The 72,089-nt window shown below is 44.6% G+C and overlaps 1 protein-coding gene across 1 annotated transcript; it reads right to left on the bottom strand.

Moving 5' to 3' along the window:
- Nucleotides 1-29,395: 29,395 nt before the first annotated feature.
- HHIPL2 (HHIP like 2) lies at nucleotides 29,396-52,653 on the bottom strand. The gene is made up of 9 exons (XM_073556759.1): nucleotides 52,351-52,653; nucleotides 48,512-49,161; nucleotides 48,158-48,301; nucleotides 45,997-46,328; nucleotides 43,193-43,319; nucleotides 41,081-41,226; nucleotides 40,382-40,463; nucleotides 34,483-34,565; nucleotides 29,396-30,585 (listed from the first exon to the last, which is right to left on the bottom strand). The coding sequence occupies exons 1-9, from the start codon at nucleotides 52,651-52,653 to the stop codon at nucleotides 29,396-29,398; spliced, it is 3,057 nt and encodes a 1,018-aa protein (XP_073412860.1).
- Nucleotides 52,654-72,089: the final 19,436 nt, after the last annotated feature.

The raw sequence follows: 72,089 nt of genomic DNA, 5'->3' as shown, positions 1-72,089 counted from the left end.
ACCGGTGGAGTAGTGGGCTGTAAATGCACTACTCCCATCTAAGACTTGAGGGCACAACAGCAACTTGGATAGTGAGCCGGGACTCAGGAGTGAGGAGTCCCCGAAGCAGGCTACAGCTGTCTGCCGTGCAAGTAGAGTTCATAGGAACATCTGTCAGGAGGAACTCCAGTGTAACTCAGTACTAGGAGTACTTCACACCAAAGGCGCTATAAGAGGAGACGTTCAGAAAGGCACATGTTGGCGGAGCGTTGGAAGGGAGCATTCCACCTTGCCTGGAGGTTGACTGGGTCCCTGTCCCGGAGGACACAGCACGGAGGCAGGCACCTGTGTGTACTACAGACTGTGAGAAAAGCTTTGGAACTACAAGCCTGGTGTCCTCCACTTATTCCTGCGCTAACACACCCCATACCACTACATCTGGGTACCCGCTTCTACACCACCTGTGCCTCTCCTCTACCCCTACATCTACACTGCCCTGGGACTACAGCTCCACCTGGGGAGATGGGAGCTTCACCATCTTGGCTGCAACACACCACCAGTCCCAGAGGATCTGCATGCAGCCGCGGCTTAACATCTCACTTGTCGAATACCACAGGTGGCGTCACGAACTATTCATTCAAACAACTACATTCCACCATTCAATCTTCCCCTAATACTTGGGCACTCAGGGCCAAGGACCGGGTCACTGCTGCTGTGACACATCCCGCTGACACCGGCCCGGTACCGAGTACACCACAGCCCTGGGAGGGCGACCCAGGTGCACTAGGGAGATGGCTGGACTAGGAAGATGGGTGCACTGAGGAGATGGGTGCACTGGGGAAACAGGTGCACTGAGTAGATGGCTGCACTGGGGAGATGGGTGCACTGAGGAGATGACTCCACTGGGGAAGATGTCTGCACTGGGGAGATGGCTGCACTAGGTAGATGGGTGCACTGAGGAGATGGCTGCACTGAGGAGATGACTGCACTAGGGAGATGGGTGCACTGAGGAGATGGCTGCACTGGGGAGATGGCTGCACTAGGGAGAAGGCTGCACTGGGGAGATGGCTGCACTAGGTAGATGGGTGCACTGGGGAGATGGGTGCACTGAGGAGATGACTGCACTGGGGAAGATGTCTGCACTGGGGAGATGGCTGCACTAGGTAGATGGGTGCACTGAGGAGATGGCTGCACTGGGGAGATGGCTGCACTAGGGAGATGGGTGCACTGGGGAAACGGGTGCACTGGGTAGATGGCTGCACTGAGGAGATGGCTACACTAGGGAGATGGGTGCACTGAGGAGATGGCTGCACTGGGGAGATGGCTGCACTAGGGAGAAGGCTGCACTGGGGAAACGGGTGCACTGAGGAAACAGGTGCACTGAGGAAACAGGTGCACTGAAGAAATGGGTGCACTGAGGAGATGGGTGCACTGAGGAGATGGGTGCACTGAGGAGATGGGTGCACCGAGGAGATGGGTGCACTGGGGAGATGGCTGCACTGGGGAAACGGGTGCACTAGGGAGATGGCTGCACTGGGGAGATGGCTGCACTAGGGAGATGGGTGCACTGAGGAGATGGGTGCACCGAGGAGATGGGTGCACTGGGGAGATGGCTGCACTGGGGAAACGGGTGCACTAGGGAGATGGCTGCACTGGGGAGATGGCTGCACTAGGGAGATGGGTGCACTGAGGAGATGGGTGCACTGGGGAGATGGGTGCACTGGGGAGATGGGTGCACTGGGGAGACGGCTGCACTGGGGAGACGGCTGCACTGGGGAGACGGCTGCACTGGGGAAACGGCTGCAGTGTGTAGGGTAATCACGGTACCTCAGGCCCGTTGCTCGGGCTTTCCTGAGCAGCTCGGATGACCTCTGAGTATTTTGGCGTGCTCGGAGATTTAGTTTTCGTCGCCTCAGCTGCATGATTTATGGCTGCTGGACAGCCTGAATACTTGTGAGCAATGCCTGTTAGTTAAGGAATCCCCACGTGTATTCAGGCTGTCTAGCAGCCGCAAATCATGCAAATGCGTCGACAAACTAAATCTCCGAGCACGCCAAAATACCCGGAGATCACTCGAGCATGCTCGGAAAAGCCATAGCAACTAGTATACTCGCTTATTATTATTAATAATTTTATACGGCCCCCGAACGCTATTATAAAACTCCAAATGGCCCTCGGCAGAAAAAAGGTTCCCCACCCCTGTGTTACAGGAAAAAATTTTGACCTGGGCCCCCATCTGCATATTTGTCAGATATATGGTGCTTTGTAGCATTCCAGATCCTATGAGGACATACTTGTTTGCCCTCTCATGTAAAATGTCCCCATCCTGTAATAAAGTCCCCATTTCTGACCCTTCATGTAATAATATCACCGATCCTGGCCCCTTCCTGTAATAATGTCCCCCATCCTAACCCATTCCTGTAAAAATGTTCCCCATCCTGGACCTCATTCAGTAATAATATCCACTATCTTGATATACAGTCTTTATCCTTGGCCCCTTCCTGGTATAATGTTTGTTTCCTGGTATAATGTCCTCCATCTCGATCCTGGGCCCTTTCCTGATATAATGTCCTCCATCTTGGGCCCTTTCCTGGTATATTGTCCTCAATCCTTTGCCTCTTCCTGGTATAATGTCCCCCATCCTGGTCCACTTGCAGTAATATACTGTATGTCCTCCATCCTGGGCTCCTTCCAGTAATATATGTCTCCCATCCCGGTATATTTTACTAGTAATAATGTCCCTGTTCTGCAGTTCTTCTCTAACATTAGTAAAAAAAAAAAATGAAACGATTCTATTCACATTCCCCCACTCCCACTGCTTGCAACATCTTCTTCCATAGCCGGAGCAGAAGCCAGCAGTTGACTGCAACACGTAAGTGACGGGAAGCACATGACGTCACTCCCATGCGCCACTCGGCGGATATTTGTGTCTGGAGGGCCCACCCACCCGGGCCTGGTCACCCACCCGGGCCTGGTCACCCACCCGGGCCTGGTCACCCACCCGGGCCTGGTCACCCACCCGGGCCTGGTCGCACTCACTGTGTCTGTCTTTCTATATCCAGGCACATAAATATATCAAAAGGGCCTGTGTGTCTAGAGGAAAAAAGTTTAAAAGACATCTCGAGGCTTTTCCATAAATAGATAATATTACTAGATATCTGCTCTAGATTACTGGAGAAGAGGGATTGATCCAGGAGTGTTCTCTAACTGCAGGATTTATTAGGAAGGAACATTGGCTACAGAATATAGGGTTCACTTCAGATTAATACTAACAGATAACCTATCCACATAACTATGTGACTTACATCCACAATCTTCAGGTCCTTCGCACTGTTCCGTGCGGAGAAAACACTTATCCTGTCCCTGTGGGCAGCCTCTGGTGCTATAGACCACCCTGGTACCAAGGCCTGAAAAAATGAGACATCAATTAGTTGTAGGAAAACTCTGTAGGAACTTTTCTCAATGTATCAGTGTAATTCTCGGTAGTCTTCTAGTGTTGGAGAACATCAGATGTCTACAGCTACTAAAATATACATTATTCACGGCACCTAACTTACTTATCCAGACCTAAGACCATTTCTTATGAGTAACCCTAGGACTGCACAGATCACAATTATAGGAAAGCCCAACATGGTGGACAAATTAGTCCCCGGTAGTCATAAAACTGTATAATTTCTCCAGTGGTAGTGATGGAATCACAAGACTGACGATCACAGACACAAGTGACTCCATTATTCCTTACATGAAGATCTACATTTAGGCTGTGTTCACACGTAGCGTTTTCTTTGCGTTTTCGCAGCGATTTTAAACGCGCGATTTTGCCGTGAAAACGCCAAAAAAAAGCATCCCATGCAATCCTATGGGATTCCGCACATGCTGTGCTAATGCTGCAGATTTTTCAGCGGTGGAATTGCATCGCGGAAAAATACGCAGCATGTTCATTCTTTGTGCGGAATCGCGGGAAAATCCGCACACATAGGAATGCATTGTTCTGCTTACTTTCCGCATGTGGCTCTGCCCACCATGCGAAAAGTAAGGAGAACATTTGCGGATGGTACCCACGGTCTGGGGGAGAGGAGACTGTCCTCTGGGCTCTGGGTACCATATCCCTGTAAAAAATAGAATTAAAATTAAAAAATCGTCATATTCTCACCTTCCGATGTCCCTCACAGTGTCACCAGGCCTCAGGGATGCTCCCGGCAAGTCCCGTTCCCAGGGATGCCTTGCGACAATGACCTTTGATGATGTCGTGGTCTCGAGATACTGTAGTGGTCTCGCGAGACAGCAACGTCATCAAAGGTCATTGTCGCAAGGCATCGCTGGGAACAGGACTTGCCGGGAGCATCGCGATGATCGGGAACGCTGCGCGTGACGTCGGAAGGTGAGAAAAACACGATTTTTTATTTTTTTTATTATTTTTAACATTCTATCTTTTACTACTGATGCCGCATTGGCAGCCTCAATAGTAAAAAGTTGGTCACACTCGTCAAACACTATGTATGACGAGTGTGACCAACCTGTCAATCAGTTCTCCAAGCGATGCTACAGATCTCTTGGAAAACGCTAGGACTCTGCAAGCTAATTACGCTTGCAAATCGCTAGTTTTTCGTCGGGAAAATCGCGGGAATTTAAAATGCGGTTTTCTCGCATATTTCCCGCGGAATAGAATTCTGGAATTCCCGCAGAAATTTCCACTGGAATTCCACACGTGTGCACATAGCCTTACTCTTACAATTAGTGCGAGAGCCTAGAATAGGGAATACAGGATGGGAGGGAGTAACACATGAAGACTCCTCCATGAAATGTATCATGTGACCTATTAACAATCTCAGCCACTCAATAAAAGCTATATTAGTGCGAATATTCGGTGTCTCTAATGAAGCGGAGTCTGACACCCATCGTATTACGCTGGGTCCTATTAGTGATAGTCAGCAGATTCTGGTGCCAGATGTGAAATGTTGTATGTGAAGGTTATATCTTAATTGTGAGGTACTTACCGCATGTTTTTGAGCACGGACCAAAGATCAGGTGATCAGTGTTGCCTAGAAAATAAAAGTAGACATTAAAGATCTCTGCTGACAAAATGAGAGGTGACATATATTTCCTATACCTCCCTTCTGTTACATGTACAAGTTATTGTATCCAGCCCGCAGTATTACACCTCTATATCTTATCTATATATTAATTGACTAAATGCTTCTATCAGTCTCCTGGCCGTGTATTTAGCATTAGATCCTTCATGACCTTTGACGTACATGTACGTCAAAGGTCGTGTCCTTGTTTTTAATGCCGTTCGCACGTTGAGCCTATCCACTCAACGTTGAGTTTATCCCCTGCTATGTATAGCGCAATCAACCACACAATTGCAGCGTGATGTCCCTAAAGAGGACTATTGAGTACAGAAAAAATACAGTAAAAAGTGAATAAAGTTCATTAAAAATTAAACGCTTAAAAAAAAATAATTCAAAATACTCATTTGTTATCGCTGCATTTGTAAAACTTCGATCAATCAAAATCTAAACTAAATTTATCTGATCATTAAACAGCCTAATGAGAAAAAAAATCAAAATCGCCAGAATAAAATTTTTTGGCAGCCGCAACATTGCAATAAAAGGCGATAAAAAAAGAAACATAGTATCTACCCCAAAATGGTATCAGTAAAGATATCAACTCAGGGCGCAAAAAGTAAGCCTTCACCCAGCCTAATGAGGGTTACCCCATAATATGTGAATATTTGGAAAAGTACTTACCTGCTGGGGTCGTATGCGTGGGCAAGGAATCATGGCGCTGGTTGATGAGAGGCGCGCCTTCTACAGACGCTAATAGCAAACTCACGATTAGAAGAAATCGAAAGAGCATTTTAGCTTGGAGAAATATCGCTGAATGTGTAACACACAGGGAGTTATCGCTGAATGTGTAACACACAGGGAGTTATCGCTGAATGTGTAACACACAGGGAGTTATCGCTGAATGTGTAACACACAGGGAGTTATCGCTGAATGTGTAACACACAGGGAGTTATCGCTGAATGTGTAACACACAGGGAGTTATCGCTGAATGTGTAACACACAGGGAGTTATCGCTGAATGTGTAACACACAGGGAGTTATCGCTGAATGTGTAACACACAGGGAGTTATCGCTGAATGTGTAACACACAGGGAGTTATCGCTGAATGTGTAACACACAGGGAGTCTTGTCAGACAAAGCCTCTTCCTGCAGCGTCACTCCGTATAACCACACATTCCGTGATGTCACAATGGAGATCTCACTGTGACATCACAAGGAGCGGAACACCAGTGATGTCACAATGAAAATCTCACTGTGACATCACAAGAAGCGGAACACGAGTGATGTCACAATGGGTCCGATAACTGCAACTACTAAACATGGAGCAGCTCCATCCATCTATATATGATTAATATAATATTAATGTATAAGGACCAAGCCGCGTTAGAGGATATTATGAATGTATGGGGGCCACACAGAGAGACATTATTCATGTGTTGGCCACAGGGAGACATTACTATTACTGGGCCACATAGGGTGGCAATATTAACTCATGATGAACACATAGGTGGACAGTTTTACCAGATGAGTGCCACATAGGGGCCAATATTAATGTATTAATAGGGGGACATCTTTACTATATGGGGGCCAGGAAAGGGACAATATTACTGTATATGGGTCACATAGGAGGAAATGATTAATATTGGGGGCACATAGAGGGACAATATTAATTTATGGGGGCCACATGGGAGGACATTGTTATTAAGTGGGGTCCACATATGATGGTAATTTTAATGTATGAGGACCACAATTTGGAATATTACTACTATATTGGGGTCATAAAGAGGAATTCCACATCTGTATGAAGACATAATAGTTGGACATTACAGCTGTGTGGGTGCCATGTTGGGGCAATTCTACTGTATTTGGGCAAACAGAGGAAATAATTACTACTGAATGGGGACACAGAGGAGCATCATTGCTGTATTGTATTTTATTTTGGGGGATACTGTTACCATATAATAAAAGGGAGGTACTATTTTTGTAGAATTGGAGGAAAAGTGGCAATGGTGACCAGGAAGCAATAATCCATAGATGTCTGTGTGTTACACTCTGCAGAGACGAGTCCTGACAGGGAGAAGTCAGAGCAGTCTGCGCTGGATGAAGAAAAGAGAACATTAATTACTTCAATTGGAGACATTGCTGGGGAGTATCTTGAGCTACCTATACTATCTATACTGATACCTTCCACTATTCGGTCATTATATGGGGGTACCAGCAGTGTTAGTACAGTGATTCCTATTAATAATCACTATAATGATGTGATCTGGTCACTATTTGTTGGTCATACGTTCATGGTGTAGCGGCATAATTTGTTTCTTGCATGTAGTAGTATTGGTACACTGTGTGCAAAACTATTAACCCCTTTACCCCTAAGGGTGGTTTGCACATTCATGACCGGGCCAATTTCTACAATTCTGACCACTGTCTCTTTATGAGGTCATAACTCTGAAACGCTTCCATGGATCCCGGTGATTCTGACATTATTTTTCTCGTGACATATTGCACTTCATGTTAGTGGTAAAATTTCATTCATATAACTTGCGTTTATTTGTGAAAAAATGGAAATTTGGCAAAAATTTTGAAAATTTAGCAATTTTCCAACTTTGAATTTTTATGCCCTTAAATCACAGAGATATGGCACAGAAAAAACTTAATAAGTAACATTTCCCACATGTTTACTTTACATCAGCACAATTTTGGAACCAATTTTTTTTTGTTAGGAAGTCTATAAGGGTTAAAAGTTGACCAGCGATTTCTCATTTTTACAAGACCATTTTTTTAGGGACCACATCACATTTGAAGTCACTTTGAGGGGTCTATATCATAGAACATACCCAAAAGTGACACCATTCTAAAAACTGCACCCCTCAAGATGCTCAAAACCACATTCAAGAAGTTTATTAACCCTTCAGGTGCTTCACAGGAATTTTTTGAATGTTTAAAAAAAATGAACATTTAACTTTTTTCACAAAAAAATTACTTCAGGTCCAATTTTTTTTATTTTACCAAGGGTAACAGGAGAAATTCCACTGCAAAAGTTATTGTACAATTTGTCCTGAGTACGCTGATACCTGATATGTGGGGGGAACCACTGCTTCGGCGCATGTCAGAGCTCGAAAGGGAAGGAGCGCCGTTTGACTTTTTCAGCTCAAAATTGGCTGGAATTGAGATCGGACACCATGTCACGTTTGGAGAGCCCCTGATGTACCTAAACAGTGGAAACCCCCACAAATGACACCATTTTGGAAACTTGACCCCCAAAGGAACTTCTCTAGATGTGTGTTGAGAACTTTGAACCCCCATGGGCTTCATTTATAACGTACAGCCGTAAAATTAATAAATCATATTTTTTCCACAAAAATGATCTTTTCACCCCCAATTGTTATTTTCCCAAGGGAAACAGTACCCCAAAAGTTATTGTGCAATTTATCCTCAGTAGGCTGATACCCCATATGTGGGAATAAACCACTGTTTGGGCGCATGGCAGAGCTCGAAAGGGAGGGGTCACCGTTTGACGCAAAATTGGCTGGAATTGAGATCGGGCGCCATGTCGTGTTTGGAGAGCCCCTTATGTGCCTGAACAGTGGAAACTCCCCACTAGTGACCCCATTTTGGAAACTAGACCCCCCAAGGAACCTATCTAGATGTGTTGAGCACTTTGAACCCCCAAATGCTTCACAGAAGTTATTACGCCCGGGCATGAAAATAAAAAAAATCATATTTTTTCCACAAACATGATCTTTTAGTCCCCAATTTTTTTTATTTTCCCAAGGGTAACAGGAGAAATTGGACACCAAAAGTTGTTGTCCAATTTGACCTGAGTACATTGATACCCCATATGTGGGAGAAAACTACTGTATGGGCACACATCGGGGCTCGGAAGGGAAGTAGTGATGTTTTGGAATACAGACTTTGATGGAATGGTCTGCTGGTGTCATGTCACATTTGGAGAGCCCCTGATGTGCCTAAACTGTGGAAATCCCCCACAAGTGACCCCATTTTGGAAACTAGACCCCCCCAAGGAACTTATCTAGATGTGTGTTGAGCACTTTGAACCCCTAAGTGCTTCACAGAAGTATATAACGCCTGGGCGTGAAAAAAATACCATATTTTTTCCACATACATGATCATTGCAACCAGGGGCGGACACTGACAGCTTGGGGCCACTGTGCAAGAAATGTGTCTGGGCCCCCCTTCCTTTTGTGGCATCAAAGTTACATATATATATATAGCCACACACATACAGTACATGTATATATATTACATAGTCTCCTTTATTATGTATATTACTGTCCCTTACACAGTGCCCTCTCTTGTTATGTACAGCACCGTCCCTTACATATTAGATTATATAGAGCCCTGTCTTCTGTTTTTTATTACATACCGTCCTGTCTTGTTAGCTGTATAATGCAATGATGGCTGATGGAGCATGTGAAAGCATCCTTTCTAATGGAGGAGCTGATGGACTGGTAGTCTGGTCACTGGCTCCTCGATCAGCAGTCATTTTATATCTAAAAAGAGAGGGGACTATGTAGTAAATGAAGGTGCTGTGAATAACAAAATTAACAAGAATACACTATGTAAGAGACAGCAGAGGAAGCTATATAATAAGGGACTGCACCACATATAAGTAGAGTGGATGGTACGTAATAAGGGATGGTGTTATACGTAATAAAAGAGGAAACTATGTAACTAAGTATGGTGTTAGACAGAATTAGTGAGTACACTATATGCTAAGGGACTGTGTTATACATAATAAATACGTGCACTATATGCTAAGGGACTGTGTTATACATAATAATTACGTACACTATATACTAAGGGACTGCGTTAGACATAATAAACGATAATGTCTTCCTCCACCTCCCCCTATTACTAAGGCCATTATAAGTCCCCCTTCCTCCCATCCCAATCCCCCACACCCCTCATTGTCCTCCTCCCTCAGATCCCATTATTGTCCTCTCCCCCACCCCATCATTACCCTCTTCACCACCTCCATCATTTTCTTCTCTCCAACCACTATCTTTGCTTTCTCCCCTACCACTCCCATCATTGCCCATTCCCCCACTTCCATCAGTTCCTCCTCCACCACCCCCATTATTGCCCTTTCCACCACCACCATCATTGCATTCTCCCCCACCCCATCATCATTTCTTTTCCCCCCACTACCCCATCATTGCCCTTTCCACCACCTCCATCTTTGCCTTCTCCCCACCACCCCATTATTGCCCTCTCCATCACCCCCATCATTGCCTTCTCCCCATCACTCCCATCATTGCCTTCTCCCCATCACTCCCATCATTGCCTTCTCCCCATCACTCCTATCACTGCCTTCTCCCCATCACTCCCATCATTGCCTTCTCACCATCACTCCCATCATTGCCTTCTCCATCACCCCATCACTGCCTTCTCCCCATCACCTGTTATGATTAGGTCACTGAGGAGGATAGCTGGGGAATAAACTAGGCACCCAGAAAGCCAAAAAGGTTGGTACCTAAGCGGATTGCAGACCCCTAAAACTAACAACACAACTAGAATTAAGGACGTGCCTACAATGCCCTAGACGCCTCGGCACAGCAAAAGAGTTAACTAAGCCTAAAGCAAGAAAGGGGAGATTGCCCCGAAGTAGAACCCCAAAGGAATAGATAACCCCCAGACATATATTGCCGGTGAGATAAGATGAGGCACAAACACAGGCATAAAATAGAGTAAGCAAATGATGGGGCCCAAATTGTCTAGATAGAACAGGACAGGAAAGATACTGTCTGCAATCATGCAAAAAACCCTAAGAAAAATACAACACGTCTGATATGCAAAAATACTGAGGCCACATGACCTCTTCCCCACTAGATTAGAATTCTGGTGTGAACTGGAAGAAAAACAAAAGACACTGATGTAACAGGGGACTAGCAATACTGAACAGACTGACATAAGCTGTGGCATATGGAACGGGGTCCAGCACTGGTCCCAGCAGGGAACAATGCTGAACCCACACAGCAAAGCAGAAAGCAGAGAGAGGCAAAAACTGGATCAAATGCAAAAAGATTCCAGCAAACAAATAAATTATCTGAACAATGCAGTATCAAGCAGGGGGCAAGCGGAATTCAAAATGCACAGGGAGAAAACCAAATCACCAGCAACAACTGAGGGGAGCTTGCTGACTTAAATCTTCCCAGTCTATAACACCTGGCCTTCAATCATCCTCTTCAGGTGATTGACTTCTGTCAACCCGACCAACTCCATTACCCGCAGCAACCACCAGAGGGAGCTCATTCTCAGAAGTCAGGTCAAAAGTGTTCACAACAATCACCCCCATCATGGCCTTCTCCCCATCACCCAATCATGGCCTTCTCCCCATTACCCATCATGGCCTTCTCCCCATCATGGCCTTCTACCCATCACCCAATCATGGCCTTCCATCACCCAATCATGGCCTTCTCCCCATCACCCCATCATGGCCTTCTCCTCCACCTACACATACACCCACATACATACATACACACACACCCACACACATTCTACATACACACATACATCCACACAGACATACATACATACATACACACACATACTACATACACACACACATACATACACACACACAAAGCAGTGACAGCACCTCACCTGTCCGAGTCCACAGCATCACCGCCTCTGCCCTCCGGCTGCTTCCTCGCTCTGGCACACCGGCAGCACCACTGAATGTTGACGTAATTCAGCAGCGCTGCTCTCTGTGTCAGAGACAGGAAGCGCTGACGCCGGGCAGAAAAGATCCTTGCAGCTCAGCTCCTGCTATTTTCTCTTGCAGACAGCAGAGCTGCTGGGATCGCTCCCTGCCCGCCGCACATGAGGGCAATCTGGCCAGGGGTCCCCTGGAGCCTCAAGCCCGGAGAAACCGGCCAGATTGCCCTTATCATTAGCCGCCCTGCAGGGGCACCCTGGAGCCTCTGGGCCCCGCAGCAGTCGCACCGGTTGAACCGGCGGTATGTCCGCCCATGTCTGAACCCCATAGAGAACCTGTGGTCCCTCATAAAATGTGAGATCTACAGGGAGGGAAAACAGTACACCTCTTAGAACAGTGTCTGGAAGGCTGTGGTGGCTGCTGCACGCAATGTTGATCGTAAACAGATCAAGCAACTGACAGAATCAATGGATGGAAGGCTTTTGAGTGTCATCGTAAAGAAAGGTGGCTATATTGGTCACAGATTTTTTTTTTGTTTTTGAATGTCAGAAATATTTATTTCTAAATGTTGTGTTGTTATATTGGTTTACCTGGTGAAAATAAACAAGTGAGATGGGTATATATTTATTTTTTAATAAGTTACATAATAAATCTGCACAGTAATAGTTACCTGCACAAACAGATATCCTCCTAAAATAGCCAAATCTAAAAAAAATCATTCCAACTTCCAAAAATATTAAGCTTTGATATTTATGAGTCTTTTAGGTTGATTGAGAACATAGTTGTTGTTACAGGAGCTCTGTGTATAGCGTCAGTGTACAGGTAATACAGTGATCACCAGTGACATTATACACAGGAGCTCTGTATATAGAGTCAGTGTACAGGTAATACAGTGATCACCAGTGACATTATACACAGGAGCTTTGTATATAGTGTCAGTGTACAGGTAATACAGTGATCACCAGGGACATTATATACAGGAGCTCTGTATACAGTGTCAGTGTACAGGTAATACAGTGATCACCGGTGACATTATACACAGGAGCTCTGTATATAGTGTATAGTGTACAGGTAATACAGTGATCACCAGTGACATTATATACAGGAGCTCTGTATACAGTGTCAGTGTACAGTTAATACAGTGATCACCAGTGACATTATATACAGGAGCTCTGTATATTGTGTCTGTGTACAGGTAATACAATGATCACCAGTGACATTATATACAGGAGCTCTGTATACAGTGTCAGTGTACAGGTAATACAGTGATCACTGGTGACATTATACACAGGAGCTTTGTATATAGTGTCAGTGTACAGGTAATACAGTGATCACCAGTGACGTTATATACAGGAGCACTGTATACAGTGTCAGTGTACAGGTAATACAGTGATCACGGGTGACATTATATACAGGAGCTCTGTATATAGTGTCACTGTACAGGTAATATAGTGATCACCGGTGACATTATATACAGAAGCTCTGTATACAGTGTCAGTGTACAGGTAATACAATGATCACCAGTGACATTATATACAAGAGCTCTGTATATAGTGTCTGTGTACACGTAATACAGTGATCACCAGTGACATTATATACAGGAGCTCTGTATATAGTGTCAGTGTACAGGTAATACAGTGATCACCAGTGCCATTATACACAGGAGCTCTGTATACAGTGTCAGTGTACATGTAATACAGTGATCACCAGTGACATTATACACAGGAGCACTGTATATAGTGTCAGTGTACAGGTGATACAGTGATCACCATTGACATTATACACAGGAGCTCTGTATATAGTGTATAGTGTACAGGTAATACAGTGATCACCGGTGACATTATACAGAGGATCTCTGTATATAGTGTCAGTGTACAGGTAATACAGTGATCACCAGTGACATTATGCACAGGATCTCTGTATATAGTGTATAGTGTACAGGTAAGACAGTGATCACCAATGACATTATGCACAGGATCTCTGTATATAGTGTATAGTGTACAGGTAAGACAGTGATCACCAATGACATTATGCACAGGATCTCTGTATATAGTGTCAGTGTACGGGCAATACAGTGATCACCAGTGACATTATGTCCAGGAGCTCTATATACAGTGTCAGTGTACGGGTGTACTATGATCATCGGTGATATTATACACAGCAGTTCTGTATATAGGGTATAGTGTACAAGAAATACAGAGTTCACTAGTGACATTACATACAGCAGCTCTGTATATTGTTTATAGTGTGTGTTCTCCCTTCTTGGGCTTCACATGTTCTCCAATCCAGGGCACCATATGCTCTCCCATCCTGGCCCCTATACACTGTATGTCACTACATGGCGGTAATATCAGTGTTTGTATAGTGATTGCTTTCCAGTAACAGCTCGGTCATTTGCTAAGGCTCCCCTATACTCATGATCATTGTGCGCCCACGTAGTTGACCCACTCAGAAATTTCGCCCCTTCTGAGCTGAACCTTTAGCTACACCTCTCCTCTCATTAGTTTATATATACAGTAACAAAAATAAAAATAAATGCCGACTGCAGAGTGTCCTCGAAGATGTCCAAAGGCATCCTAAAGATGATGCTTCGTGAGAAAACGCTTCCTTAAGCATCCTCTGCATCAAAAATGCAGCGGGTGTCCACATGTCCTAAGAGGCAGCAAACTTGAAGGTTGCAGTCTCCTAAAGGACCTGTGTTTTTTGCCCATTATGTGATGGAACCCCCCCCCCCCAATAATTTCTGTTTGTGCCATTAATAAAACTTTATATTACTGGAGTGTAAAAGATGGCTCCAGTCCTCCATTAATGTTACGCTGATGCCCCCCCCCATTACTTACAATAATATACACTTATAATAATATTACTTATACACCACTTTCTGTCCTGTAGGCTGCTGCTGTTCTACAGACTGCAAGATGTCAGTGTCCCGATACAGGGGGCGTAATAACATCACTCCGAGTGCAGCAGGGAAGAGGACTCAGTCACTCAGATAAGGTGAGAACGAATGTCATTTTTTGGGCATAAAAGTGGCATTCTTTTTGGAAGGGGAACGCAGGCACATCATTACTTTTTAGGCAGACTAAAATTTTCCTGCCTCCCAGGTGCTGGTAGCTACACTTCACTACTGGGTATGATGCCAGCACACCCCTATATATGAAAACTATTGTAGTCTTTCTAATTAGTGTTGAGCAAATTTTAAAAAATTTGGTTCCAATTACAATTGGCAGCGAACATTGTTTTTGCAATATTCGTCGAACATCCCAACGTCATTGGAGTCAATGGGTGTAGAAATTATCATATATGTTCAGAACCGATTAGTAGCGTAGCTACCGGGGGTGCAGAGGGTGCGATCGCCCCGGGCCCCGCGCTCTGAGGGGGCCCACCCGAAGCTACGCTGTGTAACTGTATGGGTGAGCACAGCACGCTGATACAGTTACATACAGTGGCAGAGCAGGGAGAATCGATCTCCCTGCTCTGTCTCCCGGCCGCTATGGGGCCCCTGAGGAGGCAGTGGGGGGACCTGTGCCAGCAGTGGGCCCCCCGCTCGTCATCGCAGGGTCAACTGTATCAGCTAGATGCCGATACAGCTGACCGCATTGATGAGAGGAGAGTTACGCTCCCTCTTGCATCATCTCCCTCTCAGGGTCTGACGTCACCGACGCTGACAGGGGGTCGCAATGACGTCAGTACTCTGCGTCCGCCGTCCGGTGAGCAGAAGTTCGGAGCACCGTGGGAATAACAAGGAGGAAGAGAGGTGAGTATTGGATTTATTTTTTTTATCACGGTACATTATAATGTCCTAGCTGCCTATGGGGGTGCATTACACTGTCCTGGCTGCCTATGGGGTCCATTATACTGTACAGGCTGCCTATGGGGGTGCATTATACTGTACAAGCTGCCTATGGGGGTGCATTATACTGTCCTGGCTGCCTATGGGGTGCATTATACTGTACAGGCTGCCTATGGGGGTGCATTATACTGTACAAGCTGCCTATGGGGGTGCCTTATACTGTACAAGCTGCCTATGGGGTGCATTATACTATACAGGCCTATGGGGAGTGGATTATACTATATTGAGGACTATGGTGCATTAAACTATATGGAGGCCATCTAGGGGGCCATCATACAGTGTGGGGATTACAGTGAAAAGGCCATCAAGCAGTTTGGGGACTACTAAAGAGTCAGTATTCTGTGTGTGCGTACATTACAGTGAGGAGGCATCATGTTTTGTATAAGAGAGCATCATACTGTGTATAGGGGAGCTGTACAGGGTGGGACTCGGGACATTATTAAATGTAAAGTGGGCACTTATTGTTAGGCCATGTGCATACATTGCGGATTCTTCTGCGGATCGCAGCGTGTCAGGCTTTGCGGGTCCGCAGCAGATTTAGCTGCGTGGATTTTTCCACGCGGATTTGCTGCGGGTTCAAATCTGCAGCATGTCAATTCTTTGTGCGGAATCCGCAGCGGTTTCACACCTTCTCCATTGTAAAAGTGTAGGGGAAGTGGACTGACATACGGACCTGTCTGCGGTGGGAAGGTAATGGATAGTGTGCTTTAGGTGGACTGTTGTATTGAAAGAAGGGAGACAGCTGGAGATAGGGGAGATGGTTGTAATACTGAAGTTTGGCCACAAGATCGCAGTAGAGAGCTGTGAGAAAAGGATTTAATATCAACTTATGGCTACGAAACCGCACAGTCATGGGGGTGGGGTTACAAGAGCTCTAGGGAGAATTCCCAAGGAGGGGGATAAAAGGAAGACAGAGAGTTCTCGAAGCGGTCAGTCCTGGGAGAGGAGCTCGGGAGAAGAGAAGACCCAAGGAGGAGAAGCACAGTGAAGAAGCTCCAGAGGGGACTGACAGCTGAGACAGTCAGGGGGGTGGCCCTGACAAGAGAAGATGGAGACAACCCGGGGGGTACCACAAGACGGATGGACTCGGGCAGGCGAAGCACTGTAGTGGTAGGCCTAGGGCAGCTGCAGTGAAAGAGCCACGAGGACCGTCATACAGAAGTAAAGAGGAAGCGAAGGTACCCGGGCCTGTGTGTGGAGAGTGTCAAGCTGCTGCTGTATGTTGCTGCGGTCATCTTGAGGACGGCCAATAAAAGAGGACCTGTTGGACACAACTCTGTCTCCGTCTCGAGTCTGTTTGTGGCAAGTAGTGGACCACCCCCCAGTCGGCTCACCTACCTACATTTGGTGTAGTCGGCAGGATCATCACCCCCAATACACCATCTTCAGCGGTAAGCCTGCACAGAAGATCTAAAGGACCCAAGCTGAACGGGTTGAAGATTTTCCCTGTGGATTACAAAGTTGGACTGTGACCAGGATTGTCGGTTTTCATCAGGCGGATCCAGAGCGGAAAAGGACTGGACAGAATGGCTGTTGGATTCCAGCGCTGGAAAGAAGCACAGGAATTTGCAGCTGGACAATCTGGGACTATGTCGCGCCCGTCCCTGGGGGGAGCGGCGTACATCTGGAGATGGCAGCCCCCTCATGCTGGACCCTAGAAGATGGGTGGAGAGGCCGACCAATTCCCCACCCAAGAACGGGAGTGGCCCAGGTGGAGAGGCTGGGTGCGGCTGTTTGGTGCCATTGAGCTTCTGGACATCGGACGAGATGCAACACTGCAGCTGCCGTGGCCTCGGACACCTGGAATGGAAGTGGCGTCAGGAGATTGAGTCCCGTCAGGAGAACTTCCCCTGGGAGCCATTGTCGGTACCCCAGATGCCTATCAGGGAAGAGGAGCGACGCCGGGCCCTGCTGAAACAGCCGCTGGAAGAACCGCCACGGAGTCTGCCCGCGGAACTACTGGGCCTGGAGGCTAGCCCTGCCGGACGGTGGGGTGAAGATCATCGGCTGCTGGAGGAGCTGCGGGATGGTCTTGCGGGAGCCGCGGCGCCGGGGAAGGTGAGCGTTCCCCCGGTCCAGCCAGCGGCACTGCAGGCAGCTCCCATCCCCCCACTTCGTGCACGAACCAGGCCCCAGGGCCCTGCCATCGGACCTCGGCCTCCCCGCTCAGCCTCCTGCCCTCCTGCGACTTCGGCGCTGGAGGACTTCACGACCCTGATGGGGCCGACCACCATTCACGTCCACGACCCCAAGCCGCCCCACCCGGTGGCGCTCCGTCCCGCGTCACTGGTGTGGAACAGACCCGCGGCGACTCCTGCCTCACTCCACATCCCGGCGGCGGCCTACCCATCTCGGCCTGCTGCTGCCACGATCCCGCTCCTGTCCGCCGCGGTGGCCGGGCCGCCCGCATCTGCTGCCTCCTTGCTGACAGCCGTGGCCGCCGCTGCTCCATCTTCGGCCCTGGCTGCTGCCTACTCCGCGGCCGCTCCATCTCCGCTCGCTGGGCTGAGCTCTGCGGCCTACACCGGACCCTCCGCCTGGGTTACGGAGGTCATTGAGCAGATGAAGGCCAAAGAGCGGAAGGTATGGGTGCTGCTGCACGAGAAGGGGAAAGCAGCCATGCCTACCCCTCGATCGTACGGGCGGCTCGTGCATACCAATACCTAAAAGGGCTATGGATTTATTCGGGACCTCGCAATCGGCCACAAAGTATACCTCAATGTGGCTTCTATCAAGCACGGGCGGGAGACCTGGTCTCCTACTATAAGGAGTACTGCCCCCGTGGCTACTATGCGGTGGCAGTCATTGCTTACCCCGAGGGGTATGTGCCCCCATAAAAGAGAAGAGGACTCCTGAGTCTCGTGCATCAGGGACACTCGGGGCCCAGAACAGTTCAAGCATCCCGGGGACTTCACGGCTGTGGAGTTCTCTGCTGTTGGCGAAACATCGGCCGCCAGGAGGTGGCCCGGAGTATCCTTAAAAATGGACTGCCAGGACTGCTGTGCCCTGTTGCACAGCCTGGGGACAGTTCTATGTCCCCAAAGTGGGTAAAATATGCTGTGGTGTAGTGACCACTGTGTCCACTAGGGGGCGCTGTATGGATGTCCCAGGAGAGTGGATGAATGGCAAGATACTGAATGACCGTTATATATCTCAAGGTGGGTGGCCTTGAGATGGAGATTTGTGTGCGTGTTAATCAGCAGTGATACTGCTGAGGTGCTGGTTCAATGTGTCAGGGACTAGTTACCTACAAACCCACCCAGGGGGTGTGTTTAATAACGCTATTGTAAAGTGTATATGTGTGTGTGAAGGACCTGTGATGAGGTCATAGTCATGTGACCTGGTGGGCGTGGCTATGAACCATATAATGTGGCCAGGGTAGGTCACATGTGGTGATTGCTGTGTCCCGGTTGGTCCAGTGTGGAAGGTCCCACTAGGAGAAGCATCTCCTGGCCAACAGCCTGTGGAGTGGCTGTGTGTCATGGCTGCCAGTGTCTGAGTGTCCCAGAGAAGAGAGTGGATGTCTGCAGTGTGGGGAAACAGCCATGAGGAAACCCTGACATGGGTGAGATAATGATGAGGCTGAAGAGCCTGAGTATGGACATTGAGTAACCTGTGTGACCACAGGCTTAACCAGAGTGAAGCTATAATGGACGCTATGCTGTAATGCTGTTTATGTTGCTTCTATGGGTTTATGAAGGAGGAATAAACCGCATGGACTGTGTTATGCTTTATGAAAACCTGTGCCGGATCTGATTTTGTGGCTGCTGAGCGAGTATCCCCTACTTGAATGACAGCGCTACCTCACAATGCCCACTCCTGATGTGGCGGGGATGCATGTGGGTGGGTGCTCTCCTAAAAGGAAGGCGGAGCACCAATGTTTATGTTTTGTTTAAAAAGAAAAATATTATGCTTTACTTGGAGAAAATGAAAACCTAAAAAAAAGAGAGTTAACTATGGTAACCATCATCATGGGTGACTTCAACATCCCCATTGACACCCAGCAGTCGGCAGCCTCCAAACTCCTGTCCTTTACTTCATCCTTTGGACTTACTCAGTGGTCCTCCTCAGTCACCCACGCAGACGGACATACACTAAACCTGGTCTTCACCCGCCTCTGCTCTCTTTTTAACTTCACCACCTCCCCTTTCCCTCTATCTGACCACCAATTACTCACTTTCTCATCCCTGTCCTTCTCACCTGTCACCCATGTCCAGCAGCATGCGCACCCCCGCAGAAAACTCGCACATCTAGACACTCGCACACTCTCTGACTCCAGTCTACCACTGTCCTCCATAGCTTCACTCCACGACACTGACGCTGCCACTAGTTTCTACAATGCCGCTCTTGCATCAGCCATCGACACAGTCGCCCCTGTCATGCATAACAGAGTGCAATGAATCAATAGACAACCCTGGCATAATAACACCACTAAAAAGCTTCGGCAAGCATCCAGAATTGCAGAACGTCGCTGGAAGAAAATGCATTCGCAAGACGACTTCACTGCACTCAAACAAGCAACACTTGCATTCAAATCAGCTCTCACCTCTGCTAAACAGGACTTCTTTACATCCCTTGTATCTTCCTTATCCCACAACCCCAAACAGTTGTTCAATACTTTTAACTCCCTCCTCCGTCCACCACTGCCCCCTCCGACTTCCCTAATCTCTGCCGAGGACTTTGCCGCACACTTCAAAAACAAGATAGACCAAACACGGCAAGTCTTTATTGCCCAACCACCACAACCCCTTTGTATACCAGACCAATGCCCAAACCCCATAACCTCCTTATCTAACATCACTGAAGGGGAGCTTGCTCATCTTCTCTCCAAATCACACCTCCCCACTTGTGCACTTGACCCTATCCCATCCCACCTCCTCCCCAACATCACCACCACTCTTATCCCATCCCTAACCCACCTCTTCAACCTATCACTAACTTCTGGTACCTTCCCTTCTGCTTTCAAACATGCCACAATCACGCCTATCCTTAAAAAGCCAACCCTCGACCGGACAGCCACGTTCAGCTATCGCCCAATATCGCTGCTCCCATTCGCTTCTAAACTTCTGAAGCAGCATGTCCATGCTGAACTTTCCTCCCACCTCTCATCTACCTTGCTCTTTGACAATCTACAATCTGGCTTCCACCCCCATCATTCCACTGAGACAGCACTGACCAAAATTACCAACGACCTACATACAGCCAAAGCTAACAGACAATACTCCATACTCCTGCTTCTAGACCTGTCCTCTGCTTTCGACACAGTTGACCACTGCCTCCTACTACAGATCCTCTTCTCCTTTGGAATCAAAGACCTCGCCCTATCCTGGATCTCCTCATACCTTTCCAACCGCACATTCAGCGTCTCCCACTCCCACACTACCTCCTCATCACGCCCTCTCTGCTGGAGTCCCCCAAGGCTCTGTTCTAGGACCTCTACTCTTCTCAATCTACACACTTGGCCTGGGGCAACTCATAAGGTCCCACAGGTTCCAGTACCACCTTTATGCCGATGATACTCAGATCTACCTCTCTGGTCCAGACATCACCTCTCTGCTCTCCAGAATCCCAGAGTGTCAGCCATATCCTCCTTCTTCTCCTCTCGCTTCCTCAAATCAATGTGGACAAATCTGAACTGATCATTTTTCCCCCATCTCACAGATCTTCCTTACCCGACCTTTCTATAACAATTGACAACATCACGCTTTCCCCCGTACCAGAGGTCCGCTGCCTCGGAGTAACCCTTGACTCTGCCCTGTCCTTCAAACCGCACATCCAAGCTCTCTCCACCTCCTGTCGCCTCCAGCTCAAAAATATTTCCAGAATCCGTCCATTCCTCAACCCTCAATCTACTAAAATGCTTGTGCATGCCCTCATCATCTCCCGCCTCGACTATTGCAACATCCTTTTCTGTGGCCTCCCTGCTAACACCCTTGCACCTATCCAGTCCATCCTCAACTCTGCCGCCCGACTAACTCATCTCTCTCCTTGTTACTCCTCTGCTTCTCCCCTCTGCAAATCTCTTCACTGGCTCCCATTCCCTCAGCATATCCAATTCAAATTACTAATACTGACCTACAAGGCCATCTACAACCTGCCTCCTCTATACATCTCTGAACTAATCTCCCGATACCTTCCCTCACGTAATCTCCGGTCCTCCCAAGACCTTCTCTCCTCCACACTTATTCGCTCCTCACCCAACCGCCTCCAAGACTTCTCCCGAATAGCCCCCATCCTATGGAATTCCCTGCCCCAACACGTCCGGTTATCAACCACACTTGGATCCTTCAGACGGAACCTGAAAACACATCTCTTCAGGAAAGCCTACAGCCTGCAATGATCCCCGCTGCCTCCCCACCACTACTGGAGCTACCGCCTCACCATCACTGGAGCTGCTTCAACCCCCCAACCTACTGTCTCCTTCCCAACCATCCTGAGGCATGTAAGCCCGGTCCTCTCTCCCCTCTATATCAGTCTGTGATTGTTAGTTTGTTTACTGTAAGTGTTATCTGTAATTTGTATGTTACCCCTTCTCATGTACAGCACCATGGAATCAATGGTGCTTTATAAATAAATAATAATAATAATAATAATAATAATAATAATAATGGTAGGATTAAACATGGCATAGTTATAACTATGTACAGTGGTTGAAATGTCATATGTATACAAAAAAAATGAAAATGTTCAACAGGCCCAGGGTACTAAGTGTAAAGAGAGAAACGCCGACCATGACTAATTCAGTTTGATTGGACGAAGAAATAGGTAGGATGGAAACAGACAGCAGTCCCTAACTCAGGTCCCCAGTACCACAAACACCCCAAGCTGACAGAGGGAAGTAGACTATGACTTAGAAGGTTAAATGTCCTCGGTCATTACGCTAAATACTGACGGTGAGAAAAGTGGGAGGAACGCATCCGTAGAGGAGTCCGGGTGGACCTGGCCCAACCAGTGGGAATTGTCTTAAAGGCGTACGCGCCGGCCAGTAGCCATAAGCTACTCGGGACATGGAGGCTCCCGGGTTTTGTTCGGCACCCTACGTAGAGCAAAAGAGTTCAGGGCTTGCTCATCAAATGGCTAGACAAAAAGAAGGTAGCAAAGTTTTAGAACGGCAAAGAAGGGAAACGAGATTGTCGAGGACGACAATGGACAAAGGAAGGAGGAGTGTAGGGGAAGTGGACTGACATACGGACCTGTCTGCTGTGGGAAGGTAATGGATAGTGTGCTTTAGGTGGACTGTTGTATTGAAAGAAGGGAGACAGCTAGAGATAGGGGAGATGGGTGTAATACTGAAGTTTGGCCACAAGATGGCAGTAGAGAGCTGTGAGAAAAGGACTTATGACTTATCAGCTTATGGCTACGAAACCGCACAGTCATGGGGGTGGGGTTACAAGAGCTCTAGGGGGAATTCCCAAGGAGGGGGGATAAAAGGAAGACAGAGAGTTCTAGAAGCGGTTAGTCGAGGGAGAGGAGCTCAGGAGTAGAGAAGACCCAAGGAGGAGAAGCACAGTGAAGAAGCTCCAAAGGGGACTGACAGCTGAGACAGTCAGGGGGGTGGCCCTGACAAGAGAAGCCGCAGATGGAGAGAACCCGGGGGTACCACAAGACGGGCGGACTCGGGCAGGTGAAGCGCTGTAGTGGTAGGCCTAGGGCAGCTGCAGTGAAAGAGCCGTGAGGACCATCATACAGACGTAAGGAGGAAGCGAAGGTACCCGGGCCTGTATGTGGAGAGTGTCAAGCTGCTGCTGTATGTTACTGCGGTCGTCGTGAGGACGGCCAATAAAAGAGGACCTGTTGGACACAACTTTGTCTCCGTCTTGAGTCTGTTTGCGGCAAATAGTGGACCACCCCCCAGTCGGCTCACCTACCTACAGAGGTGTGAAACCGCAGGGCTAAACCGCAGGCTAATCCACAGGTAAACTGCAGGTCTTTTGACCTGAGAATTCACCTGCGGATTTTTCCAAATCCGCGCGGAAAAATCCGCAGCACCTAAAACTACGTGTGCACATAGCCTTAAAGGGGAAGACAGGTTACTGTGACTATCAAAAGGGCACACACAGGGCAATAATACTTTCCATGGGGCAAAATGTAGGCCCTGTTTTCTAGGGCACTTGCATCAGACATTAATATATTCTAGAGAGTTGCTTTAGAATTTAGAGGGCACAGAGAACCACACAGCAGGTGCAGAAATAGAGACACATACGGCAGTAGTATTGGGGTACCAGTAGGATTAGAAGTTTGTGCAGGTTGGGGATAGATGGTGATGGGGCCGAAAATATGAGAAGTGAAATGTGTCTTTGATCTAATCTCTGCAGCCGAGACCTGGCTGGAGGAGTCGTCATGTCGGTCTTGGCCAGATGGAAAAGACGTAAAAAGTGAACAACTCCATCAGAAAGAACGTCAGCGGTAAGTCATTATCTATAACTGTGCTGTGATCTCTTATATGTTTTGTAGGACTGGTATTTACCACTGACCATATGGCGGTAATATCCATGTTGGTCTTTATATAGAGATTATTTTCAGTAACGGTGCAGTCATCTCCTACATCCACTATTGGGGTGCGTCACCGAGTTGTAATCAAGGTTATCTGGTTAGGGGCCCACTCGGAAGCTTTGCCTCCCCCCCCACTATACCAAAACCCTGGCTACTCCTTTGGAACCGATCATCAAACATAAATTTGACACGAATAGGGTAGCAATATGGTAAATTCATATTTGGCGACCGAAGCCGAATATATTCTCTGAACTCTATTGCCAACCTCTATAAAACCAGTAGGGGATAGTATAATATAATATTAGTTTTCTAGCCTTTTGCAAGTGAGAAGAGGCTTTGTAATGATCAAGTACCAGACATGCTGGAAATTAAACAAAGGAGTACAGCAAGTAGAGATTTTGTAAACTTAGAGGAAAATAAACTATAACAAAACTGTATAAGGTGCGAAAACTGGAATATTCCTTTAAGACCTTTTATTTGATGCTGGAACAGGCTGCCACAAGAAGTGGTGAGTTCTCCTTCAATGGAAGTCTTCAAACAGAAGCTGGACAGACATCTGACTGGGATGATTTAGCGAATCCTGCTTTGAGCAGGGGGTTGGACCAGATGGCCCAGGAGGTCCCTTCCAACTCTACGATTCTATGATTCTATGATTCTAAATGAGGAACAGGGATGCATGGACTACTAGTCTAGTGGACTCAAACACATAAGGTGGCACAGTGTGAGGGTAACGCAGCGTGAGGGTGGCACAGATTGAGGGTGATGCAGAATGAGGGGTTCGTAGAGTGAGGGCGTCGGAGAGTGAGGGCGTCGGAGAGTGAGGGCGTCGCAGAGCAAGGGCGGTGCAGAATGATGGTGACGTAGCATTAGGGTGGTGCAGAGTGAGGGGGACGCAGCGTGAAGGTGTCGCAGAGTGAGGGCATCTCAGAGTGAGGGCGTCGGAGAGTGAGGGCGTCGCAGAGTAAGGGCGGTGCCGAATGATGGTGACGTAGCGTGAGGGTGACGTAGCGTTAGGGTGACGCAGAGTAAAGGTGATGCAGCGTGAGGGTGGCGCAGCGTGAGGGTGGCGCAGAGTGAAGGGGAGGCAGCGTGAGAGTGGCACCGTTGAGGGTGGTGCAGAGTGAAGGTGGCGCAGAGGGGGTGACGCAGTGTGAGGGTGGAGCAGTGTTAAAGTGGTGCAGAGCGGGTTGCGCAGTGAGGGTGATGCGTTAGGGTGACACAAAGTGAGGGTGATGCAGCATGAGAGTGGCACACGGTGACGGTGGCGCATAGTGAGGATGGCACAGAGTGAGGGTGACGCAGAGTGAGGGTGACGCAGAGTAAGGGTGGCGCAGAGTAAGGGTGACGCAGTGTGAGGGTTGAACGGCCACCATGCAGATGTCACTTGACCAATGCTCCTTATAGCTCATTCATTACAAACATGGGTGTTCAGCAGAGCTGCAATTATTGGGAGGGTGAAAGATGAAAAATGCTGTGCAAAGTGATTTGTGCCCCTTAATCTAGACCTGTAAATACACAACCCATGCCAGACCTCATATATAAAGACCCCAAACCAGACCCCTTAAATTCAGACCTCAGACTACATCCCTACATACAGAACCCCCACCCACACATCAACACCAATCCCCTAAATAAATACAGACCCTACACAGAACCCCCAGACTCCCTAAATGCAGATCCCAGATCAGACCCCCTCCAGTAATAAAGACACCAAAGCCCCTACATAAATACCGCTCCCGTGCCCCAGGTTATGTACGGGCAGTGTGGTTCCGTGTGAGTAGTAGGTTACATTATGTACGTGTGCTACGGTGGGGCAGAGTTACGTATATGCGTATGTAGATGTCCTATAAGAATTCTATATTGGGGACACTGAAATTGAAGTTTTCTGAGATTCCATCCTGTCACTTGTGATGAGCACTTATATTGAAGAACTTCTTCTTAGCAGAAATCAGAGGTTTTTGTGGCAGATTTTGGTGTTTTTTCTTTCTTTTTTTTGAAGACAAGCACAGGATTGAGAAAGAGAGTTATTTGTATTTTACACTTGTACTTTTTTATGCATTCCTGTATTTGAATCAACAACTGCATCAAACACTTCCGGATAAATTATATATGTTATTCCTTATAATATAAACGTTGTGGAGGAGATGTTCCACATTGCCTAGATAGTCCTGAGACATACGTGCATGCCTGTGTGGAGTGAATGTTACACCGTGTGTCTAAGAAGATGAGCCGAGACAGAGTCAGTGGTTTCCGGTGCACTTTGCGGCCGGAACTATCGGGACTGTCACCACTGTTGCCGGGGGAAGGTTCTTCTGGGAGGGGAGGACCTTTGCACTGGACAGCAGGGGACGTGGGGGAGATAAAAGAGACTGAGCGCGGGAACGAGGGAGACTAAGCGGGAAGGCGACAGGAGAGCAAGGGGAAGGTTGACTCCCTCCCCACAGCTCCGACTGCTAACTCCATGTCATCCATCTCCCAGCGTTCTGACTTGCAAACTGACTGTCCTTACTGAGCTGTCTTTGGACCCTTCCTTGCTGGACGGCTCCTTCCCACCCACAGTGACAGACAAGCCGACTTGCTCCGTTCCTAAAGATTACTTCAGAGGATCGCACGCTGCCGCGGCCTGCGAGTGTGTGCACGGTTCGTGTTCGGCGCCATTCCAAAGGAATCTACATAAAGGACTGTATCTATGTTCCAGCACACCCAAGCCAAGCGGAATCGGATACATCGGCACTGTCGGGAGACGGTGCTTTTCGTTCCTCATAACAGAGCCAGAGACATTGTCCACAATCTGTGATGTCGGCGGGAGATAATCCAGCCTTTCCCCAACAAGAACTGCAAGCAATAAGTTACCTTTTTCGTACACCTTTTTCTCAAGTATTGTGTTTGTGTGCAAATATCGCTGTTGCCGTTACTGATCTCATCTCCCTGCGTGGAGTATTCCATGTATAACAACCTGTTCTACTAAATCCTGTTAACCCCTCTGCCTCCGGCTCTTCACTGCATCCAATGAATCTTATCCTCTTACATGTGCATATTGTGTAGTGACCCTATGAGCACATACAGTACGTAGTCATTATGTGGGAATGCCTACATGTAGTGTATGTGAATGTCAGTGTGTGCTTGTATTCAGTATCAGACTGAAGATCATTGGGCCCACCAGAGGATTTGATTCTGAGGGCCCACCTTTCTCCCCCACTCAAGGTTTGCACTATGAACCCTCCTGAAGAAGCCAGGGCCCACCGGAGGATTCTCCGCGTCTCTGGTGGGCCAGTCCAACTCTGCTTGTATTCATAGCTCCAAACTCTCCCAGATGCTGTTTGACTGTTCTAATACGAGGGAGCTGTCCTGCTGTCCTGGGAGATCAGGGCTGTGTCCCAACCTCCACTCACTCTATGTGATGTATTCTCTCTTGCGTCTTCATTGTTCCATAGCTTCTCCTCTTCAGGGGATGGGTACTGCATCACTGCTCTTCACATACATACATACAGTTAAAGGGAACTTGTCATGGACCCAAACGCTATTAATCTGCAGACATGGGGTGATTCTGCAGATTAATAGTGTTTTACAGACGGCTACCTGGAGGAAGTGATCTTCATTACTCCCAGCAGCCTCCAGCTTTCAGTCATAGAGGCACGGTCGAAGCAGCTTTAGTAACGACGGCTGTAACCAGTCTCCCCCGGCATTGACTGACAACTGGCTCTGTATTGCTGCACTGCTGAGCCGGCTGTCAGTCGGTGCTCGGATGTGGTTACAGTCACTGTTCTCTATGTACTCAACGGTGACGGAAGTCGCGCCGGCTGCATCTCTATGACTGAAAGCCGGAGACTTCACAGGGGAAAAAGTTAATTTTCTCCAGGTTGCCGGACTTACAGTGCGGCGGCCACACAAGTGTAGAAACTACAGATTAACCCCATATCTGCAGGTTAATAGTATTTTTGAAATTACAGGTTCCCTTCAAAGTGAGTGGGATCAACCCTCCTAAGTCATCTATATGGGCATGTAGGACATGGAAAGTTGAAGTGATGCATTGTCATCTGCTGATGTTCTCTTATATCCACAATCACGGTGTGCCACCATAGTTATAATGAGGGTTACCAGTTAGGGAGCCACTCAGATGTTTCGCCGCCTCTTCTCTAAGCTGAACCTCTCGTTACGCCTCTGGCTTCTTTTCCTTTCAGTGTAGATCAGATACATTAATGAAAATTCCAAACTCATTTATATAAATTAGACATTTATTACCCAAAATATGACTGCAGACGAGCAATGATCTATCTATACAAACATATTACTAATATTTACAGGCCATTACATTCATACTAATATAGTTGGGAAAACAAGTCTATGTACAAAAAGATCAGGCTGTACGTTTAAAGGGGACCTGTCGCATGCCATGAATATATCATTCTTTTCACCTGGTGTAAAAGCCGCTGTTCTCCTGAATCCGGTGTTGCACACTGAAGAAACGCCCAAACAGACTATAAAGTTACATTTGCATATGACGAGGATGCCTTTAAATGTTTATTTTTTGGATAGTAACAGTTTATTTTCACAATTAATTATTAGAAATTCTAAATTGTATCAGGATCAGTTTCTGAGTCTTCAGGGACCGGAAATATGTCCTCTAATAGAGGGGGGGATAAGGACCCTCCTCTTTTTGTCTCTCTGGAGGACCTGTCCTGTTGTGTATTATGCAGTCAACACTTTGATGTCAATGATAACTATGTAATGATTCATTTCCCCTGTGGAGGCACTGCAGAGAACTTGAACACTTAATAACAACATTCTGCAAAGATAACAGCCTATCGCTGGGACCTGAGAACCCAGTCTAATTACAGAAGAATAAGAATGTGCCGATACTAACTATATGTAGTTTGGTTGGTTTTATATTTTGTCACCAATACTAAGGCTTTTTGTACAAGGGAGAAGTAACGTACTTTCTTACATGGAACTTTTCCTTTTGTTCAAAAAAACTTTCTTTAATCCTACTATGGAACTTGACCACTTGATCACATCTATAATAATATTTCTCTTCTTGTCAGAGGCTGGTCCTCATAGAAGAGCAAAGATGACAGACTCGGAGGGCCTTCTTTAGTCCCCCGGCTGCCATGGATATCCATCTGCTCCTTACGAATGCACCTGTGCCGGATGACATCCTCTAACTCTATCTAACCGCTTAGATGCTTTAGCCGTGATTTACTATAGCATCTAAGGGGTTATACAGCTGGGATTGGAGCAAATTCCATGTCTGGCACTTACAGAAAACTGTAAGTTTAAGGAGGTCATACCTATCGGTAGTGTATGCTCAACCAGGAAGGAATTACGTTTCAAAATTAATTTGTGCTGAGGATGCCTCAGTGGGTTGAGGTGTTGTGTTAATTCTTTTCTTGTTTGGGATTTTGATTTTCTCCTTTTTTCCATTTTTTGCCTTGATTGCGACAATTTGAGGTTTCTTTTTTTGAGATGTAGCTGGTTTTGAGATTTTGAGATCTTTTCCTTTTAGAATTTTTATAGGCTTGACTTTCTCTGAGGTCTTGGCAGGAAAAGATTTTTTTAAAGAAGGCAGTGTGATATTATCTGTTATTGAGTATTGTTTCACTATGGCTACCGGGGGCTTTTCCTCCTCACTGGGTGAAGGTGTAGTCAACCAACCCTCAACTGGCTTCATTGTTGACCAAGTCAGGGATTCTTCTCTCTTGTCAGTTTTTGTATTATTTGTGTTTCTTTTATTTGTTTTCTTTCTCGGGAAAAATGCCAAGTTGTTTTCTCCCGAAGACAGTACAGCAGGTTTAGTTGTTGTTTTTGTTTTCTTTTGTTTTTGATTATTAACCTTCATGAAGATTTCAATTTTTTCTTTGTTATCGACTTTCGATTTACTTGGTTTCAGTTCGTATTGTTTTGATTTCTTATCTTTTTCTTCATGCTTTATACTTTTAGTTGGTTTGACTTTCTTGGAGGTATTAGTGCGTGTAAGATTTTTTAAATCTGACTCAGAAAGTGATAAATTATTTTTGGTCACCGATGGCTGGTTAACTGTGTCCATATTGAGCGGTATGTGCTCAACGTATGGTGGTTTAGTCAACAGCTTCTCAGATGGCCTTTTAGGTTGTCTGGTTAGAGATGGTTTCTTGATCACATCCTTGTAAGGCTTCTTTGTTTGTTGGGCAAGTGTAGGCTTTTGTTTAGTTTTAATTAGCTTCTTATCCTTAGTTGATGATGTTGGAACATTGGTAGGCTTTAAAAGCTTCTTTAATCTGTCCTTGGTAGATGGTAGCTGGGTAGTAGTCACAGGGGACATCTCTGCTTCTTGAGTCGATTCTATCTCATTGAGAGTCATCTCTGTAGACCTCTTTATGACCTCAGTCGGTGAAGGTTGAGTTGCAATGGGGTTTTTTGGTGTAGTGGCCTTCATGGGAGCTTTAGTGATAGTTTTCTGTTGTTTCGGAATTACCTTAAAGGGTTTCTTGACTGCTGGCTTAGTTTCTTCACTGAGTATTTCAAGAACAGTCCCTGGAAAATAGTAAAATGTCAGTATAAATCAGTTTACTGTAAAGTGATAAACTTGAAAATCATCTGAGGATAATCATGCTAACAAATTTCAGCATGGGAATCGATGACAGAACCTTCCTACTAATATCGGATTTAGGCTGTGGGCCCACGTAGCATTTTAAAACGCTCACTAAAAACCGGACTCCTTCCCAGAAATCGCACGTTTTTTTCCGCGCGATTTCACCGCGATTTTACCGTGATTATGATCGCGATTTTGCCGCGATTTTCGCGTGCGATGTTCAAGCACTTTCCAAGCGATTTGAAGCATTGCTTGGAAAGTGATTGACAGGTTGGTCACACTCGTCAAACATAGTGTTTGACAAGTGTGACCAGGTTTTTACTATTGAGGCCGCCTATGCGGCCTCAATAGTAAAAGATAGAATGTTAAAATGCTATAAAAAAATAAAAAAATCGGGGTATATTTACCTTCCAGCGTCCCGCGCTGTCATCCCGGGCCTCAGCGTTCCCAGCGATGCCTGTGATGACGTAGTCTCGCGTTACTATAGCGATCTCGCGAGACTACGTCATCACAGGACCTTGCCGCAAGGCATTACTGGGAACGCTAGGCCGGGAATGCAGCGCGGGACATCGGAAGGTAAATATACCCCGATTTTTTATTTTTTATTCTTTTTTTACAGGGGTATGGTACCCAGGGCCTGGAGGACAGTCTCCTCTCCTCCACACCGTGGGTACCAACCGCACATGAGACGCTTAACTTCCCTCATGGTGGGCATAGCCACGTGCGGGAAGTAAGCGATTCTCATGCATTCCTATGGGTGCGGAATCGCGGCAATTCTTTGCGATTCCGCACAAAAGAATGAGCATGCTGCGATTTTTTCCGCGATGCGATTCCGCCGCGGAAAAAAGCGCAGCATTAGCACAGCATGTGCGGAATGCCATAGGAATGCATGGGGGGCGTTCTGTACACGATTTTTAAGCATTTTCGTGCCGAAAACGCTTAAAAATCGCTACGTGGGCACAAAGCCTCAGATCACATCCGTGCATATGACTCGTCAACCCTGAAATCTCATAGGCTTCACGCCCTGCCCATTATAGGACACTGCCCTGTAACATGAACCCCACTTGTCACTACATAATCACAGAAGAGGACTAATTGCATTAACTAAGCTGCTGGAGGACTCTAGTTCTTCCATGATCTATTTTTCAATCTTTGACTTATCTCAGTTCCCAACATTACATTTTATTATTGTAATGGGGCTCACAATCTATATTCCCTATATATCCCTATTCTTTGGAGTGTGGAAGGAAACTGAAGAATCAGTAGAAAACACAGGCAAACATGGGGAGAACATACAAACGCCTTGTAGATGTTGTTCTTGGTGGGATTTGAACCCAGGAACGCAGCGCTGCAAATCAACCTTACTAACCACTGAGCCACGGTGCTGCCCATGTGCCAGCATGCTGCCTATGAACTGTGGCACGTGCCTATAATCACATGAGTGAACTGGTCACTTCTTTTTACAACATCAACACACTACTCTTCTCCTGTCATCATTCTCAATTGGCTACTTCATGTTCTAACACTATTTTCTGATACTGCTGCTCACACGAAATCCTGGCCGGACAAAAGCTGGCCATTCACTTTAGCTAGCTGTCGAATCGTTCAGCTGACAGCTATTTCTTTCATTTCCCAAATACACCCCAGCATGGCTAAATGTTCCTTAGTTCTCTATGATACAGCCGCTGGGAGCGACTTATCTTCCTGCCAAACAAGAGGATCGGCGATTGTATTCCAACTGCCCGATCCTTATATTCCCCGACATAATTTGTGTATGGGATCCTAACATCATCAGATGAGTAAACTGGTCACTGCCTCAACAAAGAAGAACACTACCGCTGCTGCAGTCATTCTATAATATGATTGGTTAAAGGGTGTCCAAAATTGAGGGAAATTGAGGAGACTGTATGAATGTATATATGTATATATATATATATATATATATATTGTAGTGCAGCGGGGTTGGTGCAGTGTGACAGACAGGCAGTGACCCAGGAAAGTTCAAAACAAAGTCTCTTTTAATAGTCAGCGTACTCACAAAACAGAAAGTAAATAGGATACTCCGGATCGCAGCCGGGAAACAAGATAGTCCATAACTAGGACCGATTACCGTGGGCAACTGCACTGCTGTGTATGCTGAGGGGTGCCAGGCCTTTTGGCTCCGCTTAACTCCCCGTATTGCTTTCACACAGTCTGAAGCTATGGCAGAGCCTTCTGCTCTACAGTTTTGCAAAATGACTGACACACCCAACTCTCTGCTGCAGGGGTTTTTACAAAGTACCTGTGGCCATAGGCCACTTGGAAAACCCAGGCCAGGGGAGGAAACAGACTGCACTGCTACCTTCTAAATTCCCTATCAGTATGTTTTTGGAATGTAGGAGGAAAAACCCCAGAGGAAACCCGCACAAACACAGGGGGAACATACAGACTCCTTGAAGACATTCTCTTTGCTGGGATTTGAACACAGGACCCAGCGCTGAAAGGCCGCAGTGCTAACCACTGAGCCACTGTGCTGCTATATATGCTTCTCAAAATTGAAATTGCAACACCGAGAAGGAAAAGTGGTAGAATTGTGGAAATCACAGGATGGATAGACATGTTAATATTATACAAGTGCTGACAAAATAGAAATAACATTTTCAGTATGTCTCGATTTATTCAGTATGGAGTATGAGTGCCACATGGCGAAATCCCGGCACTTAAAGCCTCGACTCCTATCAGTGAGGTTATTGATTGTCACCTGAGGAAAATTCTGCCGCTGAATGAACTTGAGCAAATCATCAAGATCCACTGCTGGCAGCTCCTGTGTAATCTCTGACTAATGACATCCGAAATGTGCTCGATGGAAGACAAGTCTGGAGACGCTGCAGTCCATAGTAGCATATTTAGGCCATTTAGGCTGCTCACAGTGGCACGAGTAACATGCGACCTGTTGTTGTTATGTAGAAAAAAGGTCTCCTGAGATACTTTTGAGAAATGGCAGCACCTCTGTTCTTCCACCCAATCAATGTAACGCTGAGCTGTTAGTGTACATGGAATGAGGGGTCCTACAGGGGGTCCGGCTACCATACATTATGCCATCCCATACCATAATCACTGGAGTAAGACCGGTGTGACGTTCCCTCATGAAGGCCTCTTCATGGCGTCACCCACATGGTCTCCAGACCATTCTCCGGTTATCAATGCATCCAAGATGAAAGCAGAAATCACAGCTGTAGATGACCGACCTCCATTTCTGTCCTGCTTCACACTTTGATATCTTCTAACCCAGTCAATGCAAACTCTGTATCTGGACGCCTGGCTCGTAGGACAGTGTAGTTCAAAAGTTTTCTGATGGTTTGTGCAGACTCTGTTTGATGCTTTAGCTTTGGTCTGAGAAGTTTCACTTGCAGGTACAGAATGGATCAATCATGAAACCGGTGGTGCTGCTGTTTCTTCAAAGTGTCCCAGGAGCCGTTTTTCAACACGACAATGCCAGGCTGCATGATGCTTGTACTACTGTGAGCAGCCCGTGTGGCCTAATCGGACTACAGCGTCTCCAGACTTGTCTCCCATCAAATACATCTGAGACATCATTGGTCGGTGATTGTACAGAAGCTGCCAGCAGAGGATCTTGATGATTTACGTGTCCAAGCGCATTCAGTGCGGCAGAACAATCCACAGATGACCGCCCATTAATAACCTCGTGCCGGGGTTTCTACACATGATGCTCACTGAATAAATTAAACTAGAATATTTTTTTTTTAAAATTAACTATTTCATTTTTTGTTCAATGTTTAGTTCTGGTAGGGTCCTTTAAAAAAGAATGACTACGACTCTCTTCCATGGAATCTACTTACTTTCACGTGGGACCAATGGAACCACTTTGCTTCTTATCCTCACTGGCGCAGGACTATTGGTACATTTTCCAGGGGGCGCTCTCCTAAAATAAATGAATGGAAAGGATACTAAAACTTTATACACTGAAAACACAGGTACAACTATCAGAACCGGCTCTAATGTTCCTACCCTCGGTACGAGGCCGGACGGCCATAATGACAAATCATGGCTGAAAACATCTGTATGTATTTCTCAACAAAGACAAGTGATTTGAAACCATTTGAATTTCCAGAGAACGTAATTGAAGCCTTGTTATAGATTCTCTGAAACTGCCTGGAAATCACTATAGCAGGAGGAACACATTAAATAAAGCAGGATGCCTCGAAACAGTGGAGGCCTCTGATCAGTGGAGGCCTTCTGCAGAGATGAGGCTTTTTTTTCCGATTTTCATAGAAATATAAGAGACAAAATCAAATAAGTTTTTGTAACATTACAGGAGATTTTGCAGCTGAACACCTCAAAGATGACCTCACTAGGTCAAACATGACCAGTTTTTGTCCTTATTTTATTCCCGTTGCTCCCCCGGAGTTTTACTCTTTTATTTTTCTTCTTTATGTCCGCCATACGGTTCCAGAAATTTAGGCCTTTTTATTTAGTACTACTATATATGGTCATTCCGAGGGGGCGGGGCTCGCGGGGTACTTATGCAGAGGAGCCTAAAGACACGCCCCTGAGGATACTGTGAGCCACACCTTATTGTAAAGACCATAAAAATTAGCACCAAATAAAAAGGCCCATATTTATGGAACTGTATGGCTGATTAAAAAAAAACAAACAAAAAAAACGAAATACTTAGGGGAGCAACGGTAATAAAATAAGATTAAAAAATGGACACTTTTGACCTGATGGCAGGTCCTCTGAAAAGTAGATCATTTCCAATATTTTACAATACAAAATGCATACTTAATTAAAGATCTATTTATCTGATGAGGCAGGTGTACTTACTATGAAAATCCATGTCAGAATGGCTTTGAAAAAACGTATGCCTTTAAGAACCCTGCCATTTTACATTGTTGCGCTTTTATTTTTTTCTCCCCTTATTCCAAGAGCCATAGCTTTTTATTTCAGTCGACACAGCAGTGCAAGGGCTTGTTTGTTTGTTTTTTTTGGTTTTTTTGTAGAACAAGTTGTCATTTTGAATGACATAATTCACTTTACAATCAAATGTTCTGGAAAATAGGGGGAAAAAAATCCAAGTGGGGAGAAATGGAGAAAAGAAAACTAAATTCCGTCATTATTTTTGGGCTTCTGTTTTTATGGTTTTCAGTATGTGGTAAAAATGACCTAGAAACGTGATTCTCCATGTGAGAATGATGACGGCGATATCAAACTTATAAGGTGTTTTATATATCTTTTAGAGGTTAAAAAAATCACAGAATTGTAAAAATTTATTTTTTTTTGTGCTGAAATTTTCTGAGACCCTTTTTTTTCTTGAAGGAGGAAAAGAGGGATATTTTAAACTTTTACAGATTTTTTTTATTTTTTTTCTACTTTATTTTTTTATTTTTTTTTCTACTTTATTTTTTTTTTTTAGATCTCTTAAGGGGTCTTGAATCTCCAATTGTTTGATCACTTGTATATGATACTTTTTTTCACAAGATGATTTTTGGACCCTTAAGTGGTTAAAAGGTGTAAAAAATATATCATTTTGTCATTGCTGTGCATTATGTTGATTTTACGGTGGTTTCGCTGCGCTTTTTCAGGGGAGTCCACCTGAATAAGACGTTGTGTGCACATACCTCAAAAATGATTGGAAAAACTGTTCCTATTAATTCCTATTGTAATTACATTTCACTGTTCATATGAGGATTTTTTTTAGCGGGTTTTTTTTTTCTGATTAAGATTTGAAAAACTCCTGGTCGGAAAAAAAAAGTTCATATTACTTTGATAAAGCGGATCTTTATGGAAAATGCTCCAAAATAGGCACGACTGCAAAAACCACTTCACGAAAAGAAACACTCCCTCCAAAAAAATGTTTCTGGAAGAGCTTTATACTTGAAAAAGTCATAGTTTTTGAGAGTCTCGAAAAGTGTGTGTGACACATGTTACGTTTTTACAACTTTATTTTTTATGCTCTCAAGTTTTGCTGATTTTTTGGGCGTGTTTTCGCTGCTGATTATGTGTCGTTTTTCTACAGCTCGTGTTTAATAAAGTTAGTTTCATTCACCAAAAACGATGCAAAAAAAAAGAATCGTTGCTTTTTAAGCATTTTTGCTTTTCCTCCTTGTGTTCTATGGAGAAAAAAAAAATCTGAAATAACTGACTTGTTACAAATGACAAAATCGCAGACATTTTCCAAATAAGTCAGGGGGGAAAAAAAAGAAGTATGTGCATGAGATTCCTGAAATATTCATAGCTTTTGCTGACACTGTAAAAAGCAACTTTTAATTTGCATTTAAAAAAAAAAAAAAAACCAGAAAAAAAAATGCTGCAAAAACGCAACGTGTGAATACAGCCTTATTGTGAAGGGTTGTTTAGTATTGTATCGCTATTGTTTTGGGGATATCGATGAGCTCAGTGATAAAAAACTTAGGGAAAGTAAATAAATATGGCAAAGTTCCATCTACATTTGTGACGCCGTTGTATTTGCAAAAACTCTCCGACTCGTGTGCGCGCAGACAGCTGCAGGAGATAACGGAAGGGCTCGTAATAACGAAATATTTTGAGTATACCTTCCAATGTCTTGAAAATCTATCTACGAGCTGGCGGGAGAGCGCGGGGCGACATGTTATAAAGTGTCAGCTCCAGGCATCGGAACAACGATCTGCTTTCTGATTTATGACTTAACAGATTCCTTGTAGACTTCGGTTTAGTGCGCCTCTCGTGGAACCGGACTCCATTTATGGAAATAAATCTTAATGAAAACATCTGCAACTTTCTAAAACTTCTCACCGTGGAGAATTCGCCGCTAGTGATGAGCGAACGTGCTCGGATAAGGTGTAATCTGAGCATGCTCGGGTCCTAACCGAGTGACTTCAACGTGCTCGAGTACGATGTTCGATTACCAGCGGCTGTTCGACACCCACAACGCATGCAGGGATTACCTGTTTGATAGAAAATCCCTGCATGTGTAGCGGCTTTCAAACAACCGCAAGACATGCCGGCACAGGGACTCAAACATATTTTTCGAGCACGCCGAAGTCACTCGTTTAGCACTCGAGCATGCGCAGATAACACCTTATCCCAGCACGTTCGCTCATCACTATTTGCCATCATTGTTTCCAGTCCAGATTCCATACTGATAGATTGAGCTCAGTGCGCTATGCCATGATTTTTTCAGCTTCGGGTTCTAATCAAAATTGTTCCTATTCACCGACCGCAAACATAACACACTGGTGCGCTTTCTTGGTAGCCAGCTATTATCAGGGGCTATGTACATTTCCCCTGTTCGCTTAGGTTTCCACCATCTCCTTTCATATTTCTCTTTTTTTTTTTAGCAAAATTGCAGAAAATATGTAGATTTTGCAACATGGAAAAAAATTGCCACAATTTTCCAAACGTTAGATAAGGATAAAAAAAAAGACACTTCTGCTTCAAGACCAACCTAAAACCTTACAATGCTGATCCAGAAGAAGTCAAAAACACCAAGAGGCAGATGACCATTTGCCCCACATTAGGCTGGTTTTACACTTACCGCATTTTTTGCGGCCCGTTATTGCGGCCCATTTTTTGCGGGCCTTATCACCCATTTTTTTGTGTTGTACTGCAATAACGGGCCGCAAAAAATGTTATGGAAATAGTAATGGAGAAAAAAAATGGCATTCCGCAAAACCGGAAGTGACGGCGCGCCGCAAAAACAAACTTCTGGTTTAATTGGGGGCCGTGTCCATACGCCATGAAAAATATCAAGCATGCTCAATATTTTTTCACTGCCATATATACGGCCCTCACGGCCGTACGGCACATGACGTACCATTGAATTTTTGCGTGCCGATTTTGCAGCCCCATAGAAAGCTATTGGGGCCGCAAAATCGGCCCACAAAAAATACGGTAAGTGTAAAACCAGCCTTAGGGGGAAAATTCCTCTCCGACACCAAATATTGTGGATCGATGATCCATCTGCAGTATCTGGGGCCAAGAACATGTACTTATATTACTTTTAAGAAATGCATCCAGGCCCTCAGTGACCTTTTTGAATGAACCAACCGTAACAACATAGCTTGGCCACAGCTGTCTGACACTGTTACAGGGAATGCGTCATCAGAAAATGTTTTAATTGTAATTTCTAACAATATTTTGGCAATGTTTTTTTTTTCTCATCACAATCTGTATTAAAAATAAAAATAATAAATCTTGCAGTTCTCATACCGACCACTGGGGCTTTTTGAGATTGTAACTTCCTGTGGTTTCAGGAAATAATACATGAACATTAGCCACAATGGTCGGATCCCGAGCCTGTCTTTGCTATTAAAGGGAGTCTCAGCACAGAATGACCGTTCAAACCAAGTACAGGCACTCATGGCTCCATGATGTGGCCAAACACTTAAAAGTGCACCTTCCCACCTACTTGTTTTCCATCTATTTGTCTACTTGTCTAACTCTATGAAACCAGAACTGTCAATCAAAAAAGAGGTGGGGAGTGGAGATAGAGGGAAAACAAGTAGGTTGGAAGGTGTATTTAAATGTTTGACCACACCAAGATCCTGTACTTGGTTCGAACAGTCATTTTCTGTTGACAGACTCCCTTTAAACTGTCTAATGTGTGTGTACAGGGAGGAGAAGGAAGTGAGCTGTGACTTTGTCCTATTGTGATTGGTAAATCCTGTGTTATCAGCTGTGCGTAGAGGTATTATGAGCAAGGTTGAGTGGGCCCACAGAAGTTCGGGTTCTGATACCGGACATGAAGTTTATTCCAAAGTTCGGTTACCAGAACTGTACCCGAACCTGAACCAGAACCCAAACCTCATTGAAAACTATGAGGACCCAAACTTTTAGCTGGAAAATTCTCTCTCTCTTTCGATCTCTCTCCTCCCAGACTTTCCCCAGAACTCTGACCATTGCACAGACTTACAGAAGTCCTTATTCGGCGTTTAGCACCGGACACTAACTGTCCAGTACGAACCCCGAACTTAAAAGTTCAGGTTCACTTATCTCTAGTTATGAGTCATTATAAATCTGCCTCTGATGATAAGGAAACTGCTGAAAACTCTACTTGGAAGTCGAGAAAGTGTGAGTCTAGAACAGCCCCTGTGGCCGGTGTGAAAACTGCAAAATTGTTAGTTTAGTTTTTTTTTATATTAATCCTGGTAGGAAAATAAAAGTTTCTGAACATTAAACATAAAAAGAGTATTTGACACAAAAGTGTGATTTAAACATTAGGTAATTTTCTCACGACACATTCCTTATAAATTTACGGTCCATCGTATACCAATAGTCCCAATTTTGCCAGGACAATAATGGGAACAGAACTGTGAATGGTCAGGGTTTATGCAAACTTGACCAAAAACTGTGAGTTCCTGAGCATTTTGGGGGTGTTTCTTGGTGGTTGAGGGATGGGGTGGGCTTTAGAATGTTGGGAAGTATGAGGTCCACCATGTCCTCACATCTCTTGTTAAAGAAGATGAAGAGTGAATGTGAAATAAAGTGAAATACTTAAAAATGTGACCTTTTGATAAGTCCCAGAGCGTAAAAAGAAAACTTGTCAACCATTGTCCCGATACATATTCACAGTGACCTGATTTACAAAACCACATCGATAAGGAACAGAAAAAAATTTGCACAAATTTTAAAATCGGTAACAGAAGGGCGATGGATTTCCCAATTCTTCCAATCATTAGGGGACGGACAGCTCGGGACAAAAAATATCAAAAGTGTCAATAGTGAGGAAAACTATAAAAATAACTGATGAAATGTACAAACCTAGAAGGATCCACAAGTCGATATAATGTCCCATACGGGGATAAAGAGGTCGGGTCTGATGTGGAAAGAAAGTACAGTTCCCCTGTGAAAATTAGAGAGAATTTACAAAAATTATACATTTGAAAACAAAAAAGTCATGCTTTAGGAGACAGGTAACTAGTGTCGGACTGGGTTGGCAAAAACCCACCAGTAAGGGTGATTTTTGAGGCCCACTGTTCAGCTTCATGCAAAAACAACCTGACCTTGGAAAACAAATCTACTTTTGCATCTATGTAATATTAATTTGGCTAGCTTGTTTATGAGATGATAAGATGGCACTTTTTTTTCTACATTACTCATTAGCACTTCTCAGGAGCCTACCGGAGGATTCTCCGGTTGTCCTGTGGGACAGTCCAAGCCTGCAGATAGCCACCGCTTTTAACAAATTTTATGATTTAAAGGGGTTCTCCTGTAATTAACTTTTCAATTTTGTGAACAATACTTTTTCACAGTTCGGGGATCATATTTGCTTAAATCCCTACATTTGTCTATTTTTCCTGCTTCCAATACATCTCGACTGTTCACCACCTGCCTAATATATCCCACCATTTTCAGCCTATGTTTACCACACCGGTCAGTGGTTTTAATGTTATGTGTACGTCTCCATGGTATGTGGGCACATAGTAAGGTGACTTTATATGTGGTACTACATGGAATTACCGGCTTCATCCTCTCCAAAAGAGATAATGAACTTGCTGTAGGTGTTGATCAGCTTCGGGAATGCACAGACGTTTTTGTCCCCCATACAGATGTCCTGTTTGGTCCATTGTTTGGTGGTCTCATCCTCATGTAACGCCATCAGCCGTCTACAGGGAGAACAACACAAAAACTTAGAATCGAAGATCCTTTATAACAATACTGAGAATATAATATATGCAAGGAACAAGCTTTCAGAAATAAAAGCGTTATTAATTTACTTGTATCAACTAACAAAATATAAAATATATGACCAAAAGAGAAATCTACATCCCATCAATATTTGGTGACTGCCCGTGGCCTCTATCAGTTCATCAAGGTACTTGTAATTTACACACAGTTTATGAAGGATCTTAACAGAAGGTTGTTCAAAACATCTTGGAGACCCGACCCCAGATCTTCTGTGTATGAGACTTGTGCAGATCCTTCTGTCTCTTCAGACAGATGTGAGATCAGGGCTCCGGGACCGGATCATTACTTCCTGGACTCCTCGCTCTTAATGACATTGACTGGATGTTTGAGGTCGTTGTCCGGCTGCAGATTAAATTTGGAGCCAATCAAACACCTCCTGATGGTATTACATGATGCATAAGTATCTTGCTGTATTTCTCATTATTAAGGACACCAAGATATGGGCAACGTCGCGGACCATAAAATCAGTGATTGGCCAAGGAAGCTTAGTGCAGCAGCATATACATCTTGATTAATGCCGAGAAATACAAGCAGACACTTAAACATCAAGTAATGCCATCAGGGAGGCGTCTGACTGATTCCAAATTTATTCTGCAGCAGAACAACAACGACCCCAACAACCAGCCAATGTCATTAAGAAGGAGGAGTCCAGGAAGTGATGATCTGAAAACTAAGTGCAAGTGACCGAGAAGAACTGATGTGTCATGATCCAGACCCGGTTTTCAGTCCTGTCTTTCCATGTTCCTGGTCTGATCATGTCAGGGGTTAACATTTCTCAGCCTGAGTATGGGTTCAGGTTTTGCTATCTGTCGCCGCTGCTTTCTGCAGGCGATGTCAGTTATAGTTCTGCCTACGGCACGAGTAGCTGACTCTGTTTCACCCTGATTTGTCCTGTTGTTATTCCTGACTCGACCCGTGTCTGTGTTATTCCCTGCTCCCCGTCCCGATTCTATGTGTCTCCTTTGTGTCTGGACATCTTGGTACTTGAACTTGGCTTGGACCCTGACCTGCTTTTGTCTCTTGTCTCTGGCATATCCGCTCCTGACCGTTACTGATAACCTGGCTTGTCTCTGAAACTCAGTTTGCTTATTCCTTTGGTACTGCGCTACAGTCTAAGATTTGACTTGTTTGACTTCTCTGCTTCCACCTGGTGGTAGCTTCGTTGCTGCACGGCAGGTCTGCTTCATCTGTGTGCTGGACCTGTCTCCACTCTTTTGTCCCCTAGCGGAGCTAGCTTCTACCTGCATTTGCAGCAGCGTGATATGATGAAGGCAAAGGGGGAGGGTCCACAAATATTGATGGGATTCAGATTTCTTTTTTGCTCATTTAGTTTGCAATTTGTTAATTGATAAAAATAAACTATTTGCACTCCTATTTTTTTAAGCATTACTATTGTGAAGCATTACTTTCACACCTGTCTGAAACTGTTGCACAGTACTCTATGTCTATCTATATGTTGCATTGCAAATGACTGCTTTGCTTTTCTTTTTAATTATTACTGAATCGTCTATGTGTAAATCGATCCTTTGCATCATCTATTTGCAGTATTTATGTATGTATCATCACATATGTATCTATGTATCAAATATGTAACTTCCTATGTATCAATCTGTCTACACTTTCTGTTTATATCTATCATCTTATCTATTCATTTATCTATGGATCATCCGCTCAGTCAGATTTATGCATGTTCAGACTTTTCTATTTATGTTTTGCAAATATATCTAATTACTTTATCAGTTTTCTTTATATTTTTTTATTTATTTTTGAATCTTCTCTTTATCAGTATATCTTTCTTAATTTTTTTTCTATCTACTTATCTATTGCTCCTCAGCAGATTTAGATAGCATTTTACTTCCTTCCTCACGTTTCCTGTAAACATACCCATTCATGAAGTCCCCAAAGATGTACAGTCCGTTCAGATTTGGATATTCACAACCTCGATACACATAACCACCGGTGACCGATTTGCCAACATTGTGGCCATAAGCAAAAATTGGTAGAATATCATCTGTTAAAGAAAAATTGTTATAGCCTCAAAAATATACTGTATATCCATAGGTGGTGACAGAAGGTGGGTCCAATGAATTCAGTAGCTGTAATCAGTTACTTCTAATAAAGGATTCTATCTATCTCATATCTATATATTATCTATGTATATATTACCTATTATCTATTTATCATCTATCTATTATCTATATATTATCTATCTATTATCTATTAATGATTGATACCATTTTCTTTTGGTAGATAATCCTATATCTCCTGTGCTATACATACATCCCAAAATACATAAATCGTTAATAAATCTCCCTGGTACACCTATTCTTTCAGATAGTGACTCTATATTTAGCAACATTGATGCTTTTCTGCACAAAGTTTTGGGTCCACTTGCCAGACGGGCGACAACCTATATTTTGGACGACATGGATTATTTATGTAAATTACAGTTAAATTAAAAATTGACATCATTCTTGCTTAATTTGATGAAGTTTCATTATACAGTTCATTTAGTCATACTAAAGGTTTAACAGTAATTAGTCAGAGCTTGAATAAAACAACATATACATCTGTTAGTTTTGAATTCATGATTGTTCAACTTCAAATTGTGTTGTACAACCATTACTTTCTATTCGGTGATGATTTTTACATACAACAATGAGGTACTGCAATGGGCGCCAATATGGTGCCTGCTTATTCTAATTTGGTTGTGATGTCATTGGAGGAGAAACCTCATCTATGTATCCTAAATTTCCCATGTGCTCAGGTGGTGCAGGTACATAGCTGATGTATTCCTCCTTTGGGACTGGTTCTATTTCTGAATTATGTGAATTTCCTAATTTTCTTAATAATCTTGATTCAGATATTAAATTTGCATTGTCCTATTCCACTAAGGAGTTACAATTTTCTGGATGTACAGATCTTACAAAATTATGTTCAATTAACCACTCCATTATACAGTAAACCCATTGACAGAAACAATCTTTTTATATTTGATAGTCATCGTCCTAGGAAAATGATTAATTCTTTACCAGTCAATTTTTACGGGTTAATAGAAGAGTTAGTGATACAGATGTTAGGAAAGTTTCACTTTTGACCATGGTCAATAAATTTAAGGAGAGGGGTTACCCTTGTTCTTTGATATATCAATGTGAGGAAATGAATACCGATCTGACAACCTTACTGACAGCTAAATCACATAAAAAATAATTGCAATGCATTCCATTTGTCTCAACATATGGAGCATCATTAAACAGCTAAGATTGTCAAACGACACTGGTCAATGTTGGGTAAATGTTTGCCCGGCATTGTTGAGTTTACTCTTCTATCATATAGAAAAACTAAATATCTTTATGCTAGACTAGTCCATTGAGATATTGGTCCTTTGAAGGTGCATACTCAATCCACTCTCAGGTAAACCCCGCAAAGTCTATTTTCCCTATCTAAGTTGCATTAATTAACAACTATCCTATGACCCAAAATACTTTTTTTATATATAAATCATTTTCTTACTTGTGATTTAGATTATGTTATTTACATACTTGAAAATCCATGAAAACTCTGCTATGTAGGAGAGACTATCTGGGACTTCGAAACTAGGATTCATCATCATTGTTATACTATTCGTAAGAAACGCCTTGATTTGCCCAAATCTAAACATTTCACTGAATTTAGGAATACCGAAAATCATTTGAAGTTTCATTTAACTGATCATCATATACCCCACCCTCCTTGTTTACCCTATGGAAAGATCATCATATATCCCACCCTCCTTTTTTACCCTATGGAAAGATCATCATATACCCCACCCTCCTTTTTACCCTATGGAAAGATCATCATATACCCCACCCTCCTTTTTTACCCTATGGAAAGATCATCATATACCCCACCCTCCTTTTTTACCCTATGGTAAGATCATCATATACCCCACCCTCCTTTTTTACCCTATGGAAAGATCATCATATACCCCACCCTCCTTTTTTACCCTATGGTAAGATCATCATATACCCCCACCCTCCTTTTTTACCCTATGGTAAGATCATCATATACCCCACCCTCCTTAGAAGAGGTGGAGATACAGGTAAAATGTTAAAAAAAAACAAATTGATGTGGATTTCAAAGTTGAATATACTGAGACCCAATGGCCTCAATGTGGAGTACAAAATGAATTGAATCTTATAATGAGATGTGTTTCTGCTCTTGTCTCTTTAATATTCTCCTTCATAAACCTGTAGTGTACTTTTAGTGATTTTAAGATTTCTTTTGATTTGGCGAATGCACACACGTGCACTGCCACCTTTATCCTTATGAAAGATTGCGCTGGTTATTTCATACCACTATTGTGCATGCGCGAAAATGTATTAATACCTGGCTCTTTCTGCTGTCATGCGCACTAAGTTAATTAGAATGACACATATGGCTGTTTTGATCCATAATGGTTCCTTATTCTATGGGGTGAATCATCTAGGTCTAATGCCCTTTTCTGCACCTGGATTTTATTTGAACTATTAAGCACGTCCGCACTTTATTGCACATTATTATGCTATTTTTTTCATCCCTCTACAGGTGTATGTTTATGGTTTCTGAGATTGTTCATTTTTTGAGGGTGCAAATTCTTTAATCTGTAAAAGCAAGTGCAATATATAAAATTAAATAAAAAGGTTTCTGGGAATACAATAGTGACTTACGTAAGGAAGAGTTGAGGCAAAGCATTATGTCGAAGCATTCGAATCCCTCCTTGGCTCGCCAGCCATAGTTTCCACCTTTAACAATTATATCAACTTCTTCGTAACGACCTTGACCAACGTCGCCGCAGAAGAGTCTCCCTCTTCCTTTCCCAGTCTCTGGATCTCCTTGGTCAACAGAACATCTCCACATATTCCTTACTCCATAGGCGTAGACCTCGGGAGCAGCGTGACGCTCTGAAACAAAGGGATTATCTGGTGGGATGCCGTAGGGTTTTCCAGCAGCTCTTTCACCATCTACATCAATCCGGAGAACTTTACCCAACAAGGCGCTTCTAGAAGCAGAAAGCAAAATGAACATTCAAGATTGTAAGGTCATAAGTCTTCGGTTTGGAGTAAAAATAGTTCCATATTAAGGGTGGTATTAAAAACCCAGGCGAAAAAAATTTAATTGTGATACCCATCCAACCCTTGGGTCTCCATCTGACTACCCATAACAACCACATACAGAAGAGAAGAACTTTCATGTGGCCCCTTTTCTCTGACTTCTATGGACATAAACGGGACAGTCAAGCCATCAGCTTCTGTAGACTGGGTCATGTGGACCACCTAGATCCTGAAGAATGTGGAGGTCCTGTGTGCCTTCCTGCATTCTGACCGTAGATTTAGGAGTTTGAACAGTGCGTCTAAATCATCAGCTTCTTGAGCTGTGATATCTGTTGTGAATGGTGGACCCTGTGCTATCTATTGTATAGAGAGAGGTGTTCTTAGTCATTGTACAGGAAGAGGAGGAGGTGAGCTGTGACATCTATTATGAATGGTGGGCCTTGTGTTATCTACTGTATATAGAGGTGTTATTAGTTATTGTACAGGAAGAGGAGGAGGTGAGCTGTGACATCACCTATTGTGAATGGTGGGTAATGTGTGTACTGTATATACAGATGTTATAAGTGTTAGACTTTTTTTTACTAGTTTTTGACAAAATGTAGAACCACAAATTATACCACGTCCAAACTGGAAAGGATTGATGTATATACACGTAATACGCTGCTTCTCAACGTCTCTCATATCGCTTCCATGTTGCTGCAGAGGCTTTGTTCACTTTTCTTTTTTGTCCCCAATTTTTGGTGCATTTCAATTATTAATTTTGGAGCACAATGCAAATTATAATGACAATGTGGTTGTCTGACTTTGGGGACAATTTTTGCTTACTTGAACAGGACCTGTCAGCACGATTTAGTAATGTAAAGTATAGACATGGCTGTAATGGCGCTGTAATACAGATCACATTGATACATTTGGTGAAGAAATCGGCTTTGTGGTTCTTCTTTAATCATCATTTGTAGTTTTCTGCTAATTAGATTTTGGTGCACAGGGGCCAGACTGTGCACTGGATCTCCTCCTGGATCTGTGATTCCCGGCCCCTCAGCCAGCCTCCGATCTGTGAATGACCTGCGTCGTCTGTATGAAATCTCAGCAGTGACTTGTCATTAACAGACCGGAGGCAGACGGAGGTGCCGGGGAATCACAGACAGGGAGGAGATCCAGTGCACAGTCCAGCCCCTGTGCACTGAATGCTAACCAGCAGAAAACTTCAAATACTGATTAAAGAAAAACCACAAAGCGGATTTCATCAACAAAGGCATCAATTTAATCAGGATCGACTGATCAGTATTACAGCGCCTTTACAGCCACGTCTTTACTTTACACTACAAAATCACGCTGACAGTTTCGGCTTCAGAATGATTTAATTGAGAATCCATCAGTGAGCTCTTTCTGATTCAAGAAAAGAATCCCTAACTTTTCTATCTGTCTATTTATGAGTTCATCTCAGCTGACCTACGACCTCAGACCACATCAAAGTTGAATGTGCAGGGAAACAAGAGCCTGTCGAAGTAAAACCTCAAAAACGTATTTATTTTTTGCCCCAAATGCATGTATTTATGTAATAAGAAAAAAAAATTTCCCCAGAGGTGGACAACTCAAAAATGTTGGCCCATATTACACCAATTCTTACTTTTGTACAAATTTTAGGAATGTGCGGGTGCTATAATCATAAAAATGTCTAAAACTAAGACTAAGAGTCTAAGACAGTGCAAATGTGGAGACTTCCCATAAATATACCCTATTGTCCATATTTACGGGAAATATTCTTGTCTCTTACTTGTTCTGTGCATTTCCAAATTCACCATGTGGATCTCCAAGCTCCCCTCCATCTCCAGTGAATATGTACAGATATCCATCCAAGCCAAAAAGTATTTGCCCTCCATTGTGGTTTCTGTACGGTTCCACAACCTCCAAAATAATTCTGTGTACAACAAGTAAAAAAAATATATACATATATTTATACATGTCTTACATTCATCATTCCAAAATGTATCTTAAAGGGATCCTGCATTTTAAGGCGGTAGTTAATGGACCTCTTACGTATTGGTCAGATATTACCATATCTCACTATATGACCAATATCATTGATTTTAATAGACCCCCTCCAAGTATACAATGCAGTTTTGTTTACCTTTCGGAATTTCGATCCGCCTTATTAATGTCATAGGGCAACACCCGGAATTCACTTATTCTTATTTTCTCCACATATTCGTCATCAATTACGGAATAATAAACATAAAATTTCCCATTCTGTCGGAATTTTGGATGGAACGCCATTCCAAGAAATCCCCGCTCATCTCCGTGCCATGGACTTGACACCACACTCTCCTGCAGGTATAGAAAAGGTTCCTCTAACCGGCCACCGCTGGGTAGGTAGACCCAGACTATACCAACCTGCTCGGCCACAAACATTCTATGGGTGCCATCATTAGCGTGGATCATCAATACAGGGTTCCTCAACCCATTGGCCACCTCGATTAGACACATTTTCAGGCACCCTTCTTGGTCCTCAACTACAGCCCCAAGGTTGTTATTCAAGTCCATGTTTTGTATCACGTCTGGAAAACAATAGTCCGGATCTGGTAGTTCAAGGAGATGACAAAACTGATCTCTGTCCTTCGCGGACTCCAATATCCTCTTGTCATCTGTCATTAGTGAGATGGTGCTATGGCAGTTAAAATAGAAATCTGAGCAATATGGAAAACAGAGACCAGGGAGAGCCATGAGGGGTGTTCTTGGGTCTTCAGCATCATATAAATGTGCAGCATATGGAGAACATTCCTGAAAGAGATGAACATCTAAATGAACAACATGTAGTGTGGAAGGAATGTCAACAGTCTCTGAAGTCTTGTTGTCTGCAACCTTTTTCAAAACTTTGACTCTTCATTTGATCATTTCTTTCAGGCGCCATTTTGATTTTGAGAAGATATGGTTTTATCAGGATGTGACATAATATGGCCTCTTTCTCCTCTGGTTTTCCCATGGCTGCAAGATTGGGCATGCAGGAGTTGAATAGAGCCACTGGTCAGCCATGTACCCTACTGCTTCAAACCTTCTGGCTAGGGTCTTGAGGCCGAAAGAGAACCAAGAAACATATGGCAATAACTCCAATGCTGATTATCCTGTGGCTTGTAATACTGGTAACACCTCACAATTTATACCCCAAATGAAATCTCATAATTCAGGTGCTAGAATAGATCCCAAAATTCAGACCCCATTATTTATACTCTAGTCCAAATCAAATCATTCAGATGCAAAAACAGAGTCTAAATTCATATCCAGCACCAATCCAGAGCCCATAATTCAAACCCCAATATTGAGGCCCATATCAAACCCCAATATTTTAACTCTAGACTCCAATATTCAAACCAGACACCAGTATTCAGACTCCAGGACAGACTCCTTAAGGCTACTTTCACACATCAGGTTTTCGGCGTCAGGCGCGATCCGGCGTCGTGCCGGAACGCCAGATCCGGCAAATGTTTTGTAAAACCGGATGTGACGGATCCAGTTTTCTGCCGGATCCGTCTTGTTCTTGACAGACAAAACCGGATCCGTCTCATCCGGTTCATCCGTTTTTCTATCCGTTTTTCGACGAATTACGCCGGATCCGGTTTTTATATGTCTTGTGGGCAGAGCTACTGAGCATGCTCAGACCAAAAAAATCCGGCGTGTCCGGCTTTTTCGCCGGAGACAAAAAAAACGTTACAGTAGCCGTTTTTTCCAGACGCCGGATCGCGACACATTGCCGGATCCGGCGAAAACCGGATGAAACGCATGGCCATCCGGCTCGATCCGGCTCTAATGCAAGTCAATGGGGGGGAAACCGGATCCGGCATTGCATTTCGCCGGATCCAGTTTTTGTCAAAAGCGCCGGATCGCGCCTGACGGCGAAAACCTGATGTGTGAAAGAGGCCTAATTCAGACAACAGTCTAGATACTAATTTTCAGACCACAAACCAGATCCCAATATTAAAGCCCCAATCAGACACCATTATTCAGAGCCCAGAGCAGACTCCTTTATTTAGACCCAGAAAAGACCACCAAAATATTCAGACCCCAATATTCACGCCCCAAACCAGACCACAATACTCAGACCCCAGACTAGACCTCAATATTCAGAACCCAATATTCAGACCCCTGAACAAACCTCCAATATTTTAACCCCACTCCAGACTCCAAAATTTAGACCCCAAACCAGAATCCAATAGTCAGACTTCAATATTCAGGCCCCAAACCAGACCACAATACTCAGACCCCAGAACCCAATATTCAGACCCCAGACAAGAGCTCAATATTCAGACCCCAGACAAGACCCCAATATTGAGACCCCGGACCAGGCTCCAATATTCTGATCTCAAACCAGACCTCAGAAGCTAATATTCAGGCACCAAACAGGCCCTAATATTCAGACCCCCAGACAAGAGCCCAAAATTGATACCCCAAACAAGACCCCAATATTGAGACCCCAGACCAGACTCCAATATTCAGTTCCCAAACCAGACCCCAGAAGCTAATATTCAGGCACCAAACAGGCCCTAATATTCAGACCCCAGAACAGACTACTTAATTTACACAGCAGAAAAGACCTCAATATTCAGACCCCAATATTCAGGCCTAAAACCAGACAGCAATACTCAGACCCAAAAACCCAATATTCAGATCCAATATTCAGGCCTAAAACCAGACAGCAATACTCAGACCCCAAAACCCAATATTCAGATCCCACACCAAACTCCAAAAAATTCAGACTTCAGAACCCAATATTCAGACGACAGACCAAACTCCAACATTTAGACACCAAACTAGATGTCAATATTCAGGCCCCAAACCAGAGCGAAATTCTCAGACCCCAGAACCCATACTCCAGACCAATCTCCAATATTCAGACCCCAGACTAGACCCCGATATTCATTCTCCAGACCAGACCCCGATATTAAGGCCCAAAACCAGACCAAAATTCTCAGACCCTAGAACCCAATATTCATACTCCAGACCATACTCCAATATTCAAGCTCTACATCAGACCCTTGGAATTACAGTAACTCCTCTCACTCTCTTAGGCAGGATTAGGTCCTCGTTAGCTCTTGGCAGTACCACCACACATGACATCTTAACTCATGTCAAGTCATTGTGTAAGATGTAGCACAGTGCCCAAATAACAGTGCCATGATTTGGGCAAATCACACTTCCAAAGCTATAAAATGCTCAATAAAGGTGCCACATAAGGCATAAATCACTATATGACACTGATATTCAGACACTGGGCACTTGTACTCTAAATTATTATGCATCACATTGGGGTGGGGGTCATCAACACATGCTATCACACAGGCCATCATAACATGTAAGGTCACCCACCATCTAAGAAATTTCATCATGGACAATGTAGCATCACAAGGTTAGAGCAGGTGGTGTCCTACAAAATCCTAGTGGAGCATACTGGCAGAGCTATAGCCATAGGTGGTTCAAAGGTAGCAGTCAAACATCGATCCTGGTGCCTGAAAGGATAAAATGTCCCGCTGCCAAATGAAAAGACCCCAGTATAATAATGACCCTGACATGCATCCACATGAATACACCCACAAAAACACAGACATGCATAAGTGCACACATATACATACAAAGGCTCACTCATATTATAGTACATCCTAAAGATATGACATAACTATAAGATGGAAGTAAGACCTTAATTAAATCTTGTTTGGTTTATTCCCCATGGGATTCCTAGAATCTGGTTGGTCCTTCTTGAACCTCCTGCAATTTTTTCCTTCAATCTCGTCAAACAATGTAAAATCTAAAAAAGTCCAAAATTCGTATATGGGGTTTTTATAGACACTACAGTAAGGTACTTATTCATAAAATCACTAGAGCATGAGTCTAAAAATTGTAGCAGCAAAGACAAAAATAATTAGCGAAGGTCGACACAATGCTACCTAAACAGCATAAATCTCATGCATGATCAGTTACCTGGCACAAAATATTCTTGACGTATCCCCCGCACAGTTCTTGCTCCTTATAGTCATAGTGGTCCATGATGGTCCAGTATTTCTCGGCTATGATGTTGTCCTTCTCTTGGTCGCAGCATCCAAATTCTTGATACTGGGAGCAAAATTCCAAGTGCCTGGCTGGCTTGAAAGGAGGTCCAAAGTCCAAGCATTGGGGGTGAGCAAGAACACCTATCTGGAATATGATGGTGAAGACAGGAACCAAGAGGAACCTTCTGAGGAACATCAGCCTGGACCATCTTGAGATTGGATGTGATGTAGTCATCTCCACCCAGGAAGAGATGCTCATATGCTGCCCTCCAGTCTCTTAAATCCTGTGTGTTCAGATATATCCCAGCCCCATACATTCCCCACCCCCACATATTTATCACCTTTTTCTTTATTTTCCTCTGTGTCCAGCCCCTTCCAAACTCCAAGCTAAACTTCCACCACCTCCTTGGTCATTGGACTTTTCGCCGTTCCTACTAATTTATCCCTATCAAGTTTCAATGGAAGGAATTCAGACAAATCTTCAACACCAGCTTCTCCTCCAAAGAGTGCAGGGGATTGTGAAATTAAGTTGTTGCAGATCCTTTCCTATATCGGAAAAACACCACTAATCAGCAGCCGGAGGGCGCTCTCGGCATATGTTTTTATTTACTCTTTTGAGGAGATTCTTTTCGATTATCTAGATTATATCATCTCAGAAGGAGATGTGGAACAAGTGGATTTCCTAGAAAGAAGCTCTTTTTCCGGGTATTATTTTGTATTTTAGATGTAAGTTTTATTTTAGCTTGTATTTTATTTTTCTCTTAGTTTAGGGGCATTTTTTTTATTGCTTTATATTGCCTTTTTAGCAATTTTGCCTACTTTTTTTTTCATCATAAATTTTTAAATATCCTTTGCACGCTTAAGATTTTATAAGTTTGTTCCAAATTGGATTTGTTCACAAAACTGCACTTATTGCAAATCAGAGGAAGAAATACTAAGCAAAAATTTACAGTATTTCTCCTGCAGAGTTTTTTTCATTGCAAATGCATGATGGATTTTAAATCGTGCATTCATTGTAGTTACAGCATTGTCAGCATCCAATACACTGCGCCTGAACATATATTTACACTATGATAATACTGATCGGATTTCTCATGGATCTAGATGCAAATTCTGTTCTGAAATTTGTGTATGGTGTGGATGGGATTTATGCAAACCTGTTCTTATGCATTGGAAACATTTTGTGAAGCCAATCCAGGAAAAAAAAATCAACCTTGGAAATAATAACATGATACTTATCTCAATAGAATCTGTATGAAAAAAAAAGGTTAATCCTAATGAATGACAAGGCGCTAATAATGCTCATGCAGATCCACAGAAGTGCAAATGGAAAATCCAAGGTTCAGCTCATACTCTGCCATGGTGTAAGGAGATGGACGTATTGCCTGTTCCCAATGTTATTATGATATTTAATGTATGATGTGATAAATGTCAATAATCTATAATGTGAATTGTAATACGTTTTGTTAGTAATAGTCAGACAGTAGAGTAAGATAGACGTAAGTGTTGGGACTAGCCCAGAGTTGGAGAGGCTATGTTTCAGGATCAGAGAGGACTTCCTGGTAGTGAGTGTGGCACCCCCAGGAGTATGGTCGCCACAGTGGCATTGCCTTCCTCCTATGGAGAGTGATGTCATGCCTGGAAGCAATGAAGGGTCTCTCTGGCAGTTAACCATAACATGCAACACAGTTCCCACTCCGCGCCAGCAGAGGGAGCTCTGAACCAATACTAAGGGGAAGAGCTTCTCTCTGGGGGCCAGGAGGGGAAATTAGTTAGTTAGTGTGAGGAGGGCCTCGTGTGCAGACGTGGAGGAGAAGAGCTGGGGAGACTGAGGAAAGTGGAGAGCTCAGTCCCAGTGATAGCGCATGATCTGGAGCCTGGTCTCCAAGGGTGTATAGATACTAACGGTCCTGCACCAGAAACCAGAGGAATAGGAAGCTGTACTTGCTCTATTCCCACATAATCATCGGAGGCACAGCAGCAACGGGTGAGCCAAGAGAGATAGAAGGCTACGGCTGTCTGCCCTGCGAGTGGAGTGTGGATAACATCAGAAAGGAGGAACTCCAGTGTAACTCAGTACTGGGAGTACTTCATAGAGAGTGCTAGCAAGGAGACTGCACAACCCATCTGATAGAGTGATTCCTGATTTGCTTCCAGGCTAACCAGCTCCTGTGCCGTCTGTACTCAGGACCCTGGACTGCATTTGCCAAGTAAAGGTAAAGAAACTGCAACCTATTGTGTCCTTGCCTTCTTGCTGCAACATCCCCGGCACTGCTACAGCTCTGTGCCTGACACTGCACCTTCCTTCCCAACACCCACCTACACTGCCCTGGGACTACAGCCCTGCCTGTGGAGGGCTATAACATCATTGCTGCACTACACCATCTGTCCCAGAGGATCTGTCTGCAGCGTCGGCTTAACATTTGCCGAACACCACAGGTGGCGTCACGAATCATCTATTCATAGACTTTATTCCCTCACGTCACTCCCTTACATGGACACCCAGGGCAACGGACTGGGTCACCGCTACTGTGACACTTCCTAGTAAAATACCGGCCCAGTACCGAGTACCCCACTGCCCTGGCGGGCGATCCATTTGTCAGACAGGGCCTTACTTGCAGATAGAGCAGATGTTTGTGCTCAACAAGGCCACATGCAGTGGGTGTTCTGTGGCAAGAGGGAAAGGAAATCAGGACAGAGATAGCGTGATCCTGAGATGCTAACTGAGAGAAGGAACATGGAATAACTGTGGGTGGAAAGACCGATCTTCTATCGGAGTGGCCTCCAAACAAAAGGTTTAGAAGGACGGGACTTTAGCAGTAAGACCCCAAGCCTCGAAGGTAGAAAATCGAGACGAACGGGTACGTGAACTGAGCCGACTTGGAGAGCGCAGAGCTCTACTTGAGCACTACTGGCTACCCCTTACTGCCTCTCTCAATGTGGAGAAGAGGCATCTGGGAGCGCAAGACTCTAATCTGGCTATAGTGACCAAATCCCTTAACCCCTTCTTTATCAGGAGAATAGAGATGGAAAGGAAAAGTGACTGCTACGGATTGGACTGTTGAGCTAGACTGGGTTGTGGTGGGACTCGCTGGACCAGTCAGAATGGAAACAATCCAGATGGAACTGCCGATATGTCTGAATATGTTCTGTACGACTGAAACATGCTGGGAGATACAGTATGTGCCCAATATTTGGAGAATAAAGTTGATGATAAGGATCTGTTGAGTAAAGTACTGTTGTTTAAAGTGAACTGGTGGTCTCGTTGTGGAAATTAGTCATCATCAAGTCCAGGCCACGCGAAATCAACAGCAACATGCGGCCTGGATGGGTAAAGTACCTTCACAGCACAAGTCCATACACCCAGCCAGGACCGTGTCTTTCATGTAGGGTGCAAGGGGACCTGGAGTTAATACCTCGCCCATGATTATAGCCCCACGCCCCATTACACTGGAATAAGGAATTTGTTCGCCTTTTGTACTTTAGCTCTTCTCTGCAAATTTTTGCACTGTTGTGGTCTAAGCACTGAGTTACCATGTCTCAGTCCCTTGCACACAGTCAATAGTCTCCTGTAGTTATAATCGCATGGATTCTACAGAAGAATTAGAATAATCAAGATTTGCAATTTTTTACACTTCGTTGGAATCCAGTGAAATAGTCGGCCAGGGAAGGGATTCGAAAAATGAGCAAAATATCTACTGAATCAGCCCTCACTTACCTCACCGTGCAGCCCCTTCTGGTCATCTTCTTCTGTCTGAGAGACTCCGGTATTAAGTAGCTTCTATGGTGCCTTTCGTGTTTCCAGTGCTTGTTATGGCATCAGGTGAGGCCTAGTATTAATGATTGGCACTGCTAGAGGAGTCAAAGATGGCAGGCACCGGTAATGTCACTGAAGACTGGGCTGAAGAAAATGACCAGACTGGAACGGGACTGCGCAGTTGGACAGGTGAAGGCTTTTTAACCTACATCTATTATACTCAGGGGTTTGGCGTGACCTCAGAGCACAATAATGCGCATTCGATTTGCATGTGTGTGAATATGATTGAATTTAAGTGAATCTGCCTACATTTCGGCAGATTCGTTCATCCTTGGTCTTCAATCATCTGTTGTGGCAATTCAGACTCCTCTGGCGTAGAAGTTTTCATAGTTCCAAATAAGCTCCTCTCTGGTTTGCCACATCTGCATATAATCCTCTCCCTGTATGCAGGTGCTGACATTACGCACAGGAATAAACCTGCTTGCTACCCTCTGTAGTGGCCATCCTTGTCTTCTCTCAACAATGTGGGCACTCTCAGGCAGGTGGGCTGCTCTACACAAAATACTGAAGATATCAGAAGCTGAAACCTCCTGGTCTCGCTTTAGTCTTGAGGTAGTGCAACATGTATAACAAGCGTTACTCACCCCTACTATTAGCTAGCTAACTAGCTCATCCTATCAAGAACTGGAGAACTCTATTTTTAAAATGACCTAGGAAGCTATGGCCAAACGCGCGTTGTGACGGACTCAGCTTCTGCTGAGCCCATTTTCCTTTTTAGAGTGGACCCTCTGGGCTGTGGCACCCACCCACCTAGGGCGAGCTGACCTAGTGAGAACCCACCCCCTGTACAGGGAGTGTCAGGGGCAAGACCAAGGGGGTGAGCCACCACGACTGCTGGGACCAGACGGCCGGCTCAGGGGGACACTACGGGAGTGTCTGACGACCAGGGACAGGCAGGAAACAAGACAAGACAAGAGGTAAGTGCAAGGTATCTTCATTAAGATCTTCAGGATCACATTCAGTGCAAACATGAAAACAAGCAAAACGTGCAAGGTGCGCACTCCAAGGTCCATAGCATAGTACGTGCCAGGTGGCACACCTAGGTACAGGTAAAGGCACAATGGCATCGGACTCCGGACCGCTGGCAACGATCGACATGAACAAGGCATCAGGCTGCGGGCATCAGCTCCGGACATCAGGCCGCAGTCATCCATCTTACGATCTCTGGCAGCAACCGGCAGGTTCCAGGCATCCGGCAGGCAAACCAGGGTTCAGGCAAGGAGGCACGTCAGATATCCAGGCATGGTGCGTGTTAGGGAACACGCCAAGGTCCAAGGCTAGGTGCGTGTGTAGGGGACACGCCAGGGTTCAAGGCTAGGCGCGTGTGTAGGGGACATGCCAGGGTTCACAAAACGAGACAGGCACAAGGTAAGACAGAGTGCGTGTGTAGAGACACGCCAAGGCACAAGGTAACAAAGCAGAGTCCTGCGCGTGCAAAGAGGCACGCCAGGGTCAGGCGAGACAGAGTCCTGCGCGTGCTGAGAGGCATGCCAGGGTCAGGCGAGGAAGAGTCCTGCGCGTGCAGAGAGGCACGCCAGGGTCAGGGTTCCAGGACAGGGTTAAGGCCTGTGCGTGCAAGAGGGCACGACAGGGGACATGGCAAAGCCTGAGCGCACTTTTAAAGAAGCACTGGGAGGTATGCCATGGGCAGGTGAGGCCTGCGCGTGCTATAGAGAGCACGTAGAGCACAGTGCAGAAACAGCGTGAGGTGCAAGGAAGCACAGAGGGCACGGTTGGGGCACTGGCTAGCTGATCGGGCTGCGGCACTGACAGACGGGCAAGACTCCAGCGAACCCGACTGAGGCATGGCAGGCGACACAGCTGACACTGACCAACGAGCACGGCTGAGGCACAAGCAGGCGGGCACGGCTAGGGCAGGCACGGCTGAGGCACAAACAGGAGGCTTGGAAGGCCAGGCGCATGCAAAGGGCACACGAAGAAACAGAGCAAGGGAAGACAAGACGAGAAACAAGACAGAGCTTAGGCAGTATACGGAACCAGGGACGGAAGCATAGGCAGAAACACGGAATCAGGTCACAGCAAGAACAGAGCTAGCAGCGGAGCATAGGCCGAAGCCCTGAGCCGGGCCAAGGGAGAGCCTGGGGACTAGACATAGAAAAGAGCACAAAAGGAAAGAAAGGAGGGATGGTGCGTGTGCCAGGGAGCACTACAGAGCACCATAGGAGAGAGCGAGGCAGAGCAAGCAAAGACTGAGGCCCTGAGCATAGGAAGGGGCGGTCTAATATAGGGCATAGCACCTCCTCTTCCGGGTCAGGACCAGGGGAGACCTTCCTAGTTCAGATGCTCCAGGATCACAGAGCGCAGTCACATGATCAGGGTTTCAGACATGACGAGATGATCACGGAACCAGACAGTGCAGGATCTTAGGAAACGTCACATGATCAAGGTTTCAGACATGACGAGATGATTGCAGAACCAGACAGTGCAGGATCCTAGGAAAGGTCACATAATCAGAGTTTCAGACATGACGAGATGATTGCAGAACCAGACAGTGCAGGATCTTAGGAAACGTCACATGATCAAGGTTTCAGACATGACGAGAAGATCACAGAGGGAAAAGCAGAAACGCAGGCATCTTGCAGCTCAGCAGACATGAGATGCGCGTGCACACCACTCCAGGGGTCATGAGGCAAAACAGACATGGCGGACATAACAGACATGGCGAGCATGACACGCGTTAAGGGGTCTCTACACGTGGTCCACTGTTACAGAATTACTGGTAAATACTGTCTACTTAACCCTCCGTGTGCCTTGCTATGATGGGTACCCTGCACTATTGGAGCATCTTTAAATGCACTTTTGAATGTCCTTCTTTTGATGTACCTTTAACTAAATCTGCCAAGAGGTATATTCACTTGATTTGATATTTCATTTTGTACAGTCATGGCCAAAAGTTTAGAGAATGACACAAATATTAATTTTTACAAGTCTACTGCTTCATTTTTTCTAATGGCAATTTGCATATACTCCAGAATGTTATAAAGAGTAATCAGCTTAACAGCAATTACTTGCAAAGTCAATATTTGCCTAGAAAATTAACTTTATCCCCCCAAAACACATTTCAACATCATTGCAGCCCTGCCTTAAAAGGCCCAGCTAACATCGTTTCAGTGATTGCTCCATTAACACAGGTGTGGGTGTTGATGAGGACAGGGCTGGAGATCAATCTGTCATGATTAAGTAAGAATGACACCACTGGACACTTTAAAAGGAGGCTGGTGCTTGGCATTATTGTTTCTCTTCTGTTAACCATGGTTATCTCTAAAGAAACACGTGCAGTCATCATTGCACTGCACAAAAATGGCCTAACAGGGAAGAGTATCGCAGCTAGAAAGATTGCACCTCAGTCAACAATCTATCGCATCATCAAGAACTTCAAGGAGAGAGGTTCCCTTGTTGCCAAAAAGGCTCCAGGGCGCCCAAGAAAGACCAGCAAGCTCCAGGACCGTCTCTTAAAAGTGTTTCAGCTGAGGGATCGGGCTACCAGCAGTGCAGAGCTTGCTCAGGAATGGCAGCAGGCAGGTGTGAGTGCATCTGCACGCACTGTGAGGCGGAGACTCTTGGAGCAAGGCCTGGTCTCAAGGAGGGCAGCAAAGAAGCCACTTCTCTCCAGAAAAAACATCATGGACAGACTGATATTCTGCAAGAGGTACAGGGAGTGGACTGCTGAGGACTGGGGTAAAGTCATTTTCTCTGATGAATCCCCTTTTTGATTGTTTGGGACATCTCGAAAACGGCTTATTCGGAGAAGACCAGGTGAGCGCTACCACCAGTCTTGTCTCATGCCAACTGTCAAGCATCCTGAAACCATTCATGTGTGGGGTTGCTTCTCAGCCAAGGGAATGGGCTCTCTCTCAGTCTTGCCTAAAAACACAGCCATGAATAAAGAATGGTACCAGAATGTCCTCCAAGAGCAACTTCTCCCAACCGTCCAAGAGTAGTTTGGCGATCAACAATGCTTTTTTCAACATGATGGAGCACTTTGCCATAAAGCAAAGGTAATAACTAAATGGCTCAGGGAACAAAACATAGAGATTTTGGGACCATGGCCTGGAAACTCCCCAGATCTTAATCCCATTGAGAACTTGTGGTCAATCATCAAGAGACGGGTGGACAAACAAAAACCTTCAAATTCAGACAAAATAAAAGCATTGATTTTGCAAGAATGGACTGCTATCAGTCAGGATTTGATCCAGAAGTTGATTGAGAGCATGCCAGGGAGAATTGCTGAGGTCCTGAAGAAGAAGGGTCAACACTGCAAATATTGACTTGCTGCATTAACTCATTCTAACTGTCAATATAACCTTTTGCTACTCATAATATGATTGCAATTATATTTCTGTATGTGATAAAAACATCTGACAAACACACATAAAAACCAGAGGCCAGCAGATCATGTGAAAATATAATATTTGTGTCATTCTCTAAACTTTTGGCCATGACTGTAGTGCTCGGCACCATCCACAATACACATATAGGACTTTCTATAAGGCATAGATGGAAACTGCTCGGTTATGTTCAAGTGGGATATTATTCCCTAACTTACCACTAGATGGCAGATCAATAGTTAGTTATAAAAAAAAAAATAGATTTTTTTCTGAGTACAACTGATTTTTGTTTATGAGTTTTATATATTGGGATGAATAAACTTCCCTTCCCTTCTTTGCCAATAAATAGTTCTTTCACCATTCTGCACAAGCAGCTCTATGATTCTATATAAAAATAAAAAAAATATTTTTTATTACAAAACTTTATATAGTCTATGCTTAAAGATTTTCTGAAGTTTTATGTATATGTTTGATATGAAGACATAGTATATGACCTACAAAGGAAACTTACCTTCTATGTAATATAATAAAACAACATCCTGTAAGGTATGAATTCATGCCATATCTGCACTAGAGTGGATCATGTGTTGTCTTATAATGTACTACCTTGCAACCCTTATGTTTTTTTTTAATTTTATTAATGTATATGTAATAAAGATTTTTGTATTGTTATTTTAAAAAAAGAGTTTTCCAGTTCTTGATAGGTTGAGTTAGTAATTAGATAGGAGATACTTTATACTTTTGACCCAATTTATAAGATACTTCCATCACCTTTCAGGGGAGATATACAATATTCTATAATGCTGTATATCTGCCTCCAACCCGACCCGGAAGAACTGAAAAATAACTTTTATTATACTCACCTGCAGGGCAGTCTGGTCCAATGAGTGTCGCTGGTCTTAGTCCGGTGCCTCCCTTCTTCTTGTGATGCCTCCATCCTGCTTGCTTCATGTGGATAATGCGTTTCCTTGGCACCGTGCTCCGCTGCAGGCGTACTTCTCTGCCCTGTTGAGGGCAGAGCAAAGTGCTGCAGTGCGCAGGTGCCGGGAAAGGTCAAAGAGCCCCGGCGCATGCACACTGCAGTACTTTGCTCTGCCCTCAACAGGGCAGTGAAGTACGCCTGCGTAGAAGCGCGATACCGGGAAGCCTGCGTGGACGATGCAGGGTCGCGTCATCCACATGAAGCAAGCAGGAGGGCAGCGATCATAAGAAGATGGGAAGCGCAGGACCAAGACCAGCGACACCCATCAGACCTGACCGCCCCGCAAATGAGCATAATAAAAGTTATATTTCTTCTCTTACAGGTCGGGTTATATAGATGTAAGAGGGGGCCAGGGCGGTAGTCGTAGCCAAGGACACCGGGGCTCTGGTGTCCTGACCTCCTCCCACAGACAAACCATCAGCTTCTACCGGCGTACCTGTTCGAGATGCTGGTCCACCATCAGGGATTCCACAGCGGTGTTGCACAGCTCCTGCACTCTTGGTTCCAGTGCTCAGGGTTGAAATAACGGACACAGATACCGGTTCTGATGCCACACCAACGATTTTACTTCCTTCTACAACAGCCCCGTTCACACAGCCTTCCTCCTGCACTTTCCCTTGCTTAGTTTCTACGTCCTCACGCACATTCCGGGGTAGTAGCGCCCTAGGCGGTACCGCAGAATCACTCCAGTGAGACCTCAATACATAGGAGATCCCGTTCATCCGCTTCATCTCAGACTTGCAGGCTTTAGCCCTATTTAAGATCTGCCACATGGTGAATCCTCTGCGCCCTGCACGACTCTAGGACCACTCTTTCCTTTCCGCTCCTGCTGCTGTCACAAACTGTAATTTCCACAAGTGGTCCGTTCCCATACAGAGCCCACCTGACTGTGCCTGTGCTTTTCTGCTTCTCCACAACGTTATGCAGCTGTTGCGTCCTGGGCCTAGAGCCCTTGTGGACACTTTGGGCGTGCTTGACCTTCTGACTTATTCCTATAACCTATACTAACTTAACCCACAGCAGCTCCTCCAACAATTAACCCTTATATAAACTATCTATCAACTGTACCTAACAAGGCCCACTAGTATACCCCCATCTAGTGGCCCACAACAGAACTACACTTACCCAGTCTATGAAACTATATGCTAACAGTGTCCTTCACTATTGAACCCGAAGGATACACTGGCTTACCCTAAACTAATACAAGGGAAATAATATGGCATACAACACAATTTAATACATCATGGTAACACATAATGTGGCAGTACCAATGAAAAAAAGGTAATACACCGTAGTGTACCAACACCGAAACATCATAAAATCTGTACATTATTTACTACACGTATTAACATTAGAACTCCTCAACGGGGAGGTGGCATTAAAGGGATATTCTTCTTCAATCCCTTACATCCTCCCTTTCCTAAAATTTGGTCGTCCCGACCAAACAAACCACAAAATTTACACTGTACGTAAAACAACTTAAAAAGTACAAACCTGGCTCACAATCTTCCAGGTTAAGTCCATCAATATATACAAAAATACGGCCCATTTTTCAAAGCCGTCAGTCTTTCTGAAGTAGAGCTCCCCCTTTCCTTAAGGAGAGCAAGCTTTCCAGAGTCTTCAGTCTCTTGAAGGCAGAGCTCCCCCTTTCCTTAAGGGGAGCAGGCTTTCCCATAAACAAGGAAAACACACATTTTAGATATGGCCCATGGTCCAGGCCGTCCAGTCAGTCTGCTTTTACCAGCAAAAGGGGCACAACAGGTGTAACAAAAATAAAAGCAAAAAATAATATATTCAACGTTCACTTTGGTCGTCCGGCCGTGTCCTTCCCACAGAGTGGGGCATGAGTATTAATGGGAAGCGGAACAGTCCCTCCGTAATATTTTGCCAGGTGCAACGAGCACAACTTTTTCATTAAAATGACGGTATTCAGCGGCGGACATCTCGGTCCGTCGCATCCGGAGCCGGACTCTGTTGCCGGTGGCTTCCGTTGTACGACTCTGCAGCCACAGAATCGTAAGATATCTATTCAGTGCTGCTATGTAATTCGTCTCTGCTACTATGAGTTTCTTCATCTACTCAACTCTGCTACATCAGTATAGTAAGTCTTCTGATCTTCTGAGCTCTGTCTCTTCATGAAATCTTCTCTGCTATGCAGATTATTCAATTCTGCATTGGTGGCTTCCTTGTAGTCTACTTCTCTACAGCTCCAGTTGACATTACAGCCTCCATTGCTCGACCGTGCCAACGTCGCTGCATAAACATGATCTGTCCAAGCAGTACAATGACCACCCATCTTTCCTTGAAACCTGAATGGCAAAGAAAAGCTGATGCCTCTATGAGCTCTGTTCCAAATGTCTAAACTATGTGTCACTCATCCTTCCTTGTTAGGACCAGACTAATGCAACATGGCTAAAGGGAAGATGAAAAGACTAGCATCAAGTGCCCAAAAATCCATGTGATCCTCATCCAACATACACAATCAGCACAGCTCGAGTAATCCAATACAATCCCTGTTTCTACCATTTTTCAAAATGCCTAAAAATGCAGAACTTTGTCAGGGCATCTCAGCAAACAACTACAGAGGCCAACAGATCAATGCTAGTAATCCGGCCATGGACTCACTTTGTCAGAGACTTTTAGTGCAGAACCCCACGGGGGCCAAGACCACACATGGAGGTCCACAACCTAGGGAGGGCATGCAACCATAAGTAAATATCTGGCAGCTAGAGATAAATCTGAATTTATGCCAGTTACGCGATTCTAAAGAAACCTATAATAGAGCAATGAAAAAAGTTTGTGACCCCCCCACCCTCTTAGCTTTTCAAATAATTTTGCTCCATTGACCTTTACTGATTGATTAGGCATTACGCATAATATAATTTACTGATCAGTATATTTTGGCGTGGAGACGGAGACCCCACACAAACAGGGGGAGAAAATATAAACTCTGTGCAGATGTTGTCCTTGGTGGGACGAGAATTCACAGCAAGCTGCAAGAAAATGGAGCTGGACGGCACAGCTACCGTCTGAGCTGAGGTGCTGCCCCACACACCAGTATATAAACACATCTATTCACAGAATTATATAAAGATACACATTGTGACAAAGTCACTGGTAACGTAATGGAGGGGAGATATGTGTCACTATGCTTAATGGCGGCAGTGATATAAACTCAGAGAATTTTCATCCAGCACTCTAAAGTGTTGTGAGGCTTAAACTAAAGCTGCATAAATGGGCTGGTTTTATGTGGACACTCAAAGAGCAAGTGGGAGGATGTCCACCTTATCTCCACCTGCAGAGCCTGACAGGACCTGTGTGATGTCACAATCATGTGATCAGTCACATAATGAAGGAGTCGCATGGTCACATGCTTAAGTACTTGGCTTCCAAAGGCAGCAGTGTTCAGTGTGCCTGGAGAGGAAGCACTCCAGGAAAGTGTTTATGCATGTGTTGTATGCGAAAACCTGAACCATGTGTGTTCTGCTAGCAGTGAGCGGGAGGAACCCCGCTCTCAGAAGGACTGTGTTTTCTGCCACCACTTTGTTGTGTTTTCCTGTTTTTGCCCAGAGGGCTGTATTTGCTTCACTACACCTTGGTTTATGCTGCCTATAATAAACCAAAGGAAGTTCTTAAAGCTGCAGTGTACCCATGTCTACCTCCGTGTGCAGCCGAGTGAGCCGATCTACCACAACATATACAGAAACATAAACATACATCTAAATATACACTACATGAAGAGAAGTATTCAGGCACAAGCCTTACGCTGTGTGCACACGCAGCGGATTAGGTGCGGATTCATCCGCGCGGATTTTGTAAAATCCGCAGGTCAAAATACCTGCGGTTTTACCTGCGGATTGCTCTGCGGTTCTGCCCTGCGGTTTTTCATCTCCTCAATGGAGGAGATGGCAAACCGCAGCGGAATCCGCAGAAAGAATTGACATTTCAATTCTTTCTGCGGATGGAAAACCGCAGATAATCCGCGCGGAAAATTACGCACCGTCTGCATTGCGGTTTTTGATTCCCATAGGGAATAATGGTACTGTACACCGCAGCAAAAACTTCTGCGGGTCCGCAGCGGCCAAAACCGCTGCGGAACCGCAGCAAAATCTGCAGCGTGTGCACACACCCTTAGGCCACTTTCACACATTCAGAATTCGGTCAGTATTTTACCTCAGTATTTGTAAGCCAAACCCAGGAGTGGAACAATCAGAGGAAAAGTATAATAGAAACACGTCACCACTTCTGTATTCATCATCCACTCCTGGTTTTTAGTTACAAATACTGATGTAAAATACTGACCAAATACTGAACGTGTGAACATGGATTTAGTCATTGAATTACTGATCCTCATTCAGTCCCATCACCCCTAGTGTATAACATCTGATACCATTGCCATCAGTGTATGATATCCGTCCCGACTGCCCTCTGATGTGCAACATCCAGTACCTAGCCCACAGTGTATAACATTTGGCCCCTCGCCCACAGTGTATAACATTTGGCCCCACATCCCCCTGATGTATAATATCCAGCCCCACAACTACCTGATGTATAACATCCATTCCCTCACCCACAGTGTATAACATCCGGCCTCACAACCCCCTGATGTATAACATCCTCTGGCCCCTCGCCCACAGTGTATAACATCCGGCCACTTGCCCCCACTGTATAACATCCGGCCCCACAACCCCCTGATGTATAACATCCGACCCCTCGCCCACAGTGTATAACATCCGGCCACTCGCCCCCACTGTATAACATCCGGCCCCTCGCCCACAGTGTATAACATCCAGCCCCATAACCCCCTGATGTATAACATCCGGCCACTTGCCAACAGTGTATAACATCCGTCCTCATAACCCCCTGATGTATAACATCCAGCCCCTTGCCAACAGTATATAACATCCGGCCCCACAACCCCCTGATGTATAACATCCTCCGGCCCCTCGCCAACAGTGTATAACATCCAGCCCCACAACCCCCTGATGTATAACATCCGGCCCCTCGTCCACAGTGTATAACATCCAGCTCTTTGCCCACAGTGTATAACATGCGGCCCCACAACCCCATGATGTATAACATCCAACCCCTCGCCCACAGTGTGTAACATCTGGCCCCACAACCCCCTGATGTATAACATCCGGCCCCTTGCCCACAGTGTATAGTATCCGACCCCACAACCCCCTCATGTATAACATTCAGCGCCACAACTCCCTGATGTATAACATCCGACCCCTCGCCCACAGTATATAACATCCGACCCCACAACCCCCTGATGTATAAATCTGGCCCATTGCCCACAGTGTACAACATCCAACCCCACAACTCCCTGATGTATAACATCTGGCCCCTCGCCAACAGTGTATAACATCCGGCCTCACAACTCACTGACGTATAAAATCTGGCCCATTGCCCACAGTGTATGACATCCAGCCCCACAACTCCCTGATGTATAACATCCGGCCCCTCGCCCACAGTGTATAACATCCAACCCCACAACTCCCTGATATATAACATCCCACCCCACAACCCTCTAATGTATAACATCCGGCCCCTCGCCCACAGTATAACATCTGGCCCCACAACCCCTTGATGTATAACATCTGATCCTACTTCCCCCATTGTAAAACATCCAACCCCAGTATGTTACCTCTGGTACCTCACCTCTGGTGTATGACATCTGACCTCGTCGCCCCTGGTGTATAACGTCCAGCCCGATTGCCCCCCCCTAGTGTATAAAATCCAGCCCCATTGCCCCCAGTGTATTACCTTGTATTACCTTCTGTACCTCGCCACCGGTGTATAACCTCCGGAACCCCGCCATGTCGTCTGCCTTTACAACCATGTAACAATATGGTGGTGGTGTAGATCTAACTGATACCCGTGCGATCCTGTAACAGCAGCCACCAGGGCAACAATTCCATCTATGACATTTCTTCCTCCCGCCTGAATCTTCCCCTATATCCTGTGAGTGATATCATTGAGAAGTAGAAGGAACCGCAGCAACGAATTGGAAACCCCATAGCGTTACAGAACGGGGGGCCGAGTGCTGAGGATCAGAGGGCAGAAAAGTCACCACCGCTATGCTGACGCCATAACTGCAGAGACTAGACCTTGTCTGGACTTTGCTGAGTTTTTGGAGCGGAAACTCCAAGTTTTTGAGGAGTTTGCACACAATGTCTTTTATGACATTTATTCACTCATTTCCTGAGCATTTCTTGATGTTTTTTTCAACTGTCTTTTTTGTTTTTAGGATGTTTCCAATTTTTTTTAAGTATTTTTTTTTTTACTGGTGTTTCATGTAATTTTTTCTTTATATCCTTAGAATAATAAGAATTTTTTTTTTATAGCAAATAGATTGCAAAACTCTCCATTCAGTCGTTTCCCGGGTGTCTTTTGAGCTTTCCCCTTACATTATAAACTGACAGAAGAATGGACACGCCACTTTTTAAAAAAAAAAAAATAAAAACCTGAAGTGGTTAAAAGACCTTCAGATGAACAGAAAGTCGTTTTTGATTAGAAATACTTATGTTTATTCGTTTACACGTTTTTTTTTGCATAGGTTTGCTGCAGTGTGCACATACTCTAGGAGGAGGATCTGGACAGTTTCGGGTAGAAAAAAAACGCCTAAATAAAAAACTCAGTGTGAACATAGCCTAAGACTACACTGAGTTTTATACGTGGATTTTTAAACGGATTTGTTTCGAAATCCATGTTCTTGGTCTACGAGCCATGTAACTAATGTAAATTGCCCACTGTCAGGCAACCATATGAAAAAACTCTCCCGTGGTAGAAAGCCCCAGTTACGATGCAAAAATTACAGTAGCCGCGATTAGACCAACGCGTTCTTAACCTCCCAATGTAAACACCACAGTTTGCTCACAGAGGACGACATATGGTTGGCGTTACGGCAGCGCAAATAACGAAAGACACTTGTGCATTAAAGCTTCGCCGTCCATTTAAACTAAACTTTCATCTGCTTAATGGTGACAACTGGCAGCAATTGTGTCTTCTGAGAATTTATTTTTAGCTTAGCAACATTTGTTTTGGAAAAAGGAAATAAATGCTTTTAATTTATTTATTTTTTTATTTTTAAATGTATTGAAAAATGTAAAAATTATTGTACATTTAATTAATTTGGCCCCCGAAAACAAACTACAAAAATACTTTGTTAATTAAAATCCAACAGAGACGTTCTATCAGCGGAAGTCACATAGGGTGCTGACTTAAGAGATTGGAAGCTAGAGTAGACTTTAGGCTAAATTTCAGAAATGAAAACACATTTATTGGTATTGAATTCATTTATTTCATCCTTCCACTTCCTTCCAAATAAAGGAAGAAGCAAACCAAGAGCAGGAAGGGGCCACATATCGGCTCATGTAGGGGCAGAAACAAAAATGCTCGAGCTCCATAGTAAAACGTGAAGCTTTTGTGCCCCGAGGTGTCCCCCACTGTTGCCACCTGTCATTTATAATATATGTGCAAATAAGATTTATGTTGAATTATTGGGCATATTCGGTACTCAGCAAATTCAAGCAATATGCGATTCAGTTGTTGACCGAAAAGGCTGATTTCGACCAGTTCCACAGACAGTCTAGTTGGGGGAGATAAGGATATGGCATGTCCAATTTTGGACTTCTGATCCTTTTCTTCACTGAGAGATGAGCCACCACCAGGGGAAGAGTCTTGAGGAGATCATTTGCATATTCCCAGTGCCTTCTGGGATAAGTGAAGAGTCTCCGCGAGCTCAACGATCACTGGGTTTTGGCCGTTGCAGCTGAAAAGAGGAAATCGGAAAACCACGCGCCGATAGGCGCGCAAATTTTGGCTCATCTTTCATCGTTTTTAAGAAATCTCAATATGGAAGAGGCCAGGAGCCATTTGGTGAGCTGCATTTCTTGCTACATGTTCACTTGCTAAACTTCACCTGCCACAAATGCAAGCTTGTGTCCCTGCTGGAGGAAAAGTTGCAAAATCTGGAAGAGAGGTTAGCTACATTGAAGATCATTAAAGAAGGTGAAGAGTTCTTAGACAGAGCAGAATTATCTCTTCATGTTACAGAAAGAGAAGAAATTCGAAGTGCACCTGAAGAAACAGAGGAATGGAGACATGTGACCCAGAGAAGCAGGAGGATCGGGAGGCATCAGCACCCATACTGCTCAGAAACCAGTACCAGGCTCTCACGCAGGAAAACGATGAAGAAATACATCAGGATAAGACTTTGCCCACAAACAGCAACCTTGTACGCCTTCAGAGTCCTCCTGGATGGAGAAAGAAAACTGTTGTGAAGAAGAAACGGAGAGTGGTGGTCATGGGGGATTCCCTGTTGGGAGGAACAGAGGCCGCTATCTGCAGACCGGATATAACTTCAAGAGAAATGTGCTGTCTTCCAGGTGCAAAAATTAAAGATGTGTCTGACAGGATATCAGGACTCTTCAGACCTACAGATGACTACCCATTCCTGCTACTACATGTGGGGACAAATGACACCGCAAGAAACGACCTGGAAACCATCTGCAGAGACTTTGAAGACTTAGGCAAGAAAGTGAAAGAACTGGGAGCGCAGGTGGTCTTCTCTTCCATCCTCCCAGTGGATGGCCATGGAACAAGGAGGTGGAATAAGACTCTGCAGGTGAAGAACTGGCTATGTCGATGGTGCCGTCAGCAACGATTTGGATTTCTGGATCACGGAGTGAATTACCTTTACGATGGACTACTTGCTAGAGATGGGGTGCACCTTACGAAGACTGGAAAACATGTATTTGGAAGTCGCCTTGCTACACTTGTAAGGAGAGCTTTAAACTAGAACAACGTGGGAAGGGAAGCAAAAGACCAGAAAAAGCCATACACCTGACAAATGCTATTGAGAACTCTGCTATTAGAAGTGGAAAGGAAGAACAAAGACAAAAGAATCTAATTAATAAAAATATTGGAGAAAGAGAAACCAATCACAAACTAAAATGCTTCTATACTAATGCACAAAGCATGGGCAACAAACAAGGAGAATTGGAACTACTAACACAGGAAAAGAAATATGATGTCATTGGAATCACTGAAACTTGGTGGGACAATACACATGATTGGAATACAAGACTAGAAGGATACAACTTATTTGCAAGAAACAGACTTGATAAACGAGGAGGGGGTGTCGCATTGTATGTTAGAAACGCGTATATCTGCACAGAGATTGAAGCTTCAGAGACTGGGAGATCTGTGGAAACTGTTTGGGTAAGAATACAAGGACAGAACAATGGAAAGGACACCATTGTAGGCATTTACTACAGGCCGCCTGTGCAAGCTGAAGATATGGATGAACTCTTTATGCATCAAATGGCCAAGTTCTCCAAAAAATATGACATAGTTGTCATGGGAGATTTCAACTATCCAGACATTTGTTGGGAATCTCTCTCAGGCAAAACCAACAGGTCAAGGAAATTCTTGCTGACAACTTTATCTTTCAAAAGGTAGGGGAGAAAACAAGGGGAACTGCTACCTTGGATCTAATCCTCATAAACAGGGAGAAAATGGTTGAGGAGGTAAAAGTGGCTGGGACCCTAGGAGGTAGCGACCATGCTATTTTAGAATTTTGGATAACTAGAGGAGGAAGACCTGTGAAGACTCAGACGTCAAGGTTAGATTTCAGAAAGGCAGATTTTAAGGGACTCAGAAAGAGAATTGGAGGGATCCAATGGCTGGATATCCTTAAGGACAAAAATGTCCAGGAAGGATGGGAAATCTTGAAAAATGAAATTCTCAAAGCACAATTGTTAACAATTCCGAAAAGAGGGAAGAATAGGAAGCATTTAAGGACGCCAGGATGGATGAACACAGAACTTAAGCACATGCTAAAAAGGAAGAAAAAAATGTTTATAAAATGGAAAGAGGGAGGCATATCTAAAGAAGAATATAATGCTGTCTGCAGAACCTGCAGGGCACAAATCAGATTAGCTAAAGCTGACAATGAATTGAGGCTTGTAAAGAGATGTCAAAAGCAATAATAAAGGATTTTGGGGATATGTCAAAAGTAAAAGAAAAGTCAAAGATGCTATAGGATTTTTACAGGATGAAAATGATGAAATGGTAAGACAGGATGTTGAGAAGGCCGAACTTTTAAATTCCTATTTTGCATCTGTTTTCTCTCAGAAAGGAAATGTAACATCAACTGTTATTCACTGTCCTATTAAGGGAATAGAAGAATCCAGGATATCTATAAACAGAAATATAGTGAGGAAACACTTAGCTAACCTAAATGAATTCAAGTCTCCAGGTCCAGATGAATTACACCCCAGAGTACTGAAGGAGATAGCAGAAGAAATTTTTGAACCCCTCTCCATAATCTTTGAAAATTCTTGGAGAACAGGAGAAGTCCCAGAAGACTGGAGAAGAGCAAATGTTGTTCCTATTTTCAAAAAGGGGAAGAAGGTGGACCCAGGCAACTATAGGCCGGTGAGTCTGACTTCTATACCAGGAAAGGTCTTTGAACAAATTATTAAACAACATGTATGTCAGTACCTGGATAAAAA

Source organism: Dendrobates tinctorius, unplaced genomic scaffold (genome assembly GCF_039654945.1).
Source record: "Dendrobates tinctorius isolate UK_male_01 unplaced genomic scaffold, ASM3965494v1 ptg000239l, whole genome shotgun sequence".
Lineage (NCBI taxonomy): Eukaryota > Metazoa > Chordata > Amphibia > Anura > Dendrobatidae > Dendrobates > Dendrobates tinctorius.
Note: the sequence above shows the minus strand (reverse complement) of the source record. Positions and strands in the feature narration are given on the sequence as shown.

Coding starts and splice junctions, on each gene's coding strand:
- HHIPL2 (XM_073556759.1), bottom strand. CDS start 52,653: ATGACTACATCACATCCAATCTCAAGATGGTCCAGGCTGATGTTCCTC. Junction 49,162..52,350: donor TCAAGAATATTTTGTGCCAG/GTAACTGATCAT, acceptor CATCTCTTTCAG/GAATGTTCTCCATATGCTGC. Junction 43,320..45,996: donor TTGCCTCAACTCTTCCTTAC/GTAAGTCACTAT, acceptor TTTCTTTAACAG/ATGATATTCTACCAATTTTT.